The sequence below is a fragment of the Lissotriton helveticus genome, chromosome 6 (assembly GCF_964261635.1).
Source record: "Lissotriton helveticus chromosome 6, aLisHel1.1, whole genome shotgun sequence".
Taxonomy (NCBI): domain Eukaryota; kingdom Metazoa; phylum Chordata; class Amphibia; order Caudata; family Salamandridae; genus Lissotriton; species Lissotriton helveticus.
In genome coordinates this window covers 342,273,188-342,345,276 of record NC_136067.1, presented here as the reverse complement: position 1 = coordinate 342,345,276, position 72,089 = coordinate 342,273,188, and positions in this window count along the sequence as shown.

Here is a 72,089-nt window from a genome sequence, read left to right as displayed (position 1 = left end):
CTTTTCCAGTGCACAATATAACGTTGTCCCATGAACAGCCAACAGTGCACTAAAACGAAGGGTTCCTTCAAACCATTGGATCATTCCCAAAGAAAGATGGCCACAAACCAATGTCAGCATGCATGTTGACGTCATGAAGCAGCTTCCATACAATGTCATCATGAGGCTTCCATGGCGATACTCGGACACACCAATGCCCTGTTCCACAAGGCATGCAGAACTCGGACAATAAACACCAAGATCATTCCTGGTGCACGTGAGCAGCCACTATGTGTGCCTAGAGCTTGAGGGAGGACAGTTGTTATCTGCATGAGGTGTCTGAAAGATCACAAAACCTAATTTCAGTGCAAGCACTGCACTCACCTGCACAGCACTGAGGAATAAGGTGGGCAAAATTAAAGTGAAGTAGTGAAGATTTTCTGCGTGCTCTTGCTGAAAGTTTGTGAAATTCCCAAAATGTCAATGATGTTGGTGTCCACAGCATAGGTTAAGGCTTCTAGTCATCGCCAATGTAGACAGGATATATCTTCACACCAGTTAGTTGATTCTTCTTTCTTTAGTAAGTTCAATGTATCCAGGCCATCAGACCACATCCATAAGTGGTCAGAGCTACACTGCTCCTCAGCTCCAACTCCCACTTACTTCAAATCATAACATTCTCGTCTAGAGCATTACATAACTAACTATTCCAGAACACATTGCAACCTACCACATAATACCTGGTACAGCATACAATTTATCTTGGTGGCTCTTTACCCTGCCAAGCAGTGCCACCTTACAAGTTGGGGCACAAGCACAAACACTTACAAGTTGCAATAATTGCTACAAACTAATGTAATAATTCACAAATTTAACCAATAAAACTGTATTTAAACATGAAAAATGCCTAGCTTATTAGAAAGTAGAAAAAAGGAGGACGTTGGAGGGCAGACAGTGATATGTATATGAAGCCTGCATGTTGACAGGTGATTAGAGGATGTCATAGTAGCCGAGATTCTGGACTGTTACTATTCAAGGGTTTATTTCATTTTGCCATCATGTTGAAAGCAAGTCTTAATTTTTTTCTTTCTTTATTTGTTGTATGTTTTTTCTTTCTTTCTTACTAGAGATTTCAGTAAAGAGGCTCAGTTTCTTGTGTTAGAATGATCAGTGACTTTCTATCCTGTGTTAATTCAGGATTGCCCCTGTGTGGTATGCTGGCATGTTCACCTGCTCTGAGGTCCTTGACCTGTTGTATGACCCAGAGTATCAAACCAGGCATGGCCTCGTTCATTGGAGAGAACTGTCCCTGTCCTGGCTATAGGACATTGTTAGACCTGAGATTCTTGGCGTTGTTTCCCCAGACTTTTTGACTTCTGACCGCCTGTTTTGTTGACTTAATGTTTGCTTGCTTCGGGATTCTGGACACTTTACCACTGCTAACCATTGCTAAAGGGCATATGCTCTGTACCCTAAGCATGGTAAAATTGTCTTATTCACAAATGGGCAATTTAATTTAATTATAAGTCCCTAGTAAAGTGCACCATATGTGCCCAGGGCCTTTCAAGTAAATATTACTAGTGGGCCTGCAGCACCGACTGTACCACCCACTTCAGTAGCCCTTTAAACATGTCTCAGACCTTTCACTGCAGAGCCTGTGTGTGCAGTTGTAAACTTCCAGTTCGACCTGGCAAGTTCACCTGCTTGCTACGTCCAAACAGTCCTTTTTATGAGTGATCCCTTAGGTAGGCCCTAGACAGCCCTGAATGCAGGGTGCAGACTGTTTAAAAGAATAACTCACACCTTTAGGTTTTACATGTCCTGGTAGTGAAATACTCTTAAATTCCTTTTTCACTACTGTAAGGCCTATCTCTTCCACAGGTTACCATGGTTACTGCCTTACAACATTTTATAAATATAGTTTCCCATTGGAATTAGATAGGAAATCAAATGTGATGTCTCTGGACTCACAATTTATAAACACAACTTATAATTAATTTGTTTTTTACATTGCAGTTCTGAAAATGGCACTTCTAAAAAGTTGGCATGTTTTTACTTAAATCATGTGGTGCCTTCTGCCTAGAATACTTGTCTTGGGTGGGTGACAGCTGGCTTCCTGCATTCCCTCGGAACAGCCACAAACAAAAGCAGAGTAGATGTGACTGAGCAGCCATTTGCATGCTGATGGGCCACCCTGTGGCAGGATAAGAGTGAGGAACAGACAGGCACACCTGCATAAGGCTGTTCCTTTCCCCACTCAAAGGGATGCATAGCCCCCTGTAGTGAGTTTGGGTCCAGGGCAGGAAAGGCAGGGCCTTGTTTGCTTCAAGGCTTCTCTTTGAAGTCTCCATGCTTCAAAGGCCAAATTGGGTGTAAGTACTGGACCTCTGGCACCATGATTTCATAACTCTGCTGGAACTGAGGACATTCTGCCAGGAAGAAGAGCTGGTATGGTGTAGGAGGGACTGCTACTTTGCTAATTGATTTGCTGTGTTGGCCTGCTGCCTGCTGCTTCCTGTCTGGGACTGAGAAGTACTGGACCTGATCTCTACATCCTTGAACCCAAGGTCTCCAAGGTCTTGCTGGCTTGCTTCCTGTTTTTGAAGTCTCAGGGCCATCAAAGAATTCCTTCAATTCTGCTTCAGCTGCTGGACTCTGCCAACTGTGAGTCCTGCCCTGCCAAGAGGTGCCAATCCAGCCCTGGGCCGTGGGTTCTGCAGTTGTTTTTCTACTAAAATCGATGCAGTGACAACTTGACTCCAAACAGAACCAACACAGTACCCTTTGACACATATGAAGTGCTGATTCGAGGACTTGATGGTAACAAATGAACAGACTGCAAGGTTTAACAACGACGCAGCACCTGCAATGTAAAGTGTTCAATTACAACGTGGGACCCAAAAATGAGGCTCAACGACGGCGCAGCACCTGCATCGTAATGGGTTTGACACCGACGCATGACCCGACTGCAAGGCTTAACTCCAATGCATCTACCCAACTGCGTAGATGGGAACCGATGTATCAGTTCTTTGACGCAGATGCTTGAGCCATCTAAGGCACTTTTTCAACTGGCCCTGCATGGGTCCTGTAACCAGTCTGCTCTTCATCGCGGTCAGCATCAACTTTGGATGTACCACGGTCTAGTGCAACTTCATGTAACCCCTAAGTGCTATTTGCTGTTAAGCACTATATTGCAGTTATTCACATCTCAAGTTCTACTTTGTTGTTTTGGTCGTGTTTTACTCAGATAAATATTATCTATTTTTCTAAACTGGTGTGCAGTCTTTTTGTAGTGTTTTACCTGTGTTGCTGTAATTACAATGTGCACAAATACTTTACACATTGGCTCTTAAGTTAAGCCTGACTGTTCTGTGCCAACCTACCAGAAGGTGAGCACAGGTTAATTTAGGTTGTGAATAAATGCAATCAACTAGAGAGAAAGGGTCAGGAGGACACTCTTAATCCCCTCAATAACAATAGTAAACATCAACAAAAGAGTGGCCGCATCAATAAAGACTAGATCGAGGAGTAATGACAGTTCATACCACCAAGACAAGTAGGAGAAACACGTAGGGGTAGGTCAGTTGAACATGCAACGTGAAAAGAAAAGAACCCTCAGGCACCCACAAATGTCGGTAGCCATTGTCTTCATTGGGTTCTTTTTTTTGTAAAAGGAAAAAGTTCCAAAGTGTGATAAAGGTTGTGAGTTTAAAAAGAGCATGGACTACTCTTCGACCAAAACTTTATTGCGAGGGTAGATCTAGCTCTGTTAAAACCAGTGAGAAAATAGCGGACTATATGTGGTTAGGTTAATTTGAACCTGCAAGTCCTATACAAAATTAATAAGAAAGGTCGACATGTTTCTGCTAGTGAGCCAGTAGTCAGCTCAGCTTTCATCAGGACCAAGAGAAAGGAATTACATCCTCACTCCATGGATGACACACACTAAGGTGTCAACACCATATGGAGTGGGCAGAGACAGATATACAACCTTTGCTGTGCCAGAGTGCACAAATGTTGTCTCCTACGGCCTCACCAAAACGTGAGAGGCAGATGAATCTGCAAAACATAAACACAAGCATCGCAAAAGGTTTATAAGCAGCATCCCTTTTGGTTTAAAAAATGAACAATGTTAGTTATTGACAAAATCGTTTTGTTCAACTTCAGAACCCTCCCCTAACCGAACCCTCATTTAGAAAGCTAAAAGGAATGGCAGACATTTTCTCACTTCCTGATTGCATGGCACATAATTTGGTGTCATGAAAACTGTTCAGTATTGGAACTATGTAGTTGTTCTCACCATAGTTGAGTATATTAATGGGCCATGCACTTTTTAACAAGTTTTTGTGGCATACACGGTGTTCCATTTACAATGCATTATGAAACTCCATGGTATAGCCGTTTTTATGGCGATAAGACATGCCAGGTAGACTGTTAAATATTGAACAGTTTTCATGACACCAAATTATGTGCCATGCAATCAGGAAGTGAGAAAATGTCTGCTATTCCTTTTAGCTTTCTAAATGAGGGTTCGGTTAGGGGAGGGTTCTGAAGTTGAACAAAACGATTTTGTCAATAACTAACATTGTTCATTTTTTAAACCAAAAGGGATGCTGCTTTTAAACCTTTTGCGATGCTTGTGTTTATGTTTTGCAGATTCATCTGCCTCTCACGTTTTGGTGAGGCCGTAGGAGACAACATTTGTGCACTTTGGCACAGCTAAGGTTGTATATCTGTCTCTGCCCACTCCATATGGTGTTGACACCTTAGTGTGTGTCATCCATGGAGTGAGGATGTAATTCCTTTCTCTTGGTCCTGATGAAAGCTGAGCTGACTACTGGCTCACTAGCAGAAACATGTCGACCTTTCTTATTAATTTTGTATAGGACTTGCAGGTTCAAATTAACCTAACCACATATAGTCCGCTATTTTCTCACTGGTTTTAACAGAGCTAGAACTACCCTCGCAATAAAGTTTTGGTCGAAGAGTAGTCCATGCTCTTTTTAAACTCACAACCTTTATCACACTTTGGAACTTTTTCCTTTTACAAAAAAAAGAACCCAATGAAGACAATGGCTACTGACATTTGTGGGTGCCTGAGGGTTCTTTTCTTTTCACGTTGCATGTTCAACTGACCTACCCCTACGTGTTTCTCCTACTTGTCTTGGTGGTATGAACTGTCATTACTCCTCGATCTAGTCTTTCTTTATTGATGCGGCCACTCTTTTGTTGATGTTTACTAATTTAGGTTGTGACCCTGACTAGGATTGTGGTGTTCCTTGGACAAGGTGCATACCTCTACTAGACTAGAGACCACATTTCTAACAGACATAAAGAAGTGGGGTAGAATACCGTGTTTTTGAAAATTATAATGTGACCAAATATTTTTATCTGTGTTACTGAGAGTATAAGCTCAAGCCCTTCTTGTGTTGAATTATGCTGTTATTTGCATTGGAAGAACCATGTGCTGTTATCATGTCTATATGTCAAGTGCATGCGTGTGTGTAGCGTGTATAGCATGTGTACAGTAGTAAAGCTCTATGAGTGAGGAATCCTGAATGCTAAAGTGAGTGGGATGCATTTTGGATGCCCCTAGATTAGTACAGCAGAATATGGAGGATGTGGACCGCTTTCCAAGCCCACATAAGTTTTTGAAGGTATTCCCGGAGGAAGGCGATCCAGATACTAAAGTGGGGAGGATGAAGAGAGGGATGGAGACCTTCAAAACTCCATGACATCTTTAAGTAGCAAAAGCCTGCTAATACGTTCTTCCTGATCCCCGCTTTTTGAACAATTGTAGATTTGAAAGGTCACATTACTTTTTCTGTTGTTGTAGGTGAGAAACTTTCTAGGCAAGTCTTGTCCTTTTGACTACCACTGATTAATGCTCCAGGATCATTACACTTTATTGTGCTTGTGTTGTGGGTGTTGCAGTCTGGAAACAGCCCCTCCTACTTACTATAAGAAGCATCACTCTAAACAAAGGCTGTGTCTTGAGAGCAGCCTGACAATCACACTTGAAATGAGATTAACTCAAACCAGTTCTGATCCTTGAGGTAGTAGACCCACATTCCCTGTCTTCAAGTTGTATATAATTGAGGGACCAAACCATTCCATTTTGTTTCAGTTCCAAATACTTTCAGTCCTATATAGGAAGTGTTCCACCGAGTACTCAAAGTCTGCTCTGTGACCTGGGCTAGTGTCTGCCTGGCAGTTTCCTAGAGGTAAGGGGACACACTGTCAGGCAGACACCAGCCCTGGTCACCTGAAATCTGCAAATGATGCCGGAGGAGCTGGCTGCCTGTCTGAAGGTCTGGAAGTCTGCCTGTCTGGTGAGAGAAGAAATAAGTCTGCCTGGCCCTATAGGAGGAGATTTTATAAGAGATGAAGCCCTGCAAGTCCCCAGAGATGTGGGTCACTCAGCGAAAACTGACTACTGAGAAAACGAGCTAGGAGTGCTCTATATTGTAGAGGATCTACCTGTCTCTCAAACTCACTTACTGGTGGGAATCACTTTATAAAAGTGCCTGTTTGGCCTGATCAAGGCTGCATCAGCTATGCATCATTATTGCCCTGCACAGAACAACAAGTGCCTGTATGGCCCACTTAAGGTTGCATCTACCATGTGAAATCGGGCCCATGAAGGGTTGCATCTCCCATGAGATAACATCGGCTGGGTCTAGACTCAGGGCCGGACTGGGAAATGAGAGCAGCCCTGGCAAATTTCCCCATACCAGCCCCCATCCGGTGTGTTTCGAGGGAGCGCAGCAAGTGAGCTGGACCACTACTAGGGCGGTTTGGGGGTGTTCTTCCTCCAAGAAATTTTGGAAAAAGACAGACCAAAATGGTGCATTTTAAAGCACATTTTTCATTACATATTTAATTATATCAACTTTCAACACACAGTAAATAGTAGATGATGACCTTAAAGAGCACCAGGTTACACACCCAGTCATATGTGTACCCATAGACATTCTTACAGAGACCGCCAAAAATAGACTAAAGCATACAAACCTCTATTAGTAAAGGGGGCAGTCCTTTTTGATCTGTTTTAATTGTTAGTGAACATTGTAAAAAATTGGGGTGGTTGGTCGACTGTGGGTATGACAGGGCCAGTTTCTCCATTTGAGTGGAGGAGCGTCACTCCACAAAGAAGAGCCCCTGTCCAGAGCTGAAAAATAACAAGCAATTGCAATGCAATAGGTCTTGCAATTTTTGAAAATTAGAGCTCTTGGTGTTAGAAATGACAATGGTTTTTAATTTTGTGTTCTATATATAGTGGAGTGATGATAGTTGCATAGTGCTATTTCTATTCATATGCCCTTGCGGCGCTGGAGAACCAGAAAATGGGAAATAGTTTATAAGGCCCTCCTCCCCCCCCCCTTGGGGAGAGAAGAGTAATATGCTGGCTGTGGAAAAAAAGTAACCATGGAATTATATGCTCTTGAAGCCTCAAGTTTTTAAACTGGACTATGTTTTTCACAAACATGACACATAATCCACAACCTTCTGTATAATCCTAGAATACATCACATTGTTTCTCAAACAAAAAAAAAGCATGATATGTGGTGATGGTCACTGGCATGTTCTCTCTAAAGTTTAATTTGGCACCGTAGAGTTGCTGATTGTTGAATTTAAGTGCTAGACTGGTACGGATGTGGTTAATCTTTTCCCATCCAGTAGTTATTGTTACAGATATTGCAAGCACGGATAGAAAGAAACACATATACACGTGTACACAAACGCATACTTAGAAATGGACACATTTGGAAGTAGCTAGCTGCAGCCACATACACAGATAGATACAGCCACACACGCATACACACACACGCACAAACACACACATACAAGCACAAGCACATAGAAGCACAGACACACGCTCACATAGACAAGCACATAAGCAAGCATGCACATGCATATACAGCATTAGCAACAGGAGATACATTTACAAACTCACACTTGCATGCAGATATATACAAGCACACATACACAGGCACTCATATATACCTAAGCATATGTGCACTCAGATACACATGCATGCAGGCATGCACGCAAACATTTACACGCACACACTCTTGTGTTTCTTGTCTCACCCCTGTGAGGTGTCTTGAATGAAATATTTATTTCACATTTTTTGCACATGTAAACATTTTAAGTGCTTTGACAGGGCAGCTGATAGATGGAGATACCAATGGAGAGAGATGAGTGTGTGAGATGGAGGAGAGCAATATGTAAAACACAGATGGGAGAAATAAAGATACAAGTTTAAAGAAACAAAAGATGTTAAGGACAGAGAGCGAGATGGGGCAACTAGGGTGGATGGGTACTGTTAGACCAGGGATCATTGGCGTGAGTCTCCCTTCCATTTTGACGGATTGCCTCCTCTGTTTTGATATGTTTTTGCTGTTTATATGCTTTGGACACTGCACCACTGTTGTTCAGTGCCACAGTGCAAGTGCTCCCTATGTTAAATTGATTTAATAATTGGAATGGGTTATTTGATTTACCTGTCAGCCTCTAGTACAGTGCACCATGTGTGCCCAGGGCTTGTAAATAAAATGCTGCTGGTGGGCTTGCAGCACTGGTTGTGCCACTCACAGAAGCTGCTAGTAAAGTGTGTCTCAGTCCTGCCATTGCAAGGCCAGTGTGCAGTCCAGTACTGCCATGTTGACTTGGCAAGTGCACCCCCTCAACCTTCCCTTTGCTTCATATTAGACACCCCTATGGTAGGCCCAAGGGCAGGGTGAAGGGCAGGGTGAATTGTGAGTATGAGGTAGGACATACTCTGATGTGTGTAGCATGTCTTAATAGTGAACTACACCCATTTCCGTGTTTCACTATTGCAAGGCTACCTGTTCTCCATAGACTAGAATGGGCAGTTAGCTTATTACATTCATTATAATCCTAACTGACTCAGGGAACATGGTAGAAAATCAAATTTAGTATGCCTGAACTCAGAATGATCAAATACATCTTTTAGTAAAGTTGGTTTTAATATTCTGTGTTATAGCACTTTTAGAAAGTAGGTATTTTCTTGCCTAACTGTCCAGGCATGCCTCTGCTAGGTTGTGTATTCCTTGTCTGGGTGTGAGAGTGACAGGGCTGGGGGATTCCAGGAGATAGGCTGGGGCAGCCCAGTGGTGAATATGACTTCAGAGAACAAAGGATTTTGGGGTATAAATATTGGGACCCAGTCCCAAGAACTTTAGATCACTTCTGGAACAAGAAACCTTTTGCCAAGGAGAAGAACCGAGGAAGCTGCAGGAGTTTGACTGCCCCTCTGCCAGTCTGCTGTTTGCTGGGTTGGCCTGCAGTGGTTGCTTCATTGCCAAGGAAAGGAGAAGGAACTTTTTAAGGAGTTTCATTATCTACAGAATATTCTCCAAGGGCTTGAACTGTACTTGCCTCCTGCTACAGTCTAAGGGACAAAAGCCTTCAACTCCAGCTCCCCTCTGAATTTTCTTGCTGGGAATTCCCAACTCCAGACATTTGCGTGTCACTGGGAGCTGGAAGCGTGACGCATCGAGAGGAAGCGTGTCGCCGCCGCAGCTGAAATCATCACATCGCCAGAGAAGCGAGCCTATGCCACATCTCCCTGGAAGCTGCCTGCTGTCGCATCACCGGAGAAGTGTGGTGAAATTGAGAGAGTCGCCATCGCATCACCAGAGAAGCGTGTCGCAGGGCCTGTCGCAGCTCGCAAGGACTGAGTCGTCGCAAAGCTGCCTACGCATCATCATAGCAGCGGTATCGCATCTTCGCCTCTAGCGCGCCATCTTCTCGCATCGCAACCGGATCATCGCAACGCATCAAGGCGCCATCTTGCGCATCGCAACGGGCCCGCAGGCCGAGAATCTAAGCATCACCTCCGCACCGGTAAGGATCACAACGCATCCCCTACTCTGCGCAAGCATTGAGGCACGGCGAATCATTTCCCCCGGATCACGGAACCGACTTTTCTCCCCTATCGCGAGCCTTTTGTTCACTTTGCGTTACGCATCCAGGTACTTTGTCGAGAACTTTGTCGCATTTATCATCAACTTGAACTAAGCATCTTTTATCAACCTTAAGTGGATTTTTGTCCTTTGTGGTCTTTTGTTTAAGTCTATATAAAGAATACTTATTTTTATAAAACCTGTGTTGTGTCCATCTGTAGTGTTTTCACTGTTTTCACTGTATTACTGTGTATATTCGCAATTGCTTAACACACTGCCTCTGAGATAAGCCTGTCTGCTCGTGCCAAGCTATCAAGGGGGTGAGCAGGGGTTATTAAGGAGTGTCATTTGACTTGGAAGTCAGGGTCCCTTTTTGGACAAAGGTGAATACCATTGGCAAATAGAGATCCCCAGATCTAACAGGTACATAGAGAGCAAGAGAGAAAGGGGAGACAGATGAAGACAGGTGAGCGAAAAGGTAGAGGTGAATGTGTAAGGTGAGAGAGAGAGGTGGAGGGAGAGAGAGATGGGTCGACGGGGGAAGTAAGACGGAGCAAGAGAGAGCATGGAATGAAAAGACAAGAGGATGTGTAAGGTGAGAAAGACAGAGAGGTGAGAGAGAGATGAAGAGACAAGGAATGGGGAAATGTGAGATAGAAAGAGAGAGGGAGGAAAGAGGGAGGAGAGGGAAAGATTGGGAGACATGTGGGCTGGCAAATTGGGAAAGAGGGAGGATGGACGAGCAAGATTTGGAGAGAGAGAGAGACACTTAGAAAGAGAGCACTAGAAAGTGAATGAGAGATAAGCAAACAGGGTGTATGATAGAGACACAGATCAGCCAGAATAAAATGTTTGCACAGAGCATGGAAGATAGAGTGAGGAGCTGGGACTGGGTCAAGTGAGAGTTAAAGGCACAGAGCCACTGCACTTTTCTCCCACATACTGCACTGAGGCAGAATCTGAATCTATGGTCAAGTTTTTATTTCTCTTTGAGGTTTTTAGCAGGCACATACAGGCAACAAGGAAAAATCTTTGCAGAGACTGTTAACATGTGTAAAAATGACAAAATAATGAAGTATCTGAAAATTTACAGCACCACTAATACCAGTGTAGGGTGTAAGAGCATTTTACATCACACATATTACACAGGGACAATCAATAATACGAGTGTAAATCACTGTTTAGGAAATGTTACATAAGACAAAGTGCTACAAGGTGTAGGAGTGACATGACAACCATAATAGTAAGCAGTATAGTGTAATAGTGATTGGTCTGGAGAAACAAAAACTCTGAATTTAAAACATAATACCATGGCTGGGGGTTCTCTTTAATAATCAGAATTGACTTCTACCCAAATGAACCCTTTCTCTGCAAAATTAGGATAATCAAAGACTGGGGAAAAAACATAACGCTCTAATTTATACCTTGCAGTTTGCATGCAGCTCTTACATGACAGTTAAAAGCTCACTGTTCTATGTTAGGATCTTAACTTATTAAATGCAAGTAACAATAGGGTCTCTCTGACAAAAGCAGTAACCCACTGACCTATTTACATTATGTTCACTTTGTGATCTGCATGGTACTTAGCAGCAGGCTCATTACCCTCTGTGCTTTCTTTCCATGAGTCAAAACGTCCAAGATAAAACACCATCTGTCTACTAAGAACATTAATCACTGGAGTTATCATGACATTTTTATTGTTACCGAAAATTGTTAGAGGCCAGGAAGGAGGCAGCAAGTGCTCTTAAAACCATTTTATACTTGCAAACACGACGCCCCCACCTGAAGTCAGCGCCAACCGCAGTCCATGCAGGTAACAGCAGTGGGGTGATGGGGCCAGGTAAGAGGGGATTTCGAGGGACGGTGCAGAGGGAAAATTAATTATTTTTGTAATTTTTCCTCTGCATCGTCCCCCCAAAATCCCCCTTTACAGCACCTCTCTGGCCCACCTCTGTTACCAGCACAGACTGCGGCTGGTCAGCACCTGGTGCAGTCACACTGCCTTAGAGCCTCTCTGCTCAAGGGACCTGTGACCTCAGTTACAGTCACTGTCACCCTACTGTGTGCTGCTTATTAGGCCTGCCTGCAAGACTGGAGGTAAACTTCAGAATGACTTGTGGCGGCCAGGCCTTCAAGGTTAACAAACACTTGCCACTGCTAGGGTCCACCTGCTGGTGCTCAGACACCAGGGATTTTAAGATCTTGCGGGGCCTTCTAAGGTCTAGCATGGGAAGGTGCTCCCTCGGGGGGAGTGGTCTGGTGGAGTGGTCATGAAGTCTGAACCTGGTTCCCCAGTTCCAAATTCACCAGCTATGAGCAAAGTGCCACACTCTGTTCCCCACTGAACACCATACTGCGCCACTGAGAGAAACGTGCACTGCACTGACCCGCTATAAACACCCAGATGTGAGACAATTCAAATTACTCGCTAAACAAGAACAATATGCTGCCTAAAAAAAATTAACCATATCTAAGAAAAAAACACTCATAGGGAATGCAATATTAAGTCAAGCATGTGAAATGTAAGCGGGAACACCATGGTTACCTTTTTCTTTTTACACTAATTATTCAGAACTTAGTGAGTGCTTTTGCCTCAAAAGTTAAGGCCATGACTACAGGGCCTGGAAGGGACCCGCTTCAATGCATATTGCTTATATTCTTACAAGAGGAAAGCAGTATGTTTTAAAAAGACCACGTTTGTGAATACAGAGCCGCAGTATGCATTTTGTTTTTTAATTCACCCTACAAGCAGGTATTTCAGTACCTCCAGGAATATTACACTTTCCCACCCAGGAAAAACATTGTTGATCAAAGAGAGAGGAGATGTGGTAAATGAATGATGCACAGTCCACTGTGTAAGTTGAGATTCTTTATTGTAAGTTCCTACCAAGATATGAGTACAGAAGTAAGACCCCACCAGGAGCCAGCTGTTAGCAGCTCAGCCTGAGATGACCAACTGCCATAGTAAGTTATAGAGAGGCACTGTGAGCCAGGGGGACAGCCAGGCATTCTATGATGTCACAGATATCATAGTACAGTCTATGCAGAGAAGAACAGTGGAGAGGACATTTACTACACATCCTCTTCCCTTATGGAGTAAGAACAGAATAAAGTAACAATCGGCAAAGTACTTTAAAAGTAACAAGTACAGCATGAGATATCATTAGCATGAACAGAAATACAATAACATGCTAGACTTTAAATGAACAAAAATAACTAAATGCTACTATATGCCACATCCCCTTCCCTTAGGGTAAAAGCATAGTTTAGATGAATGAGGACCAAAGTAGCAAAGAAAGGTAGTCACGCTCACAAATGGGTACACCAGAGGGTAAACACCCTGATAAACAAAGGCGAGCGTAGACACAAACCTTTTTCAAGATCAACCTGCCAAAAACATGCTGACAGAGAAAAATATGATAAAACTTCTTACAAAGTCTCACCAACATGAAACCCTTGGCCACGAATCTCAGGCAGGTAGACTTTGACAGAAGGAGAGGGTCAAAAAGAAATGATGTTTAACAATCTCCACCAAAAATAAGGAACAACACAGGGTACTGACCCAAAAACACAACCTACCCTGGGAACAGAAATGGGGCATTGACTACCCACAAAAATACAACTTCCCCTAAGTAAGGTACACCGCAGGATAGTAGGAACTGAAATGGAATGGGGCATTGACTACCCACAATAATACAACTTCCCCTAAGTAGCGCAGGATAGTAAACCTGGGAACTGAAATGGGCATTGACTACCCACAAATACACCATCTACCTAATACACAACTTCTCCTAAGTAGGGTACATCGCAGGATAATAAACCTGGAAACTGAAATGGGGCGTTGACTACCCACAAAAACACCACCTCCCCTAAGTAGGGTACACTGCAGGATAGTAAACCTGGGAAGTGAAATGGGTGTTGACTACCCACAAACACACAACTACACCCAATAAGAGCACAACTAAGGATGCACGCCCTTGGAACTCAAAACAAGAACATCCCCTAGATAGGGTACACCATAAGGTTCTACATGACCCTAGGACACAAACATGAGCATTGACTACTCACATGCCGTTAACCTACCCTAAATAGGGTACACTAGGACAACAATGACCTAAGAGCACAGACTCTTAAAATAACACCTGGTCTAAAGAAAAATTCAGAGTAGTGTTACACTACAGCCCTCAAAGGTGTCAACAACAAATACTGTGTGCCCCCACCCCTAACTCACAAACGAAAAGAAAGCAGGCATTGTAATGACAATGAAATTGTAATGCTCCTGTCAAACTTTCACTCATTGGGTGCCCCCAATCTTTACACACAAAACGAAATGAAAATAGGCATTGCAGACAGAACTAAACTGTAAGGTTCAACACGAACTAATGTATAGGCACACATCAAACATACATTAAGGTGTTGACTAAAACCAAACATGCAGCGAAATATGAAGTTCAACAGTAGAAAACAGATAAGATCAGCTCCGGTGAGCGAACTCTCACCCGGGTTCTCCTTGCGCAGCTCTCCGCTGTCGTCGTTGAATATTCCTAAAAAAAAACGAAATCTCGGACAGACTATAAGACAGTCAACTAGGTAAATCAAAAGTTCCGTTGTTGTTGTGGACTTTGTAGAACCGATACCGGTCATGTTTAACCTGTTGCCCAGACTGTTGCACTGAGGAAACAACATGGTAGGCAGAACGTCAAAAGCATGGTTGGCAAAGCGTGTGTATAACATGCTGTAAACGGCAGAAAACCAAGACGAAATAGAAAGCCAATCCTAAAATGGCGGAACGTAGCATACGCTGCACAGGGTGGCTCTCGGCACGTTAGTGCTGGGCAAACGTATGCGAGTGCTGTAGAAGCAGCTAATATCCACAGACGTCAGAATGGCCACTGAGGTGCTCCTCGCGACAACAAAGTAAGCATTAAGCGCATCACCTAGCTCGCGCACTGTTTTTGAAAGACAATGTGACCATTGAACTGTCACTTGCAGCGCGGCGTGAGAAGAAAAAAAAAAACATGCGAAAAGTAACTTTAAAAATATTAAAAATCAATACACCGTACCTCAGCAGAAGTGCAGAAGTTGCCACTGCATTTTTAAATCAGCGTGATAGCCCATTTTCCTCAGCATACTGCAGAACGGCTCACAAGGGGTGTCTGTCGGTCTTCCGACAACAGTCAAATGTTGGCAATTCCTGAGCACTAAAACAAATTATAAACTCTAAAAGACTCCACAAATGTCGGCGCTGACGTCCTATGCAGGCTAAATGGTGCCAGTTGGTGACTGAAATGTTCCCCTTTCATCGGTAAGATGTAGACAGGTTTCTACAAAAATGCAAATTAGCTCACCTACAGGACAATATGTTGAAGTACGTCGCAAACACAAAGAGTGGTCCTTGACTTGTTGATGAATCACTCACAGAAGGTAGTTGTTGTGAAGGATACAGCTAGCGCTGGGCAAATCCGTGAAAGTAGGCACATCATATGCTCTTGTGATACTGTCAAGGCTCAAAAGTCGAAAAACACAGAAGGGTGATCAAGCCAGCTGAGTTTCAAACGCTTTTGTTGCTGGAGACAATCCAGATGACAGAAAGATGACAATAAGTGCCTTCAAAGCAGTTGACCCTTTCACATACAAACGCAAACGCCAAGGTGCAGGCTGTTCAAGATGTAAGAGAACACTGGTGGGGTCAACTGGGCGTTACCTTACTACTTTTGTATAATTTCAAAATGTCTTTAGTTCTTTTTCATGTAGAAGCTTCCTTAGTTCACACGTAGGTTCATCCTCTTCAAAGCATCGCCAAGTTGTGGTAAATGAATGATGCACAGTCCACTGTGTAAATTGAGATTCTTTGTTGTAAGTTCCTTCCAAGATATAAGTACAGAAGTAAGACCCCACCCGGAGCCAGCTGTTAGCAGCTCAGCCTAAGATGACCAACTGCCATAGTAAGTTATAGAGAGGCACTGTGAGCCAGAGGGACAGCCAGGCATTCTATGATGTCACAGATATCATAGTACAGTCTATGCAGAGAAGAACAGTGGAGAGGACATTTACTACAGGAGACAACAAAAGTAGTGCTTCACTGGCAAACAGTGTAAAGTGGCGCTAATGTGTTTACGTGTGAATATATCAATCCGGGCACCTTGCAACCAGTCTGTCTTGCTTTAGTTAGTTAGTTTTCATATTTTAAGGTTTTATTTCTCTCCACCCTGAAGCTGCACTTAGAAATTGAAAAATGTCAGAAAAAGTCGATGTTTTCAACAAGTGTTTTTCTTCTTTGAATCCATTCCATAGGAAAGCAAATAAACGAAAGGTGGAAAGAAAAGGTAATACCTGTTTCTTGAAGTCTCGGTTTTTACTAAATGCGGAGGAGCGAGGCAGAAGGAGAGGGAAGAGGGGGACAAAGAGGTGGGAGTGGGGGCGCTGCGAGCAGTGCAGTTGTGCTTTCAACCCCCGCAGTCTGACTCTGACTCACGGAGTCAATCACAGCCCGAAAATCAGCCGCACTCAGAGGGGGCTGGTTTTGCTGGGGTTGCCTCAGCGAAACCGCCCCCTCTGAAAAAAACGGTCTCCAAACCATCCGGCCTACCGGGGATTGCCCGGTGCCCGGAATCGCCAGTCCGGCCCTGTCTAGACTGCATCTGTTGTGGGGTCACATCTACCCACCAGGGGCTGCATCTGCCAAAGTGACTGGCCTCATTGAGGGTCCAGATATGCTTTGCTGCACAGGCAGAACTGCTCCAACCCGAGCAGGCTAAGCACTGGTGCAAAAACAGAGCCTGGTGGATGCACACTGAGATGCTGTTGCACCCGACCACTGCAGCAGCTCCTGTAGCTGTCCTTGCTTGCCATGGGTTCACCGCAGCAAGAACTATGAGACTCTCAGATAAGCTTTAGAGGTAGCATTACAAACTACTCCATACCCACTAGACCCCCTAGAGCAAAGGTCTTCAATCTGTGTGGCGCGACCCCCAAGGGGGCCCTGGAGTCCTGGAAAGGGGGTCGCGCATTCTCCAGTTTCACATGTCTGGGCAATCCAAAATGTTTGCTTTCCTATTAGAAAAAGACAGCTGTCTTGGGAGGGCTAATTTCGATCCTTATCAGCTGCTTGCTTAAATGAAATGCAAACCGATTAATCTGCAAGTGTAAAGGATGAGCACTTCTGATTTTAATTGATCAAATAACTCCAAGGTTTGTGATGGCAAAAAAACCAATCTTGGAGTGGAAGTGCAGAGTCAACAATTGGTCTGGGAAGTGCATGCTTTTAATTTTATAGCATTTACATAGCCCTTAGTACCCCAAAAGAGGTGTTAAAGGGACCCTTATGTAAAAAAAAAAAGCGTTACATACGCTCTATTATTACTAAAATCTACATTTTGGAAGCACCATTTTATAGTAAAACTATTTACACATTTTGGAGCATTCTATTTTACACTGCGTGCAATGCAAGTATAAAATAATGGCTTGCATATTTACAGTACTTTCTGTCACAGGCTGGGACCTCTTTGCACTAACAATACACATCACTATTATCCACTGCACCAATCCAGATGTAATTCCGTGGCTCTCTGGTTACACACAGACCTCCGCAGTGCATTAACTAATAGAAGTTTCATAATGTACTGCAGTGCATTTCCACTCAGTAAAAACTATTTTATTTATTTTTCATTTACGCTGCCCATTATTTTATATGTAGATAGCTGATGGTGAAAGACCTAAAAAACCTACAGAATATTTTGGTGCTTATTTATGAGAGGCTTGCATCGCCAGAGCATCACTTTTTTTACACTCTAGTGGTGCATGTGTCTAAACCATACCTATGAGCCGTTGCAAAGTCACCCTGCCTGGCTTTGCATGGCCTCATTGATATGGAGTAAGACATAGCAGTGCAAGCCACTGCGTTGCCTTATTCTGCGTCAAGGAGGTGTTCCATGGGCTTTGCGTGGGTTTCACCCATGAATTTTGATGCTACCCCATGTTTACAAAATCACTTAAATCTGGTGCAGCTCCAAAAATGGACGCCTCCCCAGAGGAGGCTCAACAAGGAGGTTTTGTTTTCTCCTCATTTTTCCTCTTTCCGTGTGCACTGCATTCTGCAGCTCACATAGAAAGAGGAAAACTTCTCTCTGGATTATTTTTGTGGAGAAAGGTGGCCCTTCCTGTACAGAAACAACCCTGCCTATGTTGGTGCGAGGCAGCGATTTGTGCTCCAAAGCAAGGGAAAAGGATAAGAATGCACCGTATTTCATAAATATGGTGCATTCCTGCCCTTTCACATTAGCATAGGGCAGCAATGCAAGAAAATTTGCGACACTGCCCTATGGCAATTCCTCATAAACGAGGCCCTTTGTTTTTAGCTACACCTTTGACTACACCCCCATGCTCACTGACCTTTGGTTTGCCAAACACTGTTTAATAATTTTTCCCCACCGTAAACATTATTTGCTGTGGGAATTGTTTTTTTTTATGGCTGTCGATGATAAGGAGTACCAGGTTCTAGAAAGGTTTGTCAGAAGGGGGTCCTTACGTATACAAAAGTTTGACAAGTGGGTCTCAGCATCAAAAGGTTTAAAGATCTCTGCCCTAGAGTAATAAACTGGAAAGCGAACTTTTTGCCCATTTGACCTGTGCAGAAACCAGAGATGGTACATGTGTCTGGTTCATGCTTGCCAGTCCCCAAAGGGGAAGGGGTTGACAGGCAATACAAATTCAACTAGGTTGGATTTAGCATGGAGGGGCTCGGCGGGTGTAACCTCACAATGGGAAGACATTTCGGGGTTCACTGTCTTGTACCTTAAGTTGAACTTTGTACTGCTGTCTGATCAATACTTTTAGTTTATTAAAAGGATGAGCATGGACTGGACATTAAAGTTATAATACCTTTTGGTTGATAGTTGGGTTCTGAGCTGGTGCACACCCACACTGCCAGTCACACACACCCTGATAATCAAGTGCTGAATGGGTCGTGCTTCAGAGCCATAAAAGGATGACACCCCCTCCCCCGACCCGGGCAAATAACCTCAACCACATGATAGGGTTCCAGTGACCCCTGCCTGTCCTGAGGCTTCTAAACGGGTCCTGACACTCCCTCCTACAGGGTTGCCTCCCCATCCATTATCGGGCACGTTTGCTGATATTAACTGTGCCGTCATGATGTATTTCTCTATAATGGCACTGCTGATTATGTGCAACCTACAGACTGATTGGCGCTCTAATGACTCCATTTGGAATTGAACAATCAGTTGCTCGGCATTCTATTGCGGTTTTAGATTCGAAATTCCAAAGTGTCAGGAATCGCTTTACCATCGCCGCCCAAAGACGGTAAATAATACATGCATACTCAGTTGATTGAATGCCTCGGCAGCAATGTAATCTCGAAGACACTTTCTATTCATAAACATCTCAAGTTGCACTCTGGTGGTTTATGATGTTACTGGAGCACCGCCGCTGATTTACACGGCTGGGTTCAATAGGGAAGCTATTAGCTGCTCTCTAAAATGCGTTGCCAGCAGCATCTCACTGTATGTAAGGCACAGAAAAAGTCACATCAATCAATTAAAAGAGTTCTCGGTGAAAAATGCTGATTAATGTAGTGCCACTAGCTTGGGCGCTCATACCAGGTTTCATGGAAGATACACGCTGCACATAAAACACCACTGTTCTGTCTTTTGACATTACAGTGGATGTGTTCCCACTCACTTCGTTTTGTAGTGTAGCCTGAAAGAAAAACAAGTTGTATTCTTTCTTTGCCATGAAGACTGAACAAAACATTAACACGCGAAATGTGACTCATGCAGTATCTCTGGCGTGCAGTTCATACACCTATTTCTGAGAACAGATGGAATGGTCTCATTTTCCCACAATCCCATAGGAAGCAGACCCTACAAAGAAGGAGTTACTGAAATGCCTGAAGCAGAGATGCCGCAGGGTAACCTGATTTTGCCCAGGCCTAATTTTTCAAAGGTGCTGGCTCGCAACAGGAAAAAACAAAGTATTGCGATTGCAAAGGCATTCACTTTTTTCAAACTATGTCAGAACCATGGGAACTGGAAGTAGGGTTGTGGGGGAGCTGGTGCACCCCCATAATATCCATGCTGGAGTTTAGAAGGTGACTGAGCAACAATATGCCGTTACGTTGTATTTTTGTCTTTAGATATTTGCTGTGGATTCAAGAGCAGAGATCAATGTTTTCTGACAAAATACTGTTTATTTGTAAACTGGTGTTTACTTTTATTTCTCTGACTGCAAAGTGAGGACATTTTGTAAAGCGAACAATTTGACAGTATTGCTTGGGTACAGGGGGTGTGAAAGGAATGGCTGTAATATGTATGTTTTTATTAGCACACAACATGTACCTGCAAAATAAGTGTATAAATATTTGAAAGTTTCTGCAGTTACAAAAGCACAATTGAAGCGCATTGTTTTATGTAAAAAAAAGTGTGATAGAAACAAAGATTTTAATAGGATCAAAACAAATCAAGATACTTGGTTAAAACTGATAGTCACAACTGATCTTTTGTGCGCTGTATATATAGTTTTATCATTCAAACTGTATGTCAGTACAAATGTTGTGCCCATTTCAATGGAAAATGCCTGGTCTGTAAATGACGGTGTCCTACCATGCTTCGCTTTATTAATATGTTTGCAAAATGTGCACCACTGGTTACATGCCAAACTCTTCTGCTAATGATGTGGCTCATTTGCTTCACTTGTTGTTTGTGTGACCCAGGGCACGAGTCAAGGGTACACGCTGTCCACCCACTTTTTTCACAGGGTGGACGCTGTCCACCCTGCCAAGAAGTTGGGCCCCCACTGAAAAAGATGCTGAATTCTTCCCAGTGTAATTTCCAAACACCGGGAAATTTTGTTGCGCGCACTGCATTGCATTTGGGGATGCAGTGCTCGCAACAAAATTCGTTTGATTTATTTATATGTTTACTTACCTGCAAACCTCCATTATCCATACATTACAACCCCCACCCTCCCCCTCCCCACGTCACCGCCCCGGCAGGTACTCCCCTACCGACCGCGGCTGAGTAATGGCCGAATTTCAAGCCTCCTGTTGTTCAAGTCTGATGGCTGGCAGCAGTCATCAGCCTCACACCTAGAAGTAAATGCAGCAGAGGGCAAACAAAAGCTCACACCTTGTTAGCACTTCACCCATATTTAAGAGAGGCAGCTTTTCACTTTGTTCAGGTTCTGTTTAGGAGATATGCATGCACTTTAAGAATGTCAGATATGTTGATGTTTCCCAGTATTTGCACAAAATATATAGCATTTATATAGCGCTTACTATTCCTGAAGAGGCGTTGCAATAATTTAAATATCACAAATATTTCTTTTAAAGCACTATGGGTATAAGTAGCTCTACGCTGAAAAAAGGCAACATTGGTTTATGTGAAGCTTACAGAAGTGAATCTTCTGCCTAAATCAGGAGGGTTTGCAAGTATACTCGAAATGTGCTCAAATTTACTCATGATAGACTTGCTAAACATATATGTGAGGGCGTAAGATCTGATGTCACTTCTTGTGATGCCACTTCCTGTGATGTCACATACAGTTATATCACACACCTCAAGCGCTGCAAAGTCACACTCCGTAATGCCACTTGCATACTGATTAATTAGGTTAGTCCCCTCACTTCTTTTTTTAGGACTTGTGCCCTGGTGTGACCCGTGGATTATCCACTCTACCTATGACTTCAGTGATGTAACATCGATCCCAGTACCCCCATTCTAAATATTGTTTCAGCACCACTAACTAGAACTACTTGTTTATGAACATCTAAATAGCCACGTTGTGTTGCTGTATCTCTCAAACCCACAGGTTAGTGGCCCTCAGTGTCTTCGCATCTTGCATCTGTTTGCAGAAGCCTCCGGAGTAACAATCTACCAAGCCAAATAGATTCTGGTGCCACTCGCACCCTCAATGGATTGACTAGATTGGCAAACAACTATCCCAATACATCGTCTTAGTTTCCGGTATCTGGGTATACAAGTGGCTCTCGACCCAGCCTTGAGCTGGTCTCTTAATATCACCCCTCTTACCCACAAGGTCAAAGCGGACCTTAAAAATGGTAGACATTGTCCCAAAAGTCATGGTACAAATAGTGCTCAACAAAATGATAATATTGGCCGATTCCTGTATCTCCTTCAAAATTTCCCCCATAATATCCCTCCCCACTGGTTCATAGAGATGTATTCCATGGCTATTTCCCTTTTGTGGCAGGATTCCAGAACCTGTTTAGCCTTATACATCTGTCAGCATGATTTGTATGAAGGGGCCTAGGAATGGCTAACTTATATCTATATTATTTAGCATCCACGATTGGTTCAGTGGAGGGTGGTTGGACCCAGCCTCTTGGCTGGAATTACCCACATTGGAATTTAAAAAAAATTGTGGATCACTTTTTGGCTCCACCATACCCAAGACCCTTCCAGAGGTGACTTGGTTGGTGTTCAGTGGGTGAAGGGCAGCACTTCTACATAGGGGTGGGTGGAAGATAATCACTCAACATACCCCCCATGGCACGGCACAAGGCTGGGAAGGTGGTGGCACTGGAGGGGTTTGCTCAATGGGACACCATCGGAATCACTCTTTTGGGCGATGTTTGGGTGGGCTCACTCAAGGCATCCTTTCAAGATCTTCAGGATAAATACACATTGTCTAAAACACAATTCCATAAATTCCTGCAGCTAAGCCTTGTGCTGCGAGTGCATATCCCCTCAGATACTTGTGTCCCAGATTCAGTCCCACTGAGGCTAAGTTAATAATGGGAGATTTGGGGAAGGGTGGTGTCTCCAAGATTTATCACACTTTGATCCTAAAAGACCCTGACACAATTCAGGTCTTTCGAACCCGTAGGGACACTTTGCCTGAACCCATGGAGGATGGTGATTGGCAAGATGATCTAATGACCCCCAGAGTCCTAACGATTTGTTCTATGCTCCACCTAATACAGACAAACTACCTACATTGTGCCTACCTCACCCTTGCTAAGCTGTTTCAAGCTGGACTCAGAACTAGCCCCAAGCGCGGTCATTGCTCCCAAGCTCTGGCAGATTGTTTTCACTTGGTATGATCCTGCCCCATCCTAACACGCAACTGGGAGGGGGTTTTAGGCAAACTCTGGCATGTATTAGACGTGACATTGGACCTCTCCCCTCTCTTGATCCTGTGGGGGATGAATGATGGGCAGAATGCTGAAAAATGCAAACATTCACGCCCAGTCATAAGGATCAGGGTTGAATCCATCATTTGTTTGCTCACCAAACCACACCAGTTTGGAACCAGCCATGTGCAAATAAGTCTTGACCCTGCTCCTTAGGGGAACAGTCCAACCCGAACTGCCAAGCCAGGTCCTTGATGGACCAGAAACAAGCATCCTGGGACCAGATTTGTGGTGTCACCCCTCATCTGCCCGGCTAGCTTGAATACAGTGGTGCAGTGAGCATGGGACTGACGTCTGGTCATACCTTCCCACTTAGGGCAACAAATGCAAAAGAAACAATTGATGGATGGAATGCTGAACAATGCAAAAATTCACCCCCAGTCACAAGGATCTGGGTTTAATCCATCATTATTTTGCTCACCACGCCACCCCAGTCTGGACCCAGCCACATGCAAATCAGTCTTGACGCTGTTCCTTATTAGCACAGTCCAGTCCGAACTGCCAAGCCAGGTCCTCCCTGTAGCACTAACTGTGCCACCCACATGAGCAACCTTTCAAAAGTTTATCAGGTGTGCCACAGCAGTGTCTGTGCGACGTTTTTGCTGCCATGTCGACTTGGCAAGTGCACCCACTTGCCAAGCCATAACCTTCCCTTTTATTGCATGTAAATCACCCATAAGGTAGGTCCAAAGTACCCTTATAGGCAGGGTGCAGTGTATGTAAAGGTAGGACATGTCCTGGTTTGTGTGACAAGTCCTGATAGTGAAATATAGTATATTTGGTTTTTCACTATTGAAAGGCTATCTGTTTCATAGGATAGAATGAAAGTTTACTTATAACATCTTATAAGCATAACTACCTATTGGGACAAGATAGGTAGTTGGAGTTAAGAATACATAAAATCTGAATATAAAAATGCATCTTTTAGTAAAGATGATTTCATTATTGTGTGTTTAAAAATACCACTTTTAGAAAGTAGGTATTTTTTTGCTTAGCTATCCTATGTGCCTCTGCTGGTTTGTGGATTGACTGTCTGGCTTTGGAGCGACAAGGGCTGGGGATGTGCATTCTATTCAGACACCCACCGGGGGGATTGAGGTGTGTCCTGTCTCTCCTGGATGAGTCAGGGCTGGGCTGAAAAGACCTAAGCTGCATTTAGAGTAGTGGGAGGAGATTTTCTTGCACCTGAATGGGCCTGGTCTGCCTTGGACAATGCTGTCTCCACCTCGTGTCGAGAGAGGATCAAACTGGTTTGGACTAAGCACAGACACTCTCTGCCTGAGAGAACAAAGAGAAATGCAGTATACATTTTAGAGCCCAGACCCCAGAACTCTCGAACTCACTGGAATCAAGAAACCTGCCAAGAAGAAGAGCTGGAAGAACAGGGAGGGGAGTACTGCCCTGTTGCTGTGTTGTTGCTTTGTTGGGTTGTCCTGCTGTTGCTGCTTATGCCTTGGGCAATGAAACAACTGGACTGAACTTTCTTTACTTGTGCTGAGTATCTTCAAGGGCTTGAAATAGAGCTTGCCTCCGGTACTCAAGTTCTAAGGGACAGCAAAGACTTCACTTACCTCTCGGTACCACCTCTAGAACCAAGAATTTCAGTTGCCACAGAGGGAGAAAGCAGCCAACACCAACACCGTTGTAGGCTCCGTGTCCAGTAGGCACAGCAGAGGTCAACGCTGCACTTTGAACCACAACCCTGTTCTTACCGACGACGACGATGACAGCTGCCGCCATTGAGCCGCTGCTTGCACCGCGACCTGTAGACACCGCATTCTGCACTGCCTCGCTGGTCTCATCATCGCCGTCGCTGCCCGTGACAACCTTGACTGCATCGTGATTTGGGGCACCACTTGTGAGTTGCACAATGCACCTCCCCGTCCCACTCCACAGTCTGGGCCGACTGACCCCAGCTCCATCAACTGGTACAGTTGCTTGCACCATGACCTGTCAGCACCGCAATGAGCGCCACCTCACTCCGCACCGCAACAATGGTCTCACTGATACTGCTGGATGACTGTCACTGAACCACTGCCTGCACCGCAACTTGAAGGTTCCGCACGCAGCACCACTATGCTTCACATTCACAGTTGCCACTTCCAGCCTTCACCAACACGGGCAGCCGGAACCAAAGGTAATGTTTATGAGTCTGCTGACAATTTCGGCCAGAACTGTTGGATTCGGTTGTTTTCAGCACAGTGGTAGCACCGGACAGAGATACCGACTTCAAGAAACTGCATTTTTAAGGTTATTCTTGCGAGTACTGTATGTTCGATTTTTTATCGTTTTGTTCTTGTTTTGGATATATAAAGTATTGGATATTTTTCTAAACTGGTGTGGTGTCCTTTTGTACTGTTTTCACTGTGTTGCTGTCGGTTATGTGCAAATGCTTTATACACTGCTTCTGTGATAAGCCTGACTGCTCGTGCCAAGCTATCAAGGGAGTAAGCAGGGATAATTTCAGGTGTATATCCATCTTATCCTGACTAGAAGGAAGGGTCCCTATTTGGAAAAAGGTGCAAATCATTGTCAACTAGAGACCCCCATTACTAACAGTTATTTTCAGTTACAATGTGTTACAAGTTTACAAAGCAATTACGCTGGCTCAAGCAAGATTTGCATCTACACATTTGGAGTTCGCACATATGAAAAACTTCAATGTTATTAATAGCAGTTTCCCTCTACCTCACCCCCTTAAGTGACGTTTATTTGCACTATGGTGCATTTACACAAATAAAGATGCAGTCAACCTTCATCATGAACACTGTGACAGGGCTCGTTTTAATTTCTTATTTTTTTTCATATGTTGGCTTGCAAACTCTCATATCTCTTTCTAATAGAGAATGTGAAGTTTTAGACACTACGAAGTGTGAGCATCATGTCTGCCTCCTTTCTAGGCTAACATATTTGTTGTTCATATTATGGTTGCTGCCATGTTAACATGGACACTTTTATTAAAGGCTAACATGTCAACAGGTAAATTGAAGTCACTCATTCATTTAGTCAAGCTTTCATGCCTAAACCTAAAGTGTCTTATTGGGACTATTGTGTTGCCAAACTTGAGATAAAAATAGCCAATCAGGTACTATTAAAACCCATGTATTTGGGGATAGTTTGGAAAGGCTTTTCAATGGAACTATCAGGCCAGAGATCATGTTGGCTTGCTTCAAACCAACCCCGAGGGGGAGGGGGGAGGGGGGAGGGGGTTTGCTCCGGGCTCCAAAAGCAGTGGCATTCAGTCAGGCATTGCTTATCATTCCCAGGCAAGGGCGTGATAGTGAATACCTACACAGATATTTCTCATTAAGACAAGTATGCTCTGCGATCTTAAGAAGAGTATTTGTAGACCTGCTATTTTCTGCTTCTGCTAAACCTTAGCATAACGCTTAAAAGTCGTAAAATAAGCGTCCTGACCATGCTAGGAACCTACAGACCATGATAGAACATGCATGCTGTATTCGCTGGTCATGTCATTTATTGTTGCATTTATTTTTGCATTCTGTGTGGTTACCGTTAAGATTTTATTTGTTAGGTTTGGGTTTTTAACCATTCCAAAACTGTACCACGTTTCATAGTGCTTCTTTGAGTGCGTTATTCATAATTGAAAGAGGGTTTTGTGTTCTGCTGTGTACCTGCTGTCATCTGGAGGGTCTAATTATGACCAGAGAACAACACCTGCACAGCATTGTCAAGTGGGTTGTGTAGGAGTCGTAGTCCAATTGGATTTCTAATTTGAATTGGTGCATTAAACTAAGTCCTTGCACCTGCTGTTGCAGGCCTACGAATGTTTAACGCAGTTTTAATGCACACATCGCAGTATGTCATATGATATTTAAAATATCTCCACCTTGTGAACGGAAGAGGGGGGACTGGAAGTGGCAGTCAGGGCTTTCACTCAATCTCTGCCTTACAAGCCATACATGGGCCTTAGAGTAGACAGGGCCTAGAACAGGGAGCGGGGCTCCTACCTGAGCAGACTCTCCTACCCCCTCAACAACTCTACAAAAGATTTCTGACCCTGATGCATTTATCTCAAGGAGGTTGCAAACATCCCAAAGGAGTGTAGATTACACACACACATGACCTAGAAACCGTTGCGATGTGATATCAGTCCTTCATCAGGAACCCACTGGAACAGCGTGGATACAGGATGACACACATTGACATGGTGTGTTTTGCAGGTCTAGGATCATGCTATGATGCCATTTGGGTTCAGATGGAAGCCATGTGTCAATTTTTTATTGTTCTGTCTACAGCACATGCAGATATTCAGTAATTAATTTTAGTGCATGAACAGCAGATGTCACAAGGGAAGAGCAGTACTTTATTCTGAGTGTTTTGAGCTGCAGTGTCTGATGCTCATTCCAACTCATTACTTTCCTATTGCCGGTGCTGTAGATGATGCTATCCTTTAACAGCATTGGCAAAGCCAATAGATCTGGGTTCATGTGCTAAGGTATCAAAAAACATTGATAGCACATTAAAGCTAAATATAGCGAAAAAAAGATGGAATATAATTGTCTACCTGACACTCACTACCTTCCTCTTCTGCTTTCTATGTGAAATTAAGCTTCTCCCTTTTCAGTGCAAACACAGGCGAGGGCTCGTTGGGGAGCCATCAGTGTGTACACAAGATGAAACAAGAAATTTAGTAATGGGGAATCAATTTCGTAGTAAAATAGTCACTCAAGCAGTTCAACACAAATACTTGATTGCAGGTGGAACGATACATTCAAACAGCCTGTAGCATTAGGTTGGAGAAACGTACTCAACTGGGCAGAGCCAAGACATGATTTCCAAAGTGTCAATCTAGTAGGTGAAAGTGGCAGATCGTAAAATGCTAATGGTTGAAGGAGTCAAACCTCAAGCCCAACACAAATATGGTCATTGTCAAAGCTCATATCTAAAAATGGTTGCACTAGCTGTGCTTCTGCAGCCACAGAATAGGTGAATGCTATAAACCTTGGCATTAACTCTTCAGACCCTCCCTGTTAAAAGTTTTTATGCTCATTTATGTAAGCAGTTGTGTTGAACGTGGCCCTTCTGCAGGGCAATTCCCAAACATTTTGCCTTCCTCTTCCTATTATTTGCTGAATTCATTTTTGTTGTGTTAAAGTGCTTGTGCTCTTGCTTTAAAGCATGTTAGATTGCCTTATTCTCAATTGGCATATTTAATTTCTTTTTAAATCCCTAGTGAAGTGGCCCTACCTGTTTTCAGGGCCTGTAAATGTAATGCTACTAGTGGGTGCGCAGCCCTGATTGTGCCACCCACTTAAGTAGCCCTCGGACCTACCATTGTAGCCTGTGTGTGCAGTTTCAAACTGCCATTATGGCCTGGCAAAAGAAAACTTTTTTCCAGGCCCAAGCCTTCCATTTGAACACATTTAGGTCACTCCTACGCTAGGTCCTGGGCTGGCCAGAGTGCAGGGCGCAATGTATTTAAAAAATAGGACATGAACATTTACATATTACATGTCCTGGTAATGAAAATCTCTAACATTTCGTCCTGCATAAACACTCCTTGCCTCAAATGTGAATTCTTCAAATGTAATACATTTGAATGGCATTTGGAACTATTTTTAAAGTTATATCATCTTTAGCATTCCATATAATGTTGTAAACAAGGACAGAATCTTCTATTCCAGTAATAGAATATCCCGATGCATTTCAGGCTGGGTCCTTCTTCAGCGGATATATAATCTATGTAGTACCAAACATAACAAAATATTAAACCTCAAGCACATTTGTCAGCTGACAAATAAGCATTTGGATGCATATTTATGCATGTATGTCCTCCTGCATACTCAATGAGGGTATATAACATCACAAGTCTAAAATACAGATGCATTGTGATTTTCAGTGAAGTAAGCACATAAATGTGCGTAAAAACATGGTGAAACCTCAGTAAAAATCTCTCCTGCAGTCTCAGTGCTAGCTAAACAACGCTGTAATCTGTGCCAAATCATGAAACAAAGTGGAAAAGTTCTGTTATATGGAAGACCGCCAATATTATGCTGAAACTACCTGATAAAACTCCCAGTGTACAACAATTCAGAGATAAAGTAGTGATCCCAACTATCAAGTCAAAAGAGTGGCACTCATTACGGCGCCTTCTTCTACTCAGGAATTGACTGGACAGTAAGTCCAATACTCATCTAAAAGCCTGTTACCTTGCTGGAAAGTAGGTTAGGGCAAACACGGCATGCTGTACCCAAGTAGCTCCAACTTAGTCTGTGATGGCCACCATCTTAGCAACCTTTAACTATCTGTGTTAGTGTCATGAACATAAAAATTGGATCAATATCTTCTCAATGGCAGCAATGTTAGTCACCAGCTTAGAATGTCTGTGGTGGTGTAATAAAAATGAAAATAGGAACGAGAAACATATAAAAAATATATTTAAAAAATAAAACATGCTTTACTGGTTGTAAAGCATGAGGTAAATAGAGTCTTTTGTAAGTGGGACCATGAAATGAAACATCCAATTAATTAAAACAGTGTCAGTGAATCTGAGCATGTGTGCTGTGAAAACAAAAACGTCATATTCTGTATGTGCTCACAACCAAAATCATTACATTTAAAGATCAGCAAAGTGATTTTCTTCATGTCCCTGAAATCAAAATGTGAGAAGTGTCTCGAGCCCCAGTTCAAAACGCTGTTGTAAACATACAGGGTAATCGTGAAACTGGTCATGAGATAGGTGATCACACCCATGACTACTAATGGTTATACATTTTGTGATCTATCGAAGTGTAGCAGTTAATCTAACAAATAAATCTCAATTCCATTCGATCATTGAGTCCTTTGGGAATTAAAGTGTCCAATCTCTTAATCCAGTGTATCTCTCTCTGGAGTAAATTTCTTCTGTTGTCAACCCCCTCATGTATTGGGATAGATATCAATATGGTGAACCTCAATTGACTGATATTGTGTCCATGTGTACAAAAATACACAGCTACTGTGGACTTCTCATCGTTGTTACAAATGTTACTCTTGAACTCATTCAACTGAGTCTTAGTTTTTTGTTTTGTCTTGCACATATAAGCAAGAGCGAAGGACATTTCAACAAGTAAATTACATTTGTTGAACCACAAACTGGCTGTTGTGTCTAGTTTAATCTTGGTTCCCTAAGACGGGTGAGATATAGTGTCATCTTTTATAATGTTATTAAAGTTGCCACAGTTCAAGCAAGGAACTTTGCCTTTGTACTCATTAATTTCTTTTGAGTCTTCCTTGTTGTCTAAGAGTTCCTTAATATTTTTTGCTCTTTCTTATGCAAAAAACGTTGAAATTGACTGAAGATCCCTCAAAAGCCGTTTTCTGCTTGAAGCATGGACCAATGTTTTAAAATGAATTTCTTTATTTTGGTACTCCTGAGAGAGAATTTTGAAACATATTTAATTCTCCTCATGTCTTGCTTAGAACTTCTTGAAGCCAGAAGTTCTGATCTGGCTTTGGTTTTGGCACATTCAATAGTCTTGTTGATGATCGTGTCAGTATAACCTCACTGTGTGAATTTCGTCACCATTCGGTTCTTTCCCATGTTGAACTTATTTGGGTTGAACAGAATTCTTTTCACGCTTAAAAGTTGTGAATAAAGTGGATGCTTTTTCAATGGGCTCTGATAAAAACTGTTGTAGTGTTGGACGATTTTACCATCTGTTCTTTTATTGTGTAAATATCAGCTTTGAGTGTATTGTTACTACTGGTAATTTGTACATCTAAGAACATGATGATTTTGTTGCTGATGGGGTGAGTGAAACCTATTGAGCCATTGATTGTATTGAGTTTGTAAATGGCTGTGATTAGTTTGGTATTAGCTCCTTCCATGTGATGAAAATGTCACCAATGTAGCAATGAAGTAGGATTTTAAATTGCAATTCTAAAAATTCTAGTTTTTGAAAGGTGGCATTTTCCTGCCTTAGCCATTTGGTACCTGCAGCATGACCTCTGGTTCATGTGACTGGGTGTAGCTGCCAGTTGGTCTTTGTGTATTCTTCTTGGACACACACACACAATGGGGAGTGTGGTGTGGCTGGATGGGCCATCACTGGCAGTAATGTAGGAAGATTTTATGGTCTGACCTTTTTGTGTAATCATCCGTTTCGAGTGTATTGTTACTCCTGGTAATTTGTACATGTAACAACATGATGTTTTGCAGGGTGCGGTCAGGCTGAGCACCAAGATGGCCCCTCAACCATGAAGCTCCAGAGCTCCCAGCACTATATGCAGCATCACCTTGCTCCACCGGCTTCCTCACAGCAGTGACTGGGGGTGGAGATGGCTCTTCGCTCAGAGGTCAGCTAAAACCTGCAAGCGAGACGCCGCAGCCCATGCTGCTTGCAGCCTGACATGGCTCTTGAAGGCCCAGAAATGACTGGGGTCGCGAGCGAGCCTGAGGGCAGGGTTGGGTGCATGCCAGGCTATGGTGCTGCTAAAATTGAGACCTAGTGTACATTGTGCCCGGATCGAGTGGAGAGCTCCCCACTGAGGCTGAAGCACATGCCCTACGCTATATAGTTTTACCAGCAATAGGCTGATGTGGTGAGTGCCCATTTTCAGCTACAGTGCTTATTCCCCCTTTGCTTTGGCTGTGACTCATTCACCACCTTGAGCCCAAAGAGCGTCGTGTGATAGTGCCACATTAAATGACGGGCATGGAGGACCTGCCAAGTATGAGGTGCCCCTCTCTCCATTTGAAGTGATATGCGGGGACTGTTGGAGTCGGGTGCTTGGAGCTAGGTGGATGGCTACATGTTAGTGACTGCCTGGTGGTTTACTGCTTGCAGACAGAGTGCTTCTGCCTATTGCATTTTGCAGTGCTTTCTTAATTGGTTCTTCCAGTAAGCTGAAGTGGGCTAGTAACTCTTTCTTTCAGAGAGTTGGTGACTAGTGACTATGAGGGTGCCATATTGTCACACAATTCCTCCCATCTCCTACGTTACAACTCTTTTTTGCCACATGATAGGGCGCATCGACCCCAAACAACACCGGCTCTAATTTGACCCAACCAAAACCCCTCACCGCTGGCAGACTGATGAACCCCCTGGGGCCAGGGCCAGCTGTTTAGATGGGGCTGTGACAATAGTGGGAAAACTGCAATCTGGTTTTAAATCTATTGATACTCGACTCCTTGACGGCCCAGTTGGAGGACATGCATATCCGTATTGAACAACATAGGACCCGCATAGATTTCGCTGAGCAGTGAATTTTGGAACTAGAGGATGCTCAGCCTGCCACCATCAGGAGACATGAACGAGCTGAACATCTTCTCAAGGCGGTTTACTCCAAAGAGGAAGATATGGAGGCACGGTCGTGCCAGAATAATATTCGTATAGCCGATGTGGTAGAATCCACGAACACTGGCCCCATGAATTCCTATGTGGAGAGGCTCCTTGCCGATCTTTTAGGCAGGGAGGCTTTTCCCTTCACCTTCGCAGTGGAGAGAGCTCACAGATCACTTGCCCCGAGGCTGGAACCTGGCACATCTCCGCGATTAATAATCGCTAAGCTCCTCAACTACTATGACGGGCCCGTCTCTTCAACTAGCCGGCGACAAGGGGACCAGTCAACATCAAGGCATGACACTCCCCTTCTTCCCAGACTTAACTCCTATGGTCCAGGAGGCACGCCGTAAACTTATAGACATTAACCTCATTCCTCAGAAAGAAAATATATGCTATGCCATGCTGTACCCGGTGCAACTTCGCATCCAGATAAATGGGCTGCCAATTTTTGGAAACAGCATCAGGAGGGACCTGCTCCCGTTACAAATGACAGAGCCGTCACATCCTCTCAATCTGAACCGGCAGACTCTTGAGAAACTTCTCGAACTGCTTCCCCTATGCTGTGCGCCCGGTCCTCCTGCTGTCCTTTGCCAGCCTGGTTTTGGGCTCCCAGGCTACGGCACAGTGGACCTTTGGTTGCGCTCCCCTAGCTCCATAGAAAGGATTAGACACTCCTGAGGCGGAAGCCGGGAGAGACGCTCACTATTTTAAAAACTGTACTTTGCACTTCGTGTTTTTAATTATTTGTTTCCACCTGGCTGCTTACTTGTTTGTGTATGGTCTCCATTCACCCAGGGCTTTCTTGGACACTCACGCGCAGCGGATCTTAGCGCTGCCGAGGGTAAATCACCGCCGCCATCACCCACGAGCCCATAGGCCACGCCCACTGACATGAGGCCACGCCCCTTAAAACGCGGCCACAGGCCACGCCCCTCCTTTTACCCCATATCAATGTGCATCCCTCGGACGCGCAGCGGACGAGCGCAGCGGGCGTGCCGTCAGCGCGCCAAAGGCGCGCCAAAGGTAAGCCCGTCTGCGCCCGTCCGCGGCCGAACGGGGCAAGGGTCATTTGACTGTGCCCATTCTATTCAATACTCTTCTACTGATTTGCTCAAACTGCATGCCCCCTGGCCTCTCGCCTCGACTACCCAGTCGCAGCTTGATCAATTGGGTTTGGGACACGTTCGAAATGTCTTTCCTGAGCTTGACGCTTGCTTGGCTTCCCCCCCTCACCGGCCCATCATTCACTCCCCTCTACCCACACCACCCCCCAACCTTGAGCTTAAAGTGAGCTATCTCAATACTCGCTCACTAGCAAAACATCAGACGGAAAATGTTCATCTTCTAGAGACCAATAGTCCCGATATAGTGTTTATAACAGAAACCTGGCTGCACGACGGATCCTCTCCTGACATCCTGGCAGCCATTCCGCCTGGCTATTATATCATTCAAGCCAATAGGGCCTCTGGCAAATCCGGAGGGGGAGTGGCAGCCGTCATTAAGCTTCCAACCAGATTCTCAGTTCTTACCATACCCTGTATTCCTCAGATTGACTGCTTAGCACTCAGGTTGGAATCCTCTGTGTCACCCCTTATTTGTGTCTTAGTTTACCGCCCTCCTCAGCCCATGCCTGACTTTCCGACTATGTTCGGAGACCTATTGTCTCAGGTTGTTATCAATAACTCTAAAATCTTAGTCCTTGGAGACTTCAACTACTGGCCCCTAGACGAGAAGGAGAGTGCTTGCTCTGCGGCCTTCTCTGATCTCTTATGTGGCCTGAATTGTTGTCAACATATCAACTCTGCCACGCACACAAAAGGCCACATACTGGACCAGGTCTGGACCTCTAACCTAGAGATCTCGGCCCCCCTTATATTGCCGTGTGCATGGTCTGATCATTCCCTTATCTCTTTTACTCTTAAAACCCCTATTCGCCCTAATAGGCCTCTGGAGGTGAACCTCTCGGCCCGGAATTGGAACAGAGCTGACATCAGCCAATTTGTTGACCTACTCAGCACCTCCATTCCCCCCAAATCCGATTCTATAGACACTCAAGCTTTTGACTTGACCTGCTGGCTCGAATCGGCCAGCGATGTGTTTACCCCCCTTAAACGGGTCAAGGTCAGGCGCCCTCATGACGCCCAGAAATGGTTCACCGAGGATCTTAAAGTCCTGAAACTCGAACTCAGACAAGCTGAGCGCTGTTGGCGTAGAAATTATACCCCTGAAGCTAGGCTAGAGTACTTAACTCTACTCCAAGGGTACAAGGCTTCCATTGTGTCAGCCAAATCCCTTTTCTTTTCCAACAACATTTTGGAGTCAGCTAATAAAGCTAAGGATATTTTTTCTATCCTGGAGGAACTGTCTCACCCCGACAGGGTCTCCATTAAACCTCTCCCTTCACAGGGGCTTTGCGATTCTCTCAATCACTTCTTTGTCGAAAAGATTGAAAAAATCAAGAACAGCATCTCGGTATTGCCCTTTTCTGACTCACCCGGGCCCCTCGCTGACCCTGTCAACCCCCACTCTCTTACTCAGATCCCCCTCATTTTGGAGGCGGAGTTTTCCGCCCTTCTAAGCAAAGTCACTTCATGGTCTCCCACTGATTGCTGCCCTCCCAAAATCCTATGCGAGGCCTTCACTGCTTGTCCAGCCCCCCCCCTGTCACTCCTGAATAATTCCCTCTCTCTTGGCCTAGTCCCTAGTTCTTTTAAGGCAGCCGAGGTAGTGCCTATCTTAAACAAACCTACAGCCGACCCCACGATCATGAGTAACTTCCGCCCTATCTCCCTCCTTCCCTATCTCAGCAAGGTCCTCGAATCTCACGTCACCAACATCTTGAGCTCGATTGTTGAGCAATCTCATTTCCTTGACTCTCAACAGGCCGGGTTCAGACCCGCCCACTCCACAGAGATGGTCTTACTCTCTGTCATTGAAGGACTGCGTAGGGGGGCCGACTCTAACATCAGTCAGGCCCTAGTGCTCCTGGACTTGTCGGCCGCCTTTGACACGGTTGACCATGCCATCCTGGTCGACCGTGTCAGGCAGGCAGGCATCAGGGGCACTGCCCTGGACAGGGTCCGCTCATTTCTTACCAGCCGCCAACAGGCGGTCCGGCTATCCCAGCTCTCCGCCGACAGGGTGGGGCTGACCTGTGGCGTGCCGCAGGGCTCTTCCTTATCCCCGCTTCTTTTTAATTTATACCTTACCCCCCTGATCCGGTCTCTCCGAGATAGGAATGTCACCGCGTTTAATTACGCGGATGACATCCAGCTGGTCTTCAACATCGACCCCTCGGACCAGTCGGTTTCAGATTTTCAAACTACCCTCTGTCACATTAGCAACTGGATGGGGGCAAACCACCTTAAGCTCAACCCCGACAAGACCGAATTGGTTCTTGTCGGGGGGCCTTCCAACCCTTGGAACTGCAATTTCTGGCCTGCTAGCTTGGGTCTTCCCCCTCGTCCAGTTGACTCAGCCAAAAGTCTGGGGATTATCATCAGTAAAGATCTTTCGATGAAGCCCCAGATAAATGCTACTGTCTCTTCTTGCTTTTTCCAACTGCGCAAAATTCTGAAAATTGCGCGCTTTCTCACCACCGAGGCACTTACTTTAGCCCTTCTGGTGTTAGTCATCTCTAGGATTGACTTCGCCAATTCCTTGTACGTCGGCATCCCAGACTATCAACTTAAACGTCTGCAGCTTGTCCAGAACCAGGCGGCACGCCTCATCTTCCATCAACCGAGGCACCACCACGTCCGCCCCCTACTAAGGTCTCTGCACTGGCTCCCTGTCTCTGAACGCTGCAAGTTTAAACTGGGCTGCCTTGTCTTTAAATCTCTGGCGGGCACAGGCCCTACCTTTATCTCCTCCCTCATTCATCCTTATATCCCCTCTCGCAATCTTCGCTCGGCTCGCTCGGCTTTACTCACAGATCCCGCGAGACAAGCGTAAGAAATGGGGAGGTTATGGTTCTCATTCCTTGCTCCATCGTTTTGGAATGCCCTCCCTTTGGACATTAGGCTTGCCTCTCCCTACACCCATTTCAGATCCCTCCTTAAGACTCATCTGTTCCGCACTGCGTACAATTAAAACGTTTTCTTTTCTCTGGCTCTTTATTTATTTTTTATTTTTTATTTTCTTCTTTCCTGTTGCTACTATGCACCCCCGCGCCCTGCCCAGGCGGTGCCTTCTGACCTTTCTATACCAGCGCCAAGAAACTGTATAGTGTACGCTGCGCTTTACAAATACTTTTCACATCACATCACATCACATACTTCTATTGGCTGCACTAGGATTTGTCAAGACATACAGACCTTTTTTGGTGGTCTCCAATGGGTGCTGTTTATTATCTGTTGTGGGTGGGGATTTTGGAACTTGGGGTTATTTAGTCTTGTTTATTCGGATGTTACATTTCTACAGGGCATTAATTTTGCTACTGACCATGAATGTGCATATCCTATGCATCCCCGCATATCCACACATCTCTTAACCATTTAAATGACCCCTGCAGTTGAAGGATCTGGGACACTACTGTTGAAATGTATTGCATGGCATGTCAGAGGGATCTCCAATCCATCAAAAGGGTGACAGGTCCTACCTTACCTTGCCAGGCACTCTGTTCAGGTGGCGTTTCTACAGGAAGCAAATTATGCACCACATTCTACTAAACCCTTTGCATCACAGTTGAGAGATAACAGTTTTTTTGCTAGTTATGGTACCTTCTCTAGGGGGTATGTATCCTAATCCACAAATCAATTCTGTTCAGGGTGCGAGGAGTAGTTGCTGATCCTGATGGTCGATACCGCTTAGTGGCTGGAGAGATGGGGATTGAGACCCTCCTACTGGTTAATGTTTATGCCACAAATGTTGCCTCACCTGAATTTTTTCCTGCCAATTTTTTCCTGCACACACAATTCAGCTATCAGCAGACACTATATTAATGGGAGGCAATTGTAATCTTACACTTGACCCGTTGTCAGACACAACGTGTACAGGACAGATTACTAAACCTCATTCAGTGCGAGCACTCACCTCCCTTTTGCAGACCTTCCTCCTTGCAGATGCTTGGCGAGCCCAAAATCCCACTAATAGGGAATATTCCATTTACTCTGCTCCTCACGGATCCTGGTCATGCATAAACCATTAGTATCTTTCTCCCGAGCTTTTACTAGCTGTTTACGTAACTGAACAATTCCCATGAACACCATCAGACCACTTAAAAGTATGTCTGACCCTCTGCATACCCATTATTGTGCGCCTTCCCACTACCTGGCGCTTCCCCGCTGAGGCACTACGCGATGAAGTGATTCGCAGCGAGGACAGAGATGGCATAGTAGATTTTTTCCAATTAAATACCGGCACAGTGGAATGTCAGGCTTTCCTTTAGGAAGCTTTTAAAGTGCACATTAGAGGAATCTATATCGCCAAACAGGTGGGAGTACTGTGTTCCATTCGCCGGGAACTTGAGACCCTTGAGGTTGCGCTTTGAGAGATGGATGCGTGGACTCAGACCGGTGAATCCCCCCCTTCAATACGTCGATGTGTGATGCTCCTCTTGGAGTTTCAAGATCATTTGGCACATGAGGTGAGTTAACTTGGCAAATACGCCCAGGCTCGGGTATACAGTAAGGGCGAGAGGCCCAGTCACATGCTGGATAGATTGCTCTGCCCCAATATCAATCCTCCTTTATCACACACCTCGCATTGGACAGTGGGGAGAAGCTCACTCACAGGGAAGACATTACATATGCTTTTCTCTCCTATTACACCCTCCTATATACCTCACGGTCACCACCTGTGGGTGGCATGCTCACCAACGACCTAGCCGAGGTGGCTATGGTTTGGCTCGCTGATGGGCAGGGTCAGTTCCTGGCTTCGCATATTACTGCTGATGAAATCTCACAGGCCATTGATGACTTAGAAAGTGTCCATGCCCCTGGCACTGATGGATTGACAGGCGTATTCTTAAAACCTACAAAGCCTAATGGTTCCCAATACCCACCCAGAGGTGGTAATTACACTTTTGCTTAAGCCTCCTCAAGGTGTGCTTCCTATAGGTCCTTGTCCCTGTTCAACCAAGATTATAAAATGTTGGCTAAAGTCCTCGCCACGTGCCATTCCTTACTGTAGATAAGCTAATTTGCCCATTCCAAACTGGTTTTGTCCCAGATTGATCCACATCGGCAAATCTCCGAGCAGTGTTTACGGTTCTTACCCAAATCAATACTGTTAGACGCAAAAAAAGGGTTTGACTTGCTGGAATGGTCCTTTCTGCCCACCACATTATGGAAATTAGGAGTCCCTACGGCTTTTCAGATCTAATCCAACTCCTGTAAGCATGGGTGTCCGCAGAAATTTTTCCAGGGGGGGGGCAAAATTTTACTTCATCACCATCCTCCGACATGATTAAGCACGAGTATTAAATAAATAAAGTTGCATCACAACACACACAATGCGCCTCCTCTCAAGTTTTGCCTAACCAACTAAAACCGTGACCCCTAATACATAGCATAGCATTCCTCTATGTACCTATATTTCACAGAGCCAGAGATGTACTTCAACAAAAATAGGCATCTTCCCCAATTAAATAAACAATTTATCATACCGACACTTCGAGGATACCAAAAATAAGCAAAACATGCCGAAATCTGACTGCTATTTTAAGCAACATTTGTATTTAAAAGGTGTAAACCAGCTCCAAAAAGCAAGAACGTCAATGTCCATTGCTTAAATCCTTACAAAACATAAGGAGTATGGTTTTAAAAGACCCCATTCATGAACATAAAGCTGCAGTACACATTTTATAAATTAATATAAGGAAAACAGTTGATAAGGATCACATTTTTTCTCTCTCTAGTTCTGCCACTCTTACATTGCTCTTGGCCCTAATACCTCCATGCTCTACTCTTTACCTATCATCTTCCCACCTTTTACTCTCATATTTGCTTGCTTATTCTGCCCCTCTTACATTCACATCTCTCTTCCCTGCCCTACTCTTCACCTCTCAACTCTCTACCTAGTCTTTATCTTCTCTGTTGGTTATGCCATCCTAAATACAGCTATGCCTTTTTCTTCTCCCCTTTCCTTTTATCTTCTCTTGCTGTTCCTACCCCATTACATACACCTCTCCCCTTCCACCTTCCCTCTCCTCTTGCTGATTTTGCCCTTCTTACATCAAACTCTACCTCCCTGATCTAATCTTCATCTCTAATCTCTCACCAAGCCTTTAACGTTCTCTTGCTGGTTCTGCACATCTTACATCCACCTTCTCCTCGTCTTTCCCTCCTCATCCAACCTCTTAATATCTCTTGGTGGTTCTTCTCTCCTCCATCCACTTCTCTCTCTTGCCACTCTGCCTATGTGCTCTTGCTGGTTATGTCTCTCTTAAAGCCATGACTCCTATCCATGCACTACCTTCACTGCTCATCTCTTCCCCAGCCTTATAACTTTTTTCACTGGCTCTGCCCCATTTACATCTTCTCTACATTTTTATCCTCCTAAACACTCTATTAGTTTTTCACTGATTTTGCCACTTACACCACCTATTTCCATTCATCCTCTACTCTTATTTTTGTCTCTTCCTCAAACCTTATTTTGTGGATTGTGCCCTTTAACATCAAACTCTCTGCTATCCCAACTTTGTTGCTTCTCTTTCTCATTATGACCCTCTTATATCCACCTTTCTCCTCCATGATGTATGCCTCGTCTCTCCCCCTGCCTCTTAACTTTCTCACTGATTCTGGCCTTCTGCATCCACCTCTTACCATTTTCACTCTCTTCTCTGTGTAAGGTTTCTTGATTGTTCCGCCTCTCTTACATTTACATGTCCCATGCATGTACTGCCATTCACTTCTCATTTCTTCCTCCAGCCTCCTAGTGTTTTTTGCTGGTCTACCCCCTTTACACCCACCTCTTCTCTTATACCTCCCTGCCTCTTACCTTGTCTCGCTGTTTCTGCCTCTCTTATATCTGCGTCTCCCTTCCACGCTCGACACTTCACTTTATCTCTACTACTGTCTCTATCCTTTCTCATTAATTCTGCCTCTATTACACTCACCTCTTACCTACCTACTGAACCTTTCACCTCTCATCTCGTCACAGCCTCTAATGTTCTCTCACTGGTTCTACCTCTCCATATTCTACCTCTCCCCTGCCTCTCTCCCCCTGCCTCTTACCTGCTCTTGGTTGTCCTGCCCTCTTACATACAACACTCACCATACCCTCTCCATGACACTTAAGTTCTGCTGATGGCTCCGCTTCTCTTACATCTACCTCTCCTATCCAAGCACATCCTTTCACCTTTCATCTTTCTCCAGCCTCAACTTTGTTCACTGGTTCTGCCCCCTTTATTTCCACCTCTCCCTTCCATGCTCAACTCTTCATGTTTTATTTCCTCTCACCTCTACCCTCAATTCACTGTTTCTGTCCCTCAAGCTTCCACCTCTGCCCTACTTGCACTGCTATTTACCACTCTTCTCCTCAGCCTCTTACCTTGCTTCACCTCTTGTGCCACGACGTAATACAGGCCCCTGCAGCAAAGATGGGCCCACAACACTTCAGGAGGCCCACAACACTTCAGGAGGCCCCCAACCCATCACGGGGCTCCCATTCAGCCCAGGGCCAATGAATATCTGTGAGATGTAGGAGACTCAGAGGCCCACTATCACATTCTGCGGAAAGGGACCCCATAATTTTGGGTTACGCCACTGCTCTTATTTTATTTACAACATTGTCTCCCCTTCCATCCTGCCACTCTCCCCAAGCCTGTTACATTTCTCTTTTACATGCTATTCCTTTTACCTAACTCAGACTCTTCCCTTCTCTCATTGATTATGCCATTACATACACATCACTCCTTCCCCCATCTCCCTTTCCTTAAGCGTCTTGTTCTATGTAGTTGTTTTGCCCCTTATGTTCAGACCTCACCTCTGCTGCTCTGTCATCTCCACCACCTATTACCTTCTTTTGTTTGTCTAGCCCCTTTTAGATGTGCCTTGATATTTCTATTAAAAGCAAAAGTGGACAACAGACCTCCTTAGATGTACCCAGGAACACAGGAATTCAGTATTTCAGATATGAACAAACATGATGCCGGGGAGTAGAGCAACCTTTTCAGATGTGTAAAACAAGTAATGGAGAGTGGCTTGAGGGGTCATAACTTGGAAGTATCTTGGAGGGTTCGTTGCACTCCTCTCAGTGTGGTAAGAATGAATGTGGGGTCACCCCTCCTTACCTCCTACAACTCAATGTTGTCATCTCCACTATTATTTTACCAACCCAATTTTTCATTATTCCTTCTTTATGTAAATTACATGAAAAAAAAAAACACAAATGGGCAGATCTACAAGAAAGTGACGCAGCGTGGCACCGCAAGCCCTTTCGCTGCGCCTCGCTGCGGAACTTTCAAAGCACAGGAATGTGACATATCTACAATGATATGTCGCATTCCTGTGCTCTCCCCTGCGCTGGCACAGAAACAGCTGCCATGCGCCGGCGCAGGCACCCTAGCACCATGGTGCAAGGATGCCTGCACCATGGGAAGATTGCTTTTGTGAAGGAAGGGTCCCCTTCCTGCACAAAAGCAATCAATGCAGGCATTTTCCTCTTTCAATGTGTGCTGTAGAATGCAGCACGCATTGAAAGAGGAAAAAACGAGGAGAAATGAAAAAGTGTCTCCTCGTTTCTCTTGGCTACGCCACCCCTATGGTGGCACAGCAAACTGACGCATTTCCAGGTTTACGATTTCTCGTAAATCTGTAAATGCATCAGTTGCGTGGGAACACCCATGTCCTGCCCCTAACACGCAAAGTGTTGCGTGAACAGGGGCGATATTTACAAGCACAGGTTAAGTCACGCAGGGTGACTTTACCTGTGCTTGCAAATATCCCTTAGCAGGCTGCGCCACCGGTGCGTCACGCAACGTGATGCACCGGCGGCGCATGGGGCTTGGAGATGGATGTATGATGCTGCATCGCAAACGTTTTCATCTCAAACATTCACATTGCCGTCTTTACATCGCACACACATTCACAACGCACGCTGTCACAACGTAACCCATTACTTCGCTCCATCATTTAAATGCATACAAAACACAATCACTATACACACAAACACCCCGCATGCTTTAACATCGCATTTTTTCCCCAAAATAACACACACAACCCCAGCACGAGCACACCCCTCCGGAGTGGCGGTGGCCCTCGTGCTGGTCGCGATCAGTGGAGAGCCCCTAAGGAACCCGTGCACGGAACTACCAGGTCCCGGAGAAGGCCCTGTGACCCTGCTGGCAAGAAGAGTGTGCAGCGAGGTGTTTTGGGCCTGGGTCCGCCGTGGCGCAGGGCCCGGATCACACTCACGCCGGGCCAGCTCCAGAAGCTTCTACAGCTCATTTGTCAGTGCAGTACTCCCGGAGTGCCCTGGTTAATATACACACCACACAGTGTCCCCCTCATCGGCTTGATTAAGCATGCATGGTGGCACTTCAGTGGTAGGGAGCCTTTTTATTCTGCTCTGTGGTGGGCTTCAACTGTGACCTTGAGATCAGTGTAGTTTACATCGGCGTCACTCAGCTGCCTCACTATCACCCAGTTGGCGTCTGCGACACGTGCACTTGCGCCCAGGTGCGCTGGCTACTGACAACGAGTAGAGAAGTTGAACAATTGTCCCCTGGCTCACTTTAATGACAGGAAGGGTCATCCTCCCACATTCACAAGTATCACATTGTGGTTTCTCTTTTAAGACTAATACAATACCAGCTACATGCCAGCAGACTCAACAACATCAAGTAATACTTGATGGTTGCTACCAGCCTGAAGTTGCCATCCATTTCAGAAGCACAAAAGAGCCAGCAACGGTGGCAGGATTATCAACTCTTCAGGTAAAATAACATTTTGCCCTTGGAGCGCTCCCCCAACACTAATTTTACAATGCCAATTCTTATCCTTTTCATTTGATTTGGAGCCACGGCCTGGTTGTGGCCTGAAGCATCAGCTGTAACCTGCTTATGGAAATACTGGGGCCAGTCAAGGCAAAACTAAAGACCTCTGGTTTATGTAGAGGTCCAGAAACAATGGTACAGTATAGGAACTATTCTGGACATTTCAGTAGCCAGAGAACATCTACCGCGCCCCTGAATCAAAAATTATTTTAGATTGCATCATAGCTTTGTTTCAGTTTAAATGTTCACCCACTTGCGATGTGATGGCGATGGTTCACACACTTGCGTTGTGTAAATGGTTTCTGCCCAATGCATTTTGGGCCCCTCTGGCCCTTCTTCGGGGGCTATATCTCAATCCTGTTGGTGCTCGTTCAATTGGAATCGCTGCAAAGTGCATTACTTTGAACCTGGTGTGAAACGAGAACCTCTCAACAGTTTCACAACACTTCTTTACGACTATACCAGCTGCTCCACTACCGAAAGTGTTTTCTGTGATAATAACAGATTAAATGATGTTGTCTAGGGGCGTGGCTTGACTGCCGCGCAAGATGGCCGGCTAGTTGCGGAGCTCCGCCGCACCGAGCAGCCTCCTTGCAGTTTTCCCGATGTGAAGGGGACTGCCTTCGCACCTCCTTACTGAATTCTCCCGTCGGAACCTAGGGAGAACTAGCGGAGCGGCTTTGCGGCTTTTGAACTGCCGTTCTTCATCTCTTTCAACGATGTTTCTGCTGCTCCTCACGCAGACGCCATTTTAGGCGTCCCTCGGAATACCGGACCTCCGCCTCCTCAACACGCCAGAACGACCTCGGTTGACATGTGTTACTCGATAGCAACGACCTTGGGGTGAGCAATTAAGGTGATTTTGGCTACGTTTATCTTGCTATCTCTCTGAGGAATCTTCACTCAGACATTTCGTCATGGTGTTTCAGCTCTGAGACCCGCTTTCTTCGGACGCCTTGTCACCTCAGCGCTATTCATTACAAGTGCGCCATTGCTATTCCTCATGGCTTTCTGCTGACTTTTTGACTTTATGTGCAGTCTATTACACCTCAGCTGCCTCATGACGCACTTTCCTTAACTGCCATTCTCAGCGCCCTCTTTTTGAACTGCCAGCATATGCTTTATTCAACTCACTAGCGCTTTCTTGTGCAATTTACAAGCGCTTCCTCAGAGAGTTAACTTCCTTCTCTCCTCTTCATGGTATGCTACCTTTTTGTCCTATGTTCTCTATATACTATTTTTTCAAGTATAAGCTTGGGACCAGATAACGGTGTTTTGGTATACCCTGTCATGTTCAACTAATTTCTTCCACGCTACTACTTCTCTCTTCTTGGCATTACTCGCAGTGCTGTATTTTTTGAAGCAGCTTGTATTATTTGAGCGCCTGGCTTACTTTCTACTACAATGACCTTCTGAGAAATTGCCAACGCACTTTCTATACTTCTCAGGACATTGCGATAAGTTATTGGCTGCAATACGAATTTCTATGGTGAGATTACGCAAACCTCAATTTGTCTTTGCTTCCTCTGTGAATACTTCGGTGCGTTCATCAATTGGTGCATCTAAATCGACTCACTCCGCGAAAATGTCGAATTCTTCTTCTCAGAAAACCCCTTCAGCTCACCCAGTCTCCAGTAGAACCTCTCCACCTGCTCCGTCTGGCAAGCGTCCTAAACAGAACTCTCCCACACCGGAAGATAACTCTTCCTCATCTCCTCTTGACCAAATTTTGGAAGAGCTTCGTGCAATGCGTCCTTTTGTCGAAGAGACAAGCAAGGATATGCAGCTTTTGAAGGACAAATGGGAGTCCATGGATGCTCGCCTTTCTTCTGTTGAGCAACAGATTCCTGAGGTTCAATCCAACACGCAACGCATTGTTGCATTAGAAAAGACTGTCCTCTCTTTACAAAAGCATACGGAGGATTTGGAAAATCGCAATAGAAGAAACAACCTTCGTATTTACAATTTACCAGAAAATCTTGAGGGTGACAATCCAGTGACTTTCTTTACCACCTTTTTACCGAAACTTTTGGACATGCCTCCCTCTACGTCCATCAGTATTCAAAGAGCTCATAGACTTGGCGCTAGAACAGATTCATCTCCTAAGCCTCGTGGAGTCATTATCCTATTTTTGAAATTCACAGACCTACTCTCGATTCTTTCAGCAGCAAGGAGCAAAAAACTATTAACTTGGCAAGGTCAACGAATTTACCTATCTCAAGATGTCTCTAATGCCACTGCCTCCAGACGTAAGGAACTTTTAGCAATGCGCCCTTCTTTGCGATCCCTGGGAGCAAGATATGGCTTGTTTCACCCTTGTACCTTCAGAGTCACTTATCGGAATAAGACTTGGTCATTTCAAGATCCTGGTGAACTACGCAACTTCATCTTTTTGCAGACTGAGGAGGGGATGGACTCTTCCTCCGCTCCTTCGACTAGTGGCTGAAATGTTTTTGTTGTCTCCATGTATTGCTCTCTCGTAGTGTTTTTCTGACTTCCTGTACTCTTTTCTACTCCTCTTCGTAGCCTTCTCATTCTTCTTATCTTGTTTATCTTCTTTTTCCTATCTCTATTTGCGTATGTTCTTCATAAATCTTTTTTCTAATTTCTGGCTATATACGGTATGTCAAATGTTCCGTATGTTAACAATTGTCTCGTTTTTCCCCTTGCAGATATATATTGGATGCTCCCTTCACCATGTTGTTCCATCCTTTGTTCCCTTTTTGTGAAGTCTCGGTGTGGTTCTGCTCCTGTTCCTGGCCCACCCGTCTTGTAACGCATCACCACCTCCCCACCTTCCCTTTGTGTATTTCCCCTTTCAGGTATGTTCATTACAGTCATCCTTTTGGATTTGTACTGTCTTCTATGCCTTCTCTCTTTTCTCTCTTCTTCTTCCTCTGCTGACCCTCTCTCCTTTTCCCTCTTCTTTTTCCTTCCCCATTCTCTTTCTCTTCCTCCTCCTATCCTTCCTTCTACCCTTTTAATGATTTTCATATTTTTTACCTTCCTAAAGTTTGCATTACTACTTGTTCAGTATCTTTTTGCATTTTTCAATTTTGATCATTCTACTTCTCTAATAGTTGTAATAGTTCTTACCCTCTCTATTTTGACTTGTTGCATATACAGTATATTTCTGCACCTGTTGTTTTTGAACAGTTGTATGCGTTTTCATATTTAAAGTTATTTCATGGAATGTGAAAGGATTTAATCATCCTATTAAGCGGCAGAGAGTACTTTCCCACCTCTCCTCTTACAACCCTGATATTGTCCTCATTCAAGAAACCCATCTTTCTGATGCTGAATCTTTGAAACTAAAAAGACTTTGGGTGGGCAATGTTTTCTGTTCCCCTGCCTCTCATAAAAAGAATGGTGTTGCTATCCTAGTCCATAAACGTCTCCAATGTAAGGTACTCCTTGAGGAGAGGGATGAAGAGGGTCGTTGGGTTTTAGTTAAATTACTTATCAATGCTATCCCGATTACTTTATTGAACGTTTATGGTCCCACATGCTCTGATCCTTCCTTTTGGCCCTCGATCACAGCAAAATGTATCCAATACAAAGATGATTCCTTTTTACTAGGCGGAGACTGTAACGAGATTGTTGACCCCTTTTTAGACCGTAAATCTTCTGTTCGTTTCACCCCTCACAAGCCCCACAAGCAGTTCCTTGATACTATCTCTCAGGTCCATCTTGTTGACTCATGGAGGATCACACACCCAGAAACCTTAGATTTCTCCTTTTTCTCTCCCCCACATGCTTCCTTTTCCCGCTTGGATTACATCTTCCTCTCTTCCTCCTTATCTCAAAACCTTCTCTCCTCTTCCATTGAACCTATTGTCATTTCTGATCATGCTCCTATTATTACTATCTTTGACCTTCTTCCTCCTGCTCCTAAGTCCTCTCGTTGGCGTTTTAATTCCTCTCTTCTCACTGATCCTCTTTTCTCTTCCTCCTTTCACTCTTTCACCTCAGAATTTTTCCAAATCAATTCTACTCCTGATACCCCTCTGCATATTCTTTGGGATTCCTTTAAAGCCACGGCCCGCGGCTTCATTATCGACTTTGTCTCAAAAAAAAAGAAAGCATTCCTTCAAAAACGCAAGGTCGCCCTTTCACATATTAAGTCACTAGAACACCAATTTTATACCTCCTCTCCAAATCAAATGTCTCCTGAACTTCTTAGGTCTAAAATTGCCTTTAACAGACTCACTACAGATTCAGCCTCTTCCTATCTCCTCCGAAGTAGTGCTCGTTATTATGGCGGTCGTAACAAATCAGGTAAACTGCTTGCTAACTATCTAAAGTCGCGAAAAGAACGAACTATTATTGATTCTATTTACTCCCCTTCTAACACTCTTTTACACACGGACAAAGACATTTTGGAACAATTTCAATCTTTCTATGAATCTTTATATTCCCCTGAAAATCCTCCTACTCCAGATCTTCTTCAATCATACTTTGATCGTCTACCTGCGCCTGATACCTCCCAGCTCAACTTTTCTACTCTAGACTCTGATCTTAGTCTTTCTGAATTGTCCATTGCATTGACGTCTCTCACCAAAGGCAAGACCCCCGGCCCCGATGGCTTCCCGGTTGAATTTTATCTCCATTTTTCCGACATTCTTTTGCCTCGTCTTCTCCTTCTTTTTCAGTCTTTTTGTTCCGACGGCCTGGCTCAAGGCTCCTTCCAAGACGCTACTATATGCCTCATCCCTAAAGAAGGACGAGATCCTAAATTTTGTAAAAATTATCGGCCAATATCTTTAGTCAACGTAGATTATAAACTGTTTGCTAAACTTCTTGCTCTTCGCCTTGATCCCCTTATGCCACACCTCATAGGGAAGGAACAATGTGGCTTTGTTAAAGGTCGCCTCACCTCGGACAACTCCAGACTACTTCTTAATGTCCTTGGTAAAGCCTCCTCCTTATCTATTCCTCTTGCCGCCATCTCAGTTGATGCTGAAAAGGCATTTGACCGAGTTGATTGGTCCTTTTTGATAGCTTCACTGAAGTGGCATGGTTTTGGTCCGAAATTCATTTCCTATATTTCCTTAATCTATTCTATGCCCAAAGCATCTGTTTTAGTCAATGGTAAACTTACTTCACCCTTTACACTCAAACGCGGTGTCCGCCAAGGTTGTCCTCTTTCTCCCCTTTTGTTTATCCTAGCTCTTGAACCCTTTCTAACCTCTATTCGCAATAATCCTTCCATTTCTGGCTTTCCGTACGGACCCCACCAACTTAAATTATCTGCATATGCTGATGACATACTTTTATTTATTTCTGATCCTGCTACCTCGGTCCCTTCCTTATTAGTTGAATTTGAGAACTTTTCTTTGGTTTCCGGTTATAAAATAAATTCGGATAAGACAGAGATTCTTCCCTTAACTAAATTTTGCCTTCCACACTTCTTTTCTTCCACTGGTTTCGCTTGGAATAGTAAGACAATAAAATATCTTGGTGTCCTTTTTTCCAACTCTATTTCATCTTCTGTTCAGCTTAACATGAACGCAGTTATTTCTAGGATAGACGCTCTACTTTCCTCCTGGAATCCCCTTTTCCTTTCCTGGTGGGGTCGTCTGGACTCCATCAAAATGATGGTTGCCCCAATCTAAATTTATTTACTTTCCATGCTCCCGGCTCTTTACTTTCGTCGTATTGATTCTGTCTTGTCCAAGTTCCTCTGGAAACAGAAAAAAGCACGAATATCACTTTCATCCCTTCGTAAACCCAAAATTAATGGTGGAACTAATTTCCTGGATTTCCGGCTTTATCACAAATCCTTTTCCCTCCGTCAAGCATCTCGTTGGTTGTCACAGGACATTTCCCTTTTTTCACCTCTTTGGCTTTCTGTTGAACGTGACCTGCTCCTCCCTTATTCATTTCAGGAAGTTCTTCATTTTAACGCTAAAGCTCCATGTCTTATCCCCCCTTTATTTAGACACACTTCCTCTCTTCTACGACCCTTAGTATCAACTGCCCCTACTTCTCGTGAGTCCTTTTTATTATTACCCATCTGGTATAATCCGCTCATTCTCATACGAAACAGACCCATTGCCTGGCCTACATGGAGGTCGAGAGGTATTGTCTGGATCCATCATCTTTTCGATGGCTTATCTCCCCGTTCCTTTCCTCAATTTCAAGCCTTCTTCCATTATCCTTTCTCCTTCGCAAAGAAATACTTCATTCTTATGGAAACTGTTCTTGACCGGTACTACTCTCTTGATTCGGACATCTCACCCTCATCACCCTCTTCCCTACTTACACTTCTATCCAACGTTCCTAAGGCCTCTCTTATCTACAGATATTTCTCTGCTCCTGACCCTGATCGCCCCAAATCAAAACTGGAACTCTCTTGGGAACAAGATCTAGACTCCACATGGCCGATTTGTCTTTGGGATAAAATCTGGGCTAAATCTCTGAAAACTTCCCGTAATGCCTCTCTTACTCAATCCCTCTTTTTCTTCTTTCATAGACTCTACCTTTCTCCCCTCTCCCTGTCTCGCTTTCTCTCCTCTTCTAGTGCTACTTGCTGGACCTGCAATGCTCCCAATGCGGATTCCTTTCACCTTTTCTTTCTCTGCCCTTCTGTTCGTCTTTTTTGGACACAGGTGTGGACTCGTATTTCTCATGTTTTTCACCTCTCTATCCCTTTCTCAGCCTCTTTGGTATTTCTGGGGAGTCTTTCAGAATCTCTTGACCTCCCTCCACACTCACGCGGCCTCCTAGACCTCATGTTAGCCCTCGCACTCCAACACATTTCTTCTAATTGGAAGTCTCTACACAAACTCTCTATAATATGTTGGTGGAACTTACTTTGTCAGTCCCATAGGCTCGACGTTGCCTTTGAAGCCTCTTGCAAACCGTCTCGTAATGTTGATTTGTACTGGTTACCCCTTACTCTCCATTTGGATCAATCCGCCAAAAAGAAACCCTCTACGTTCTCCTCTGCCAATTTTAAACCCCCTTGAATATTTGTACTCCTGCTTATAAGTACATTCCTTACTCTTTCACATTTACTGTTTTTATTAATCTCGTGCATTTTTTCTCTAATGCCCTTAGGCCATATATTTGCTGTTATTTGTGCATTTACTGTACTTTATTATGGTTGCTGTTTATGATTATTGCAACTTTTCCATTTCTGCTTTATTAATAGGTTTTTGTTTTTTCATCCCCCCTCCCCCCTCCCCCCCTCTCTTAAAATTCAAAATGCTTTGTTCCTCATTTGTGCCATCGGCTCTATTATGACTATTTACCTCATATTTCCTCCTCCCCATTTATTTATGCTGTTGTCACCTTACTGTACTGATTATTTACTTTAATAAAGCTTTCAAACAGAAAAAAAATAAAAAAAAAATGATGTTGTCTAGAGTGACTATGGCCATGAGATTTTTTGTTGATCAAATGCACGGATCAGAGTTGTACAAGGAAAAAGTTTGTATTGTAATTAAGTTGTGTGATGTGTAAAACCACGATGTTTAAATGATAACATTGTTGTGCGATGGCGATGGTTCACACACTTGCGTAGTGTAAATAGTAAATTATCATGCGCGGTTGAAAACCGATGCGATGGCGATGGTTCACACACTTGCGCAGTGGAAATGGTAAATTATCCTGCACGGTTGAAAACCGATGTGATGGCGATGTAACAGTATGGCGATGCAATGTTATGCAATGTAACAGCATGCTCAATGTAAAAGCATGCATTGTTAAGGTTGTCGCGATGTAAAATGTGCGTTGTAATGCACCTGCGATGTTGTCTCATCGTTGTAATGGGTTTTCGCCCTTGTAGATCTGCCCCCAAGTGCTGATATTCAACTGTTGTCACTATTTATGTTTAACTCTATTTCTCCATTTATGTTTCTTTTGGATGCACATGCTTGTTTGAAAAAAACCAAGAAAAGAGTTGCGAAAAATAGAAAAGAATAGCCTCTCTCTCCATTTTCTGCTCTTCTCCTTTTCCCTTCATTGAAACTGTGCAGCGCTGATTGTGACACTAAGGTCACTCGTTTTTTATTTTTTTTGTTGTGAGCCCTGCAGGACGCTCTCCCTTTCATTAATGCAGGGGCAGGGCTCACTTCACACCTAAGGCCAGTTCAAGCATCTGCAATTATCATGCAGATGCAGCGTTTAGGATAAGAGAGAGTTGTTGATCACGGCCACAAAACCAGCCCTGCCCAGTCTGCCACAGCTGAAAGGAATCTGGGGGTCATATTACACTTTCAGCCCATGGGAGCATGGCCCAGGAGAGGGGGGCCCCCCGCCTCGGGCCTTGCATTTACACCTCGACTGAACACATCAAGGGAGGGCACTGCCCACCGATGGACTTGTGATCCAGGTGGGGCAAGCGCCCCACTTTGCCCCCCCCTGCGGACGCCCATGCCTGTAAGCATGCTCTCTGGCCCAAGTCCAATTTTCACTATCACGCGGCACCAGACAAGGTTGCCTTCTATTGTCCATCTTGTGCAGCTTCTGCAGTAGTGACATCTACAGAGTGGGTTGAGATTTCATCATGGCCCACTGCTGGCTTCGTTCTATGCTGATGATGTAATGTTATTCCTTTGAGACCCATAAATTATTCTCCCTCCCTTGCTTCAAGAAATTGTGCACTTTGGAGCTTACTCGGGCCTCGTCATAAATTGGAATATTCAGCGATTTTCCCACTGACAGATGCCACTGTACCTTTCACCGCAGACTTCCCACTACACTGGTGCGCTTACCCTACCCAAAACCTGGGCATCTTTTTGCATCGGAGTGCTTCGGAGGTTCTCCATCTCAACTACAGACCAACATTCAAAGGCTAGAGACACAAATTGATTGTTGGATCAAACTTCCTCTTTTGATTGCTGTCAGAATTGGCTTCATTAAAATGGTGGTGCTGCCCCAGTTTCTCTACTTGTTCCCAAATGTCCCCATAGCCCTTATGACCAAATTTACGCTCCGAGGTATGCTTTTGGACTAGTTGGGCTGGCAGACAGCAGTGAATCAGCTGGTGGACTTTGACGGATTTTCATTTATATCACTTGGTTGCGCAAGTATATTATGCCCACTTTTGGTACCACCCTGGCGCTAGACTACAACATTTGAAACTGGAGTGGTCACAGGCTTGCCCATGCTTAATTTTTTTCTATTATACCTTGAGGCCTGCCCAGGACGCCATCCAAGAAACACACATTGCAAACCACATACTGGGCCTGGGGAAGGTTACAATGCTATTTGAATTCTGACCTCCTCTATTCCACGCATATACCATTGCACGATAATTCCTGGTTGACTCCAGCCACTGAAATATTCACCAAGCGAACGCTAACAATGTGTAAACTGCATACATTGGGTGACCTTTTTCAGGATAACCAACTGTGCACTGTATCAGATTTAACAGCGGGACAGGACGTGTCCTACATGGACAGGTTTATTCTGCATAGATTGCTTAATTCTATGAGTGCTAAACTCCTATCCTCCCCTGAGAAACCAACAGAATTCCCCCACTCACATTCGTTATCATGTCGACCAGCTGGCCACATCTGGTCTCCTGACTTTACTACTTACCGTTAACACTTTGGGTGGCAGTTGGGATGAGGTCCCAGGCAGCATCGGATAGAGACTTGGACTACCTCTTACCAGATCAGATGTGGTTTTATTGCTGTGAGCAAACATGACACATCTCTAGCAATCATCAGCATGAATTGGTACATTCTAAATATCTACCTAGAGCTTACATGACCCCATACCTATTAGCAAAGATGAACCCCACCAAATCACATAGTTGCTCCAGATGTGCAATGGACCATGCTGACCCTTCAACACCCGGAAGTGAACGCGGAAAGAGAGAAAATCGGAAAACTGAGAGAAAACAGGAGAAGGCACCCGTTTCCGAAATTAAGAAAACTTAGCGGCAAGATCCAGAACTGAGAGAACCAAACCGTCTACAACGGATGTAGAAGACAAGGGGTGTACAATGATGTCCTACCACAAAAGCACACAGCCCTGAGGAAGACCGTATATGAAAACTACACCTGGTCCTAATAGGAGAAGGTCGAAATGCGTTGGCAACAAATAGTGGTTTGGAGGACTTTATGCACTTCAGATTCCCCTTCATGGGAACGTACAGTGGAAAGGACTAAGTTCCCCCGCGGAGCATAATTGTAAAAATAGACTTCCGACCCTATATAGGACTCTAAAAATAGATGAGACTGAGGAAAAAAGAGGGTTTGACCCCAGTCAGACAGTCTTGTTATTCAAAGTAGGACAGAGAGGAGAAAAATAATCCTTTTGGACAAGATCAAGTATTGATTATGTGTATGATGAGTTTATATGAGGAATCTTTATCAATTTTTTGTGAATGATATTACGATATAACCAAAAGTGTATATATGGTGTACAGTTAATGTTTTGTGTATATAGATGTTGTATGTAAATTGATGTGTCTTAAATGTGATGTATGATACAAAACAAGGAGAGCTGAACAGAAATGCTTTTGAAATGAAGGTGAATACCAATGCTAAAAGGATATAATAATGGAAACATTATTTGTTTAAAAGCCCAAAGTCAATAAAAGGGACTATTGTGGCAAAAAGAAAGAGTGTTATCTATGGTGTCAGAGGCATTGTTGTTGATAAAATATTGATTTCTCTCACTAGGCATGGAGCTGCACACCTATACTGGCATACTGGGGGGAGGTTTTTCGCCACATATCCAGATGATTGAATCCAAATTACATCCGACCCCGCTGCAGGCCCTGTCAGGCTATGTCAAGCTTCTACCGTCAGGAGTAAGGAGATTCGCTGCCACCACTCTGCTTTTTGCTAAGAGACAGATCTCGCTACATGGGGGGGGGGGAGGATCCACTGTTCCAACGGTGAAGGCTTGGGTTCAGGAGTTAATATATTGTGACACTACTAGTGACACATATGCCACATTACAACCACACACTGCACGACCCAAAAATGTATGGCAGCCATTGCGGACCTATTTATTACTTCACCCAGAGGGTAGTGACTGATTGTATTGTATGCGAACACAGCCCCGATGGATTTCATAGATCGATGCAATGCATAATTGCCAGTTACGATGTTTATATCCCATGCACCTGGTCAGGGGTCTATTGACACTCCTCTTATTATGATGCAATAATGACATTATGTGTTACACACTTGCATAGATGGGCACTTTGAGCCCCCCTTCCATTTCCTCCGATTGTTATTCTGAATGTGACTATTGGCACTCGATCCTTGTTCTGAAGGTGTGGATGTGTTCTCTACCAAATATATTGTATACTTGTCTCTGATGCTGCCCATGCTGATACTACGATTATTACATTATTATGTTTCCCTGTATCTTCTCTTTGTTTGCTCTCTCTCTCTCTTCCTCTCCTATTCTCTTTTTATTATGTTGAGGGTTTCTGTTATCTGAAAACTTAATAAACAACAATTTTTAAAAAGAAAAAGATTGTTGCTGATGCTGTTAGTGAAACCTATTTAGTTGTTGATGGCATTCAGTTTGTCAATGGCTGTGATTAGTTTGGTTGTAGCTACTTTCCATATATGAACATGTCATCAATGTAGCAATGAAGTCGGATTTTTAATTGTAATTCTAAAAATGCTACTTTTTGAAAGATGGAATTTTCTTGCAAGGACAGGGTCAACACTGATTTGCATATGGTTGGGTTTGAATTAGGGTGGCGAAGTGATTTAAAGAACGATAATGGATTCAACTCAGATCTGTGACTGGGGCCGAGTGTGAAAAGTTTCAGCACTCCATCCAAAATTGTGTTTGCTTTGCACCATTTTCTTGCCCTTGCCATTAGGTGCCTGCAGCCTGTCTCTGGTTCATGTGACTTGGTGTAGCTGCCAGAGGGCTTTGTGTATTCCTCCTGGATATACACACACAATTGGGAGTGTGGTGTGGTTGGATGGGCCATCACTGGCAATAGTGTAGGAAGATTTTACAGTCTGTACATTTTGGTGTAAATGTCAGTTTTGAGTCTATTGTTACTCCTGGTAATTTGTACATCTAAGAACGTCATGTTTTTGTCGCTGATGGTGTGAGTGAAACCTATTCAGTCATTGATGGTATTGAGTTTGTCAATGGCTGTGATTAGTTTGGTTTCAGCTCCTTTCCATATAATGAAAATGTAGGTGAGTGGTGAGTCCTACTGCCATTTGATCTTATCACGAGCTGCACAAGAACCACGGCGGCTGGGGAAATACTTTTATCTATGCTTTTAGCCCGTATTTTTAAAGATTAACTGCCCGCTTTCATCGTATTTTATGAGTACTGTCATTTAAAACTGAATATTGCACATTGCACATTTGCATACATGCACCAAGCCTGTTGTCCGTCCCGATCCACCACAGCTGTGTGCTGATTGAGTGGAGGGTGGAGTTGACAGCACCTTGGTCCACTGTAAAACACTTCCGGCCGAGGAAGGGGCAGAGTTGTTCTTCTGCTTGCCCTCCTACTTAGTAACCCTGGGCGTAGTACGCGTAGTCGCGCTACGCGAAGCTACGCGAAGACGTTCTCGCACTATGCGAGCTTCGTGAGCATGCGTAGTAGCTTGCTGGTCCCATTCCCGAGCCGTTTTTCTTGCTCGGGAGCGCTTTATGCGTGTTTGGGGCGCTGTCTGCGTGTTCGGGGGATTGTAGCGTGCGACCTTACCCATGTGGTGGGATATGGGTGCGGCCATCTTGTTTTTTCAAGTGTCCCGCCCGCTCACGTCCCTTATTTCCTCTTCCGGGTCGCGTATAACGTGTTCGCGCGGTGCACGTCTTGTTCGGGAACACAACTACTTGTTCACGCAGACAAAGTGCCTGTTCGTGTGAAATTGCGCTCAAACTTACCCACGTGGTCGCGATGGGCGCGGCCATCTTCTTTTTCACACTCTATGCTATGGTTCTGGGCCTAGTTTTCTATCCACCTTATATCTGTGCAATCTTTACCTATTTTCACAGTTTTTCTTACTTTTTTTTACTTATCAACTATCTCTCCCTGTCCCTAAGTTTATATTTTGCATTTTATTTCTACTTTTTCACCTTTTTTTAAACTTTTCTACTTTTTTATTTTACTCCTACCTCTTCCCCCTAACTTTTTTTCCTTTTGTTCTAACTTTTCTTTTCCACCTCCACCCCAGAACCATGGCAAAGGGGAGCAGCAGAACCGGCTCGAAGGGCAAGGCGCCTGCGCCCAAGAGCCGGCTGCCTTGCGGCAGAATGCGACCTTCAGGGGTGAATGCCCGGAATCTTTTGGGGGAGGCGGAGGTGGCCGCCCTTGTTTTTTTTATTCCGCGCCACCTCCCCTTGACCTTGGCAGCAGGCGGCAGGCCAGGCTCTGGTTACCTCCCAGAGGAGCGTCACAGCTGGTGGGCGAAGGTGCGCCGGGTACTCTTCCGCCGCACGGATATCCGGCGCACCCACCAGCAGCTGGCCCACCGGTGGGCAGACATTCTGGACAGGAAGCAGGACCTGTTGGACCTGCTAGGTGTCGAGGTCGTGGGGCTTGGTGAGTAGCTGTCATATTAATATATGTATATATAGTAGTATAAGTATTGTGTATAATTCTAGGACGAATAAGTAACACGATTACTTGTGCGCTTAGTTACATTGCAGATCAATTCCGTCTCAAAATCTTCTGTTACCGTATGACACAGGTGCTGCTCGCTCGCCACTTCTCTTACTGGTTTGTAACTGTGCGCTAGCTTGGGCTGGTGATTATTGATGTTACAGTTAACTTTAGAGAACTGAAGTTAGTTAATGCTATTGCTAGAGTCTAGTCCTTACATTGTCCTTTAGTGAAATAGTGGTGGATGGATAGTATTAGTTCATATTTTCTTAACGGTCTGCATGACGCGGCGCCTCCTCTGTCACTGAATGCTTAGTTAGTTCTTATTTATCCCACCCCTCCATAGAACCAGTTTGCAGTTTGTTTACTGAGTGGTAGGCTTAGCAGCAATAGCATTGTCACGTCAGTCAGTAGCACTTCATATGACGCAAGCAACAAACAATTTCGTGTATGCACAAACTTATGCATGTGTCCTACTCCTCCATCTCATCTATGCATGTTTGCGGGCAAAAATAAAATGGAAATGCCGACTTACTGAACAATTGGCCCGGCTGGATTCTGGAATAGGTGGTGTAGGTCAGGAGGTACTGGCTTCGTTAGTATATTCTGCAATCACAACATTTAGGGAACATTTGATTAGTGTTCTATAAGTAGACGGTCTGTGAATCCTGCAAGCCAGTAGTCATTTAGACTACGAATAAAATTTTATTGCAATTGTTGTTTCCTAAAATGTTTGAGAGGATTTTTGAATGATGTATTTGTTTCACAGCACTCAATGTTTCTCTTTCTTTATTATTTCTTACATGATCAGCACCACCCAGGGGCACGAAGACGGGGTCCGAGTCGGCGGGACAAGCACCAGAGGAGCGCTCCTCTACCGAGGGTCCTGCTGCTGGCCCCAGTAAGTCCTCCAGTGCTTATATTATTATGAATTATGTTTCCCTAACTTTTTAACGCACCTTATTGTTTCAAACCTATTAAGCCTCCTTCCTAATTAAATGTTAGCTAAATCTTCTTTGGTCTTCAATTTGTTTTCCAAATTTTGGGTATCTAATGCCATCCCCGACTAGTTTAAATTCCTTCAAACTGCCTCTGCCCGATGACTCTTTGTGCTACTACTATTAGACTGTCTTTAGCTAAGCTTGCCCTGTTGGCCACTCTTTAGTTAAGGTATTCTTTTCTTTGGAATAAAGCTGTGATAGAATAGCTGTAGCCACTGGGTCCACTCCTGTCTTTTGCGTTGTCATCTGTAATCTCTAGTCTTTGTCAATTCCCACCCCAAAAATGCGCAACCAGATGTTTGCCTACTAATTTTTGTTAGGTTATTATACTACTACTACTGTTGCGGTTATTCTCTGCACAGGCCCATACAGAACTATGCAGAAGAAAATAGGATGTTTGTGATAGGGAGGTTGGACCTTACTTACACCATAGTCACAGAACTCAGTCAGAAGAACCCACAATTCAACGACAGTCTACCTACCTAAGTGTCTCAGTCATAGTCATTTGTCCCACTCCGTCCCGACCCCCACAAGAAGATAGTTAGATATACCCAATGATTTTCTTACACAACCCAGAACAGAAGAACACCCTTTCGCTCACTCACTCGTTTAAGTCCACAACACCCCAGACACTCAAAATATACCACAGAGTCTATGTGCAAGTTCAAATACTTTATTTTTTTAACAACAAGCTTTGTATTGTTGTAACTTGTAAGTTGTTCCATGAAAAACATCCAGCTCCACCATGCACAATAAAGAAGATTAAATACTATACATTTTTGTACAACTTGTGCACGATAGAGAACTGTGGGAATTGTGGGAGACCCCTCACCGTTGAACGTATACTGGTTACACATGCATCTTTCGAAAGCTCTGCTAATCTCTGGTTCGTAGAAGGGAATCTTCTCATCTGCCTAGGAGAAAAATGTTGCACGTTAGACAGTGAATAACTATGCCAGTTTATAGCAGTCATGCCAAAAAAGTATAACATTATGGATAAGCAAAAGGGATTAACAATACTGTAAGTAAGTAAATCAACCTCTTTAGTTGTATGCAACACTCATGTGGCCTCAAAGGTGTCTTTCTTACTGCAACAAGCTGCAAGATAACAACATGGGCAAAACAGTAGACCCGGATCATTCTAAAATGGTTACATGGCTCAGGCTAACGTTCCAAAGACTAGCGTAGGAGTAGAGATTAGATGACCCTAGGGACCATCTAATAAAGTAAAACTAAATTCTGTCTAATGACTGCTGTACAGTAGTACGCAATTTGGACTAGTCACACTTACAATGCTTTATGTTGTACGTAACTGTATTTTCAATCTTCCTTCCTGGTGAAGTACAACTAGTAAAATAGGGGTAGTTGTGCAGGCATCTCAAAAGGTGTACTTGCTTTTATAGGTGCACAGTCACTACCAACGACCAGTGCCACTGCCGACGGGGCCAGCGGCGATACTAATGCCACCCAGGAGGGGACAGTGGCTGCGGCACCTGCAGTAGCAACAGTGGGGGAGGAAACTTCAGCGGTGGGCGCTGGTAAGTTATATTCATTACTTATTTGCATTACTAGGTGGAAGGGGAACCTTTCCCTCACTGTGCTATGAGACTTATTAAGAAAGTATGAATTTGAAATTGTACTGGACAATATACAATGGTTGAAGAAGACACCCTTTGCAGCATTACGAGCGTGAGTTGAGTAAACAAGGCCTCTTCTATCAGACTCCAACTCAGCTGTGAAAGTTATGGAGAAGACTAAAAATCAGATCAGATGACCTTGAGGGATGTGTTGAAAAAAAAGGGAAAGAAGTGAACTAGGGAGGAAGTAGGAAGGACGAAAGACCATAGAAGGATACTTTGGAAGGTTCATGCACGTGGCTGATATGAATCCGATGAATGGGTTGTTGAAGGATGGGTAGAACTGGAAGGTAAAAGAGAAGATGCATGCCTGGTTGGGCAAAACAATATGGGTGCATGGATATAGTGGATAGCAAGAATCATGAGCGGAGTTTGTGACAATGAAACCCAAGGCAAGGAAGGAGTGGACGCATGGGTGGTTGTTGGTGAAAGTGAAACCAGCTAAGGCGATAATAAAGAATGATAGACATTTATTTTTATTGGTTGTTTTCCCCCTAAATGTATTGTATTCATCATAGGTGGAGACTGTCACTGGAAGCAGAGTCTTACTTTGAAAATATAAAAGGAGATACAAAAAAGACTGGTGTTCTTCTGTGTACTCAAGTCCACCCATAGTACTAGGGCCAGTATAATGCCAGAAAAAACTTCAACAAAAGTTACAGGCAGGGGAAGCAGGAGAATAGATTAGATAGATACTAAAAGTTGCCACCATGTGTATGTACTGCGCTTTGTAGTGCTACTATGCCACTATGTGATGAATTAATTTAGAAGAGTTTCAGTTACAATTCTGTACCTTTTTTTTATAGATACTCATACTCTTTCCCACAAACCATCAAGGAAGGAGTTGGCAGTCAGGGCCCGGCAAAGGAAACTGCAGGCCATTGTTGAGGAGTACCGCCGGCTGGTGGCTGAGGCCAAGGAGGAGGAAGAGGCAGCAGCTGCTGCTTCTACCAATGCCCCAGGCCCCAGCCAGGCCCCACCTGCAGGAGTACGGCACCGCGGTCAGGCATCCGCTCACCGCCGGCATGTAACAACATCTTCCGCCCCCCCACATGGATGCAAATGTAGGTGCTGTGCATTTCGGCAAAAGATTCTCCTCCGGGTGTCAAAGTTGGAGGATCAATTAGAGGAGCGTGTGAAGATATTGGTGGACAAACACCTTAAAGCCCGCCGATTGTGATGGACCCTGTTAATTTGCCCCTTTTTTAATACTTTTGTTGGTGGGTGGGAATTGGGTGTTGGGGTTAACTTATTTTTGTGGGACATTCTTTGGACTTGGACATTGGTTGGGGTTAGGGGTGGGATAGGAGAGGACTAGGAGGATATTTTTTTATGTACATCAATAAATGTTATTTATTTTCAACGTACACATATGATGTTGTTTTGTGGTGGGGCTATCCCTTTCTGTAGAAACCAAGCAGCTATTTTTTGCTTGTGTCTGATGAATCAGATCCTGTTGGTGCGGTTGTTGTTATTGTTTGTGTTGGTGACTGCTGGGAAGCAAACACACTGCTCGCATGCTGTGAAGAAGAACTTGACTCTGTAGGATGCTCAGTAGAACTTGCACTGTCCTGGGCTGGCACTGGCAGGCCTCTAATTGGGAGCTGTTCGTTTTCTAAATCAGTGGCTTCCTCGGCTATTACAGTTTTGTACTTGGCAACATCCCCTTCTGAAAAAGGAATTACTGCATTACTGTTCACAAATAATTTGTACCGTGGATCTAAAATTGCGGCAGTAATGTAATGTTGATGCAACACAATCTTATTTTGAATCCTTGTATTCTGAGATAAGCGGCCGGCTAAGGACTTCGCCAAATTACATGCTTCAAGTTTTCCTTCAACACCTTCGTATGTTTCAGACACCTCCTTCAGCTCTTGCTCCAGCATGTACAACAATGGGATAGCTTGGCTCATAGTACAGTCCTCCCTGCTGACTGCACGTGTGAAGACCTCAAAAGAAAGTAGCATCTCTGTCAGGCATTTAATGAGGTCCCATTGAGACATCTCAACTGTCATGGCTTTAATAACACCAGTTGGATCCCCTGATCTTCTTATCATGACATAAGCATTAAGTGGTATGTACTGCTCAAACAGCCGATCAAGCATGTAATAAGTAGAGTTCCAACATTTTGGTACCTCCTGGATGAGTGCTTTCACTGGCATTCTATACTCACGTTGAATGACCCGTAGCTGCTTCCGGGCTTTAAAAGAATGATTGAAATGCGTGCAGATTCTTCTGAAAATGGTCAGTAAGCTGCTGACTTTGCTTTCACTTTTCAGAAAGTCTTGAACCACAATGTTAATGCAGTGTGCCAAACACGGGACCCTAAAATAGCATCCATGTTCCATGGCCTTAACTACATTACTGCCATTGTCGGTGGAAACAAAACCAATATTGAGGCCTCTTGGTCGCAGCCATTCAAAGACCTTCTGCTGAGGTGGAACTTGTGCTGGATGTAGGATGCTGCCGGCTGTGTGCAAATGTAAAAATGGAAGCTGGAGGTAGTTTTGGTGTGGCCTGTTTTGGTGGTATGCGTGCTACATCCCTAGTCGCAGCCATTCTTTATAGGGTTAAAATGTTGGTCTCCATGTCCTCAGGGCCGGGAGTAATTCTTGTGATGACTGGGTCTGACTCATCATCACCATCATTATCCGGCTGCTCAACATCGCACTCCATAAGTGGTAGGCTTCCTGGAACCTTCCTTTTCCCTAGCCTGGTCTTCTTGGGATGTCTCTCCCTCTCATGCTGAGATTGTTGTGGCTCCCAATTGATATCAAGATCATCAGAAGGGATGCTTGGCGAAGAACTCAATGGACTAACCCTCCTTTTCCTTGGTGGGGATTTGGAAAACAATAGATCTCCTGCCTCGTCTTCTTGCTCAGCATCAGGCTCAATTTCCTGAACTGCCCCGACTTCGGGAGGAACAACAACTACTATTGCCGGGGGTGGTTCTTGAGCAACAACTATTGCAGGCGGTGGTTGTGGTTGTTGTTTTCGTTGAACATCTACTATTGTGGGCGGTGGTTGTGTAACACCTGCTATTGCAGGCGGAGGTTGTGGTTGTTCTTTTCGTTGAGCATCTACTATTGCGGGAGGTAGTTGTTGAACAACTACTATTGCGGGCGGTGGTTGTGGTTGTTCTTTTCGTTGAGCATCTACTATTGCGGGAGGTGGTTGTTGTTGAACAACTACTATTGCGGGTGGTGGCTCAGGTTGAACATTTACTTTTGCGGGCGCTGTTTGTTGTTCACCACTTTTCTGCTGTGTTCCCTCTTGCGTGGAATGTGTACTACTTTGAGATAGCTCAGGCTCAGTATCACTGCTTTCCGCCATTAGGCTGGCTACCTCTTCCCCACTCATCTGCTTGGGCCTGGGTTGGTGGCTTGGGCCCACTGATGCGGAGGTGCTGGCCCCAGCTTGGACCCCGGTCATTGCTGCTTCAGGCGTACTTTTTCTTTGCCCAAATAAGGTTTTCGGGTCAACACCAGACTTAAGTGTCACTTCCTTCTTCTGTTCTTCCTTCTTCTCAGCTACTTTCTTGGTCTTGGAGGACCTGGTACCTGCTTTCTTTGGGCCCATCTTCTTCAGATGTCAGCAGCAGCACTCAGTTGCACAAGTTGCTGAGAATGATGTCTGGTCAGGTTAGTCACACCACACGTGACGTAGTACAGAAGGACGTCCGTCTGGCAGTAGAACAGGCGATGAATAATGACACCTCCTCTTCAGCACCTACAAGCAAAGAAGGCAGAAGTTAGTTAACAACATCAGTCGAATGTGGATTTTATTAGCTTTAATTTTTATTAATACTAGAAGTATTAGTACAACCAGTAAGAGTAAGAATAACAAAGAACTAAAAAGCTAATGTAGTGGAAGTGGAACTTGTTTATCCTTAATTTGTGCATCATTTCGGATGGATGCAGCATCAGTGACCTGCAGCAGATAGCAATGGGGATGTGAACAGTAGTAAGCCAACAGGAACAATGGCAAGACACAGGCCAATTTGTCAAAAACAGAACAGTACACTACTACTACCACCCCAGCTCCACAAGGGCACTCTCATCACAGGTACATGGGTAAAGGGCAAAGGCCAGAAAACAATAAAGTCAAGCAGGCCTATATCCCTCCCTATATGGACAGAAAAAGGAGGATGCCTGCATCACAGCTTAATGCAAAAAAGAAAATCCCCATGGCTAGAAGGTTTAGTTACACAACAACACAAACAACAAAGGCATTTAGAGTTTTTTTCACCCAAACAAATAACACCCCAAACACCACATTTGAAAATTCAATGCATTGCCACCCATGCCCTAAATGATGTTAAATTCAACAGACAAAATGGACAAAGCTACATCAATCATTTTGCTGACTATCTCTGGTACTCTAGGCCTACTGGCAGAAAAAAATCACACTAGTTTGTAGGCCTGCGGCAAAAAAACTAAACCACGATGGAAGGTCACACAAAATGGCCGCCCCCACTTGGCCTGGCCACCCACAAAAACATGAAAAGAAAGAGAAGACAGACAATACATTCCTATGGCAAAAGGACAATGGTTGGCTGCTTGACAAAATGGCCGCCAAGCCACCCACATGGTCAGGCCACCCTCAAATAATAACAAAGTACATAGAGGACAGAAACAGTAAGTGGTCCATGCTCCAAAAACTACAAGCAAATGACAACCTGAGGAGTTTCTTTTAGCAAAATGAACAGCGTGTACATTTTCGGGAACGTTTTAGGCAACTCAGGAGATATAGATCGCGAGAATGCAAATTCGGCGTATTCGGCAGCGCGAACTGTACAAAACGTCGTTATCGAGTGCCCGAGCACGCACATTGAGCGCGCGAAGAAGACAAAAACTGTATGGTCGCGTTGTAGCACTGTGCAAAGTTACCAAAACTACGTGAGCTGAATTCTAGGGTTACCTAGTGCGCATATTATCCAACACACACCCAAAACCTGCAATTCAACACCAAAAAAACATTTTGCTAATCAATCCAAAGCCATCCATGACCTATGATGTAACACTTACAACTTAAACACCCAAAATCAGTTAAACAACTTTCATGCACCCACATGAGGACTCTAGTAGTACCCTTGGGCCTACTGGCAGAGTAGGCCACAAGCTTGGAGGCCTATGGCAAAAAAACACAGTGGCTCCAAACACAAAATGGCCACCACCACCTGGCCAAGCCACCCACAGAAAGTAAATGAACTCAAGCAGGCCTACACTAACTACATGAACTACTAGGGTTACCTAATTTTAGAAAAAAATTAAATTCCACTACAACAGAGTATGCAATTAAATCAGAAACACGGGTGGACCCTTGGGTACCTCTAGGCGTACTGATGAAATTTCAAACACATACAACTTGGCCCCTCATGAAAGTACAGGCCTCCCTCAATAATAATTTTTAGGAAATATTGAGAAGCACAGAAAACTGTAGTTAAAAAAAACCCAAACCAAACAAACATTTACAGTACACCAATTCTCAATTCTCAATTCTCAAACTTACTTGTAAAAGAAAAGTTCAAATCCAAAATTCCTCAATAAATCCAATTAAATGCTATGATGCAGCAGAGATACACAAAGAGTGATCCTTCCAGCTCTAAATCCAAATGAAAGTGAACAACACCACATGGACAAAGCACTGGGAGGAGCCTGGTGGACAGGAACAGGAAGTTGGAGACTCAGGGGCACTTCCTTTCTCTTGAAAAAAAGAGTAGAAACAAAAAGAGGACTCCTAGCCCAAGAAAATACAGCCAAATCACATTCTGAGGGGTTAAATGAACATTTTTGAGAAGATTTTAACATGCACGGGAGATATTCTGTGCCAGATTGCAGTTTCTGCGTGTTCGGAAACACGATCTTACCAACATGGTGCTGCAAGGAGGCTCGCACGTCCCAATGACATGTTCGCGCATCCGAATGACGTATTCGCGTTCTCAAAGTCGCATGGGATTGTGCGGCCGGATTCCAAACATCGTAGCGAACGCGACCGGGAGAGAAAAGCGAGAAAGCGAACGCAGAACCGCGGTAAGTCATTACCGCGCACGCGAGAATGCTATTGAGCGCGCGAGTAAGAAAAACTACTGCGCTATGCTGTTGATTGCGAAGTAGTCGACAACTTCGCGCTCGCCACCAAGTGCGAAGTTGCCGAAAATTCGCAAACTCCGCGAACGGAGCGTAGTTCTCCGCCCAGGGTTACTACTTAGCCCGATGTGCCAGCGTGCGCGCAGCGGACACATGCAGCGAGCGTGCCTAAGGCAAGCTGGACCGCGCCCAGCCGGGACCAGTGGCCAGGACCCCTGCCCCTTCCAAGAAAGACCCTAGGAGCCCTCTGCGCTATTCAAGAGAGTCACTCATAGCGCTAGCCACCCATGCCTCTTGTAAACAAAAAACATGCGTTGAAGCGTGCCAGGCGCACACAGAAGGGGCTTTCTCCTGCTTGTGGTGCCAATGATGAAGTTTAGCACAGTCCGATCAGTCACATAGAGAAGTGGATGATCAAATGAGACTTAACTGCATCTACTTTAATGCTAGGTCGGTGCCCAAACCCTCTCTTGAGGTTTGGGACACCATTAAGAAGACAAATCCAGACCTGGTTTTTATCACCGAAACTTGGTTGGGTGATAACAACTCCCGGATATTGCAAATGCCATGCCACCTTTAACGTCCACTTTGAAAAAAATAACGACAAGGCGATAACCCATCTAGAAAATGACATGTTTATCCTTCAACTAAAATAATGGATTAAGGGACCTACACATATCGTAGGTCACACACTGGACCTATAGTTCTCCAACATAGAATTCACCATAGTCAATGAGATTAAACCTATTATCGGGACCGATCATTCATTAATTAGTTTTTCATTCTCCCCACCCGCGATACCAGCAAGAGTGACCAAACCCATGCACGGAACCTATAGAGCCTGGAAATTAATCACGCCTGACTTATTTCATCACCACTTCATTCCCAATGATCTAGCAATCCTTAGAACACTACCCACCAACAGAGGCTCAGTGAACCTTGAAACAGAGATCACCAAGACACTAGATCAATGCGCACCAAAACTTAAAACTAAATCTAGAAAAATGGTATCCGGAAAGTGGTACACAGCAGAACTTAACCCCTTCTATGCTCATGACGAGCTCAGCTCGTCATGCAGTACACTGCTTGTGTGCTAATGACGAGCTGAGCTCGTCAGGAACAGTGGGATTCAAGGATCTGCAGCACGGAGGATGAATTGCTATAGCATTGATAGTGTTAAGGCACTCAAAAAAAAGTGCAATATAATGGAACACAAGTGGAGACTATCCAGAATGGACCCTGATAAATCAGCGTACAAAACAGAACTCAGGAGCTACACCCATGCAATTCAGAAGGCCAAAAGGGCCTACTTTGTACAACGAATACATGAGAACGCAAATTCTGCAAAAGGGTTATATAAAATAGTATGCGATGTATGCAAACCAACCTGTATGTCCCAAACTTTGTACCCTTCTGCAGAAAGCTGTGAAAAAAATCTGTGAATTTTTAATGGACAAAATAGCACAATTTACTCTTCATTTAACACCACCACCCCAGCTGATTTTATCAACAAGGAAAGCAAGGACCCCCATCCCGGCACCCCCGCACATCTACGCAGTTGTGTCCCTCTCACAGAAAGAGGTTGGTAAGGCAATTGGGGAAGTTAAATTGGGATGCCCTCTTGATCCCTGCCCACATTTTATTTTTTCATAAATTATACCTACCCTGTGCCCTTACATCACACAGCTGTTTAACCAATCTCTGGAGACAGCAGTCTTTCCAGAGATTTGGAAACAAGTCATAGTGACCCCTTACTGAAAAATATAGGTTCAGATTTGAACAAACCAGCCAACTACAGGCCAATCTCCCAGCTCCCCTATCTTTCCAAAGTATTGAAAAAATTAGTCAATAGACAACTATCTAACTACTCGGAATCTAAGAAGTTGCTGGACCCTTCCTAAACAGGTTTCAGGGCCACCAACAGTATGGAGGCAACTCTCTTGGCTGTCTTGGACAACACAAGATCATTGTTGGACCAGGGAAAGGCAGTAACCCTGATCCTATTAGACCTGTCAGCGGCCTTCGACGCGGTCTCCCACCAACTTCTATTGGAAAATTTGCACGAAAAAGGGATACGTGCAAAAGCCCTTCAATGGCTCAGTTCATTTCAGCGCAACAGAACACAAACTGTGCAACTGGGTGCCTTCTCATCTATGCCAAAAAATCTCATTTGTGGCATCCCACAGGAAACATCCCTGAGCCCCACACTATTTAATGCCTATGTATCATCTTTGGCAAAAATTGGCACGAAATGGGGCTTCTGGATCTGCTCCTATGCAGATGATACGCAACTGATTATAGCCATTGGAAATAGGCATGATGATATCAGAGACAAATTTAACAACTGTCTCACTGAAATGGCAACCTGGATATCATGGCACTGCTTAAAGCTCAACGTTGATAAATCTGAAATCCTGCTTCTTGGCGGAGCCAACCATATCTGGAATGCATCATGGTGGCCCCATTCTTTGGGCATGGCCCCAGCACCCAAGAAGTGCGTTAAAAACCTGGGCGTCATCATTGATAACACCCTATCTATGCAGGACCACGTGCGGACCCTGTGTGGTAGAAGCTTCGCCACACTGAAGCTCTTAAAAAAGGCTTTTTCCATGGATCCCACTGGAAAGCAGAAGGACAGTCACACAAGCCCTGCTTGTCAGTAGGTTAGACTATGGAAATGCACTTTTTGTTGGGATGCCACACTATTTTTTCAAACGCCTGCAAGTGATACAAAATGCAGCAGCCAAACCGGTGTTCAACAAGGGCAGATACAGCTCCGCGACGAAATGCCTGAGACAACTTCACTGGCTGCCCATCCACCAAAGAGCAAGATTTAAGCTCTTAGGACATGCACACAGAGCACTCCATCGTGCAGGCCCAAAGATTCTCCCGAATAGAATTAAATTCTACATCCTGCCCAGGTGCTGAAGGTCATGCTCTCTAGCGTTAGCTGAGACGCAAAGAATCTGCAAGAGCAGGGCGGTTGGACATACCTTTTCGCACCTTGCAGCGTTACACTGGAACGAGGTTCCGCTGGAACTACGGCTAACTGAGGAATATATGGCGTTCAGGAAGAAACATATCTATTTCCTTAGAACTGTTGCCACGATCTTAAGCAGACCAACTTAGTTTACCACCCTCCCGCTACGTTAGCGCCGTGATATCCCAATGGGATGAATGTCGCTCTCTCTAAATAAAATAAAAAAATAAAAAATCAATGAAGCCATAAAGTCGAATTTTGAATTGCAATTCTGAAATTGCTTTAAACAGTATTGCACCATAAGGGCTTGAGTAGTGTGCCTCGTTGTATGTGACAGAATCCGTACACATTCATTAGTAGATTTTCTGGCCTTAACCATTTGGTGCCTGCAACCTGTATCTGGTTTATGTGACTGGGTGTAGCTACCAGTTGAGCTGTGTGTATTCCTCCTAGAAACACACACACACACAATGGGGAGCGTGGTGTGGCTGGATGGGCCATCCCTGGCAGGAGGTAAGGAGCTGGGCCCAGCCCCAATTACACCTGAATAGGCTGTGCCCTTTCTCCACACTAAGTGCTGTATCCCCCTCTGTAATTAATATAGGGCCAATGCCCGGTAGGCAGGTCATCTGTGCACTTCAAAGGCATGCCTCTAGAAGTTTCTCCCCACTCTAAAGGAACAACTTTGTATAAATACCGGACCTCAGAAACAAACACTTTTGTACACTTCTGCACCAGAAAGAAGGAGTGCTGTGCTGTTGAAAGGTCAGCCACTCTACTGGACTGCTGCCATGCAGTGTTAACCTACTCCCTGCTGCCCTCTTGCCTAGGTGAGAAGGACTGGACCTTCATCTCTTGAACCTAGAACCCAGAGTGACTCCAAGGGCCAGTTGGTTGGCCTCCTTATCTGAAGTCTCAAGGACATAACAGGCTTCTAACACCCTTGCAGGTGCACCTGGACTCTGCAATCTGTGAGTCTACTCTGCCAAGTGGTGCCATCCATGTCCTGGACCCTTGGAAGTGGGCTTAACATGCTCTACCAGCCTCTCTGGATCCAGCGGAACTGATGCATTTCCTCTGCTGCCACAAAGTGCAACCCTGAGCAGGACTGATGCATCTCTGCACCTGCTTGGATTAGACTAGTTGCAAGACCCGCATCGCTGCCACAGCCCGCAATGCCTTTGGTACCACCGCTACACAATGCGTCCTTGGTGCAGGCCCTCGTAAACCTCGTTGATGGAAGCAAACCCTGTTGATTGGATCCTCAACAATGATGGAGGTCCTCACAATGCAGCCTTGTCGAATCTTTGAAAGAACACATTGCTTTGGCTGTATGACGCCTCTTTGACATGGATCCTCGCAAACCAGGATTCAAGGTACTTTGTTCAGTAGGTATCTCCAGGTCCCTTTAGCCGGGCAGCATTCCATCACAGATGGCACAACCAGATATCCACAGTATTGGATTTTTGTTGTTTCGGTCATGTTTTTTCTATTACATTTTACTCTATTTTGCTAACCTGGTGTTGGATCCTTATTGGGTGGAGTTTTTACTTTGGTACTCTTTTGAAGTGCTGCACAAATAATTTACACATTGACTCTAAGTTAAGCCTGACTGCTCCGTGCCATGCTACCAGATGGTTGCGCACAGGTTAATTTAGTGTTGGCTTGTGCCTCACCTTGCAAGGATTGTGACTGCTGCATGACCAGGGATTACACCCCCTCTAACCAACAACCCAATTTCTCTCTCTTGTCCAGGCCTAGTATTGTTCAAGATTCCAATCACCATAACCTATAGAAAGGTTTCAACAGGTATTCCTAGCACTCTTGTGATCACTACATACATTTGTCCTTGGAAAGTATGCTCAATCCTATAAAAGCACGTCAACAAGGCTTGTGCATACCTTATACAAACAAAAGTTGACTTTAGCAGGGCATGAAAGCCATCTGTACTAACCAATCCAGAGACAATGACTTGAAGAATTGTATTCTGTGCATATTTGTTGCTACAGATGGAACTTAGCACTGCTGTTTTTCTGCATTTCATTCATCAGCGTAAGGGGTACTAAAGAGGATGGGAAGGCTGATGACCACACACAATGCACAGAGCAGCCACAAACAGAGTTTGTGTGTAGTCACACACATTTTATAGAGCACCTCATCTTCATAAACACACTGAAACAACCCTTACAAAGGGAAGTAATATGCCTTTTTGTCTGTTGGAAAGTGCCATGATTTTTCTTTATCCTTCTACCCACTGTGAAATCGTACAAATAATAATAATAATAATAATAATAATAATAATAATAATAATAATAATAATAATAATAATAATAATAATAATAAGGCATTTGTTAAGAGCACAGCTACCCCAACGGGGTGTCCCAGCGCTATAGTGGACAAAAAATGAGGCAGAAGGCAGAGCAGCAACTAGTCAAGCCAGCTAAAAAGCCAAGTTTTAAGGGCTTTACGAAACTCGCATTCGGACTGAATCAAACGCAAAGGAAGGGGTTGATTATTCCAACATTGGGTGGTTCCTACCTCAAAGGTTTTGCCTCCTGATCTGACTTTTAAAAACCGAGGGGTAATGAGCAGGAGCTTGTCATTGGACCGTAGAGATCTCGACTGACAATAGGGACGAAGTCTCCTCCTAAGGTAGACCGGCCCTCGGCCTTTTCCTGCCCTGAAGGCGAGTGTCAGAGCCTTGAATTCTATTCAATTGGCCATGGGTAGCCAATGGAGTAGTCGAAGATACAGAGAGATATGGTGTCGGAGTGGGACTCCGCATACCAAGCGTGCGACCACGTTTTGTACAGTCTGCAGTCTGCGGAGCAAGCCTAATGAAAGACCCATGCATAAACCATTTGTGTAGTCTAAATGGTAAGTTTTCAATGTATCAACCACAGTTTTATGGTTTACATTGGGCAGATAGTTGATGATTTTAATCTTGTCGAAGCAAGCGGCAGCCACCGTTTGAACCTGTGTAGCAAGGGACAACTGTTTGTCCCATCTGACTCCCAGATTCCTGACGGAGTCCTAGGTGCTGATATACCAATTTCTCTAAAATCTTTGCAGGAGCAGGTAAAAGAGAGATAGGTCTTTAATTGCAAGGAGATTCTGGAACTGCGTTAGCTTTTTTAAAAATGGGCAGCAGAAAGGCAGCAGAAAGGCCTGTCTCCACGCATCCGGAAAACAGCCCAATCGAAGAGAAAGGTTACGGATGCCGTTTAAATGGGGATTGAGAAATTTAGCAAGGGTGTTGTATTGATTAGCGGGCATGGGGTCGCTTGGGGAACCGGATTTACACTTCTGCAGTTCAAGGAGAGAGGCTTCCCCCGAGATTACAACAAATTCTGAGAACGTAGAGCAGGGGACCGGCATCACAAGGTGGTCCTCAAAGGTCAGAGTAATATCATGAGATTTCTGAAAGGAAGCATAAATAGACGCAATTTTGTCCTCAAGAACTCGGAGAGTTTATTATATAGGGTCTGTGAGGGCGGGTGGGTGTGGTTAAGTG